Here is a 72089-nt window from a genome sequence, read left to right on the forward strand (position 1 = left end):
CATTCAGCTAGGGGAGATAGCCTTCAAAGCCTAGACCATCTTGAGGGAAACATACAAGATGATCACCTCAATGAGAGTGTGCCACCTTTAGAAGCAATTGTTCACAATGGGGATAGAGGAAGGGGATGTGATGCACGAGCATATCACCAAGGTCAAGTTGTGGACTCTCAATGTGGTGCGCCACTATTATTAGGATTAATATTCACTCTTATTTTGGTAGGTGGTTTCAAAAATGTGTTTAAAGTTAATGGTTTAGAAGAATGGCCTCAAGGTAGGCAAAGGGGGAGACTTCATTGTTGGAGGCTACAACGAGACAAGTCTCACTAAGACTAAGTTGCCTTTGGTGGCAATTGTTCAAGAGATCATTCCACGTTGCATATCTTGGAGGTTCTAGTAGTTGATAAACTAACAACTTTAAGTCACAAGCACGAGAGCCACCAAGGGGGAGTAGCTACATAAGAACTCGGATTCAGAGACAACTAGCCGCCTCTAAGTACTTGAATAGGGAGCTGGTGGAAGGGGATATATGTGGAGCAGCTGCAGGGTTTCCTCTATTCAAGGTCAATGGATGAGCATGTGTGCCTCATCAAATGCTAGTCAAGTTGAAAGCGGTCCAAAGTGCTTGGTACTAGATATTGTGGATTTCATTTTGTGAAGAGCCCAGCCTCATCCTAGCTTCTAAGTGGGGCAAATGGATGGTCATCAATCTATTCACGGGTGGCTTGGGCATAGATGGAGATCACGAGTTGGTGACTCACTTGGCGGACACAAGGACACTTGATAGACTGGGATTCCAAAAATTCAAGTACTTTCAGAAAGAGCTTCTCGATGGCCATCTAGCGGCTCTGCAAGAGACGTCACATGGTCATTGCATCTTCAACAAACTTCAGAGCGACATTATCAGCTTGTGATCCTGTCCAGCTCAAAGAAATTGTGGACATAGCGAATGAGATTCCGATGGACCTAGTGTTTCATCATTATTTCAATCACAATGTCACTTCAATCTTTTGCACTCCTCATTTGGGGGCTCGAAGGCGGGAGATTGAGCATTACTTTCCAACCCGTCCTCTCAATGTTCAACACCCACATGTCGAATGAGAAACTCCAGCTACTCCATGAGAACAGACCAGAGGCATCCTCCACAGTTGAGAGCCTGAAGCCATTGCATGGAGTCCACCGAGGAAAGGAACCAGTACATAAGCTCTGAGCTGCATCGATATTAACGTAAGCTCAAAAGGATGGGACACCGAGGTAGGAAACCCACAAATGACTACAAGCAAATCGCACAAGCTCTCATGGAAGGCGAAAAAGCGCTCAACCCAACAAGCGATGAAGGGAAATCCACGATCCAGAGAGCATGGAGTCGAGCAAAAGCATACCTGAGGCAACGGGGAAGGGAGAACTGCAAAGATGGAAGTCGCAAACAGTGCAGCTGCAACAAAGCACTGCACATTGTGCCCAATCATCCTGCTCCTCTTAGTGACAACCACTTGCCCTAATACTTTTTTCGCCTTTTTATTTTTTGTTGGCCTGCCTCCACGTAGCTCTACGTGAAGACAGAAGCTAAAAATCTCCATTTTGGATTTTCAGAAAATCATGATTTATTCTATGATCAGGCCTAGGGCACGGACCCACAGGGGTTACCATCCCCCTGGTCAGATGCAAAGTCGTTCCCAGAAGACCGAGACAGGTAGCACCCACAAATAGTCGCCAGCGCTCCATCATTGGCTAAACATCAGTACCTCCCTGACACACATATACCCTTGGGGGGCCACATTGCATAGACTAGAGCCAACCAGCCTTGATGGTGACTGACTCGAGAATGAGGATGATGATGATGCCGTTACTGAGGATATGACTATGTACTACTTGGCACTTAGCATTTAGCATGGGTGATGATGCTCATTTAGTAGCTCCACCCTTTCTACTTGCTGTATCAATTTTCATCGGTCTTCCGAAGACTTTAATACTCTCTCTCTCTCTCTCTCTCTCTCTCTCTCTCTCTCAATTCATCATCTCTCCACCCTCTTTACTGCACTACAAATCCAACTCGTCTTCTTTTTTGGTATTTTAGATTTTGGGAAGGCTTTATGAATGATTTATTCTCATTCACCTTGTTTAAAGGTGCACCTATAATCAATTCCCTATACTTTTTTTGCCTTTTTATTTTTGACCTTCCATGGAATTGTGAATTATTTGGTGTCATTCCATGGCAAATGATTTACAGCCACCACGTGCAGCGGTTCGTCATCTCAACCAACCCCACCCCTGGTTCCCCCGGGGACTACTACATGTGGCTTGTAGCTCCACTTACCCCTGTTAAATTACACAGCGCAGCGAAATAGAAACTGAACAAAGAATAGAGAGTACACAGCAAACTGAAGACAAACAAAATTTTCCTTCAATACCGATGTAGTACAGATGATGGCTCCGTCCACCCGTGTGCTCCCACAGTGGAGCTTAGATGGCGATCTAGACAGATACTAGGTGAAGAGCTACTAGCTAGAAGATCTCTGCTGGAAGATCTGATCTGATACAATGGACTGGGAAGGTCGCCTTTTTATAGCTATGAGGGCGGTAGTCGAATCAACGTAGTCGATGGAGCCGACCAGTCAACCTAGCCGATGGAACCAACTAGTCATCCATGGAATATTCAGGAAATATTCCCTATACCGTCGCCTCAGGGGCTCTCACCCCTGAACCCCCATCAGGGGGGCCGCTGGCCCCCCTAGGACCCCCAACTGGGAGCCAGCTGGCCCCCAGACCCCATCGAGTGCAAGGGGCTCCCACACAATCACCTTTCTACCATCAACGGTCTCATTGATAGACCTTATCTGACATGCAAGTCAGAATCCATCCAGTGTCCTGGGCTCACACATGGCTTCTCCTCATATGGGGGCCTTACAACTTGAGCACCTTGGACCACTGGTGGATACCAGGAGGGTGGGGCATTGAGCATATCTAACACCCCCCCCTCAACGTCCACCCGTAGGTGAACTACCTTCTCAGCCTAATGCCGAGTCTCCGAAGATGACCCTAAAGCTAATCCTTCCCAAGTGCCTTGGTGAAGATATTTGCACCATTTTGGTTTGTTGGACAGTAGACCAATTCCACTATCCCGTCCTCAATCAACTCACGCACATAGTGATACTGAATCTCTATATGTTTTGTGCGTGCATGAAACACTAGATTTTTAGCAATGGCCATGCAACTTTGATTGTCACACCTCAGCACAGTTGCCTCATCCTCTTGCACTCCCATGTGCCATAAGATCCTCCTCAGCCACACTGCTTCACATGCAGCAAAACATGCTACCTTGTACTTAGCCTCGGTAGAAGACAATGCCACTGTTGGTTGTTTCTTACAGATCCAAGAGAAGATACCTGAACCTAAAGAGAAACAATATCCAGAAACTGATTTCCTGGAATCAACATCTCCAACCCAATTTAAGTCACAATGACCAACCAAGGAAGTGCCCATACCATAGGTGATGCCATAATCAAGAGTGCCCTTCACATACCTGAGCACCCGCATCCCTGCATTCTAATGATTCTCTCGGGGCTTATTGGAGAACCTGCTCAAAACGCCAACAGCAAAATTGATGTCCGGTCTGTTGCACAGATAGATGAGACTGCCAACCAACTTCTTGTACCTCCCAATGTCTGCTGGTGGTGAGGCATCCTCCATAGACAGCCTCGCATTTACCTCCATAGGTGTAGCTATCTCCTTGCACTCGGACATACCAAATGCCTTCAAGATCTCCCTTGCATATTTCTGCTGAGAGATGAACATCTTGCCTGGCTCTTGCCAGACTTCAATCCCCAAACAGTAGTGCATCAAGCCTAAGTCTGTCATCTCAAACTCAGTGCTCAACGCCTTTCTAGTCTGCTGGATCATGTTTTCATAGTCACCTGTAATAAGGAGACCATCCACATATAGAGCAATAATAGCAGATTTTCCACCTTTCCTGTACACATACAAGTTAGCATCTGAGGCACATCTTTTGAAGTTTAATTTATGAAAGAATTGGTCTATCCGTTGATACCATGGTCTTGGGGCCTGTTTCAGCCCATATAGCGCCTTCTTTAGCTTGCATACCTTGTTCTCAGAATGGGGGGCCTCAAACCTTGGTGGCTGAGCCACCTACACCTCCTCCTTGAGGTCACCATTCAAGAATGCTGATTTAGCATCCATTTGATAAACTGGCCACTTTTTATGAGCAGCCACCTATAATACTGTGTGAATAGTGGTCATTTTGGCAGTCGGAGCGAAAGATTCCTGAAAATCAAACCCTTCAACCTGCAAAAATCCTTGTGCAACCAATCTAGCTTGTACTTTTCCAAAGTCCCATCAGCCTTGTACTTTACCTTCCAAACCCACTTGGTGCCAATAACCTTTCTGTTAGGTGGTCGATCTACCAGCTCCCAAGTTTCATTCTTCAATGATGCTATCATATTCTACTTGCATAGCTTTCCAATCTCGGGCTGCAAGTGCTTCCTCCAAACAAATAGGCTCCTTTACTTCTGCAATAATCTCAGCCATCAAGGTCATATTGACTATGTGAGCAGAAGCCCTCCTTTGCTCCTTGATTCTCTGAGACCCGCCTTGGTCCATCTGCATGATGCTCAACAGACATAGGCACCTGGTGATCATGGTTGTAGAGCTGCCTTACCCATCGCGGGGCAATGGCTTTTCCTTGGTGACTTATACCTTCATCATCTGATATTTCCTCTTCCTTTATAGCTCCTGGGACAGGTCCATAGTGAATTACCTCTTCGCTTGATGATAAAGTGGAAGAGCTCTTCTCTGCCTCCACTGCATGTGGCTGCTCTTTGAACACCACATCGCAGCTCGCTAGATCTTCTTTGCCTCTCAGTCATACAACTTATAGGCTTTCTTCTCATCACAATAGCCTAAGAAGATACATTTGGTGCTTTTTGGTTGTAGCTTGTTTCTCTCTTTGTCTGGTACATACGCATAGCATTCACACCCAAACGTTTTGAAGTGGGAGACAGATGGCTTCTTACCACTGTAAGCCTCATGTGGTGTTTTACCTTTGAGTGCCTTTGTATAGCTACGATTAAGGATGTAAACCGCAGTATTGACAGCCTCAGCCCAAAAGTGGTTTGGCAGTCGAGCACCTTTCAACATACACCTCCCCATCTCCACGGTTTCGGTGTTCTACAACCAAATTTTGCTGAGGCGTATGTGGTGTCATTGTTTGTCGCTTGATCCCTTTGCTCTTGCAAAAATCTCCAAACTCTGTAGAAACAAACTCACCACCACCATCCAATCTGATTTTCTTCACTTTTCTCCCTGTTTCATTTTCAACAAGCTGTAGCCATTCTTTCAATTTACCAAAAGCTTGAGCCTTTTCGCGAAGAAAGTACACCCACATCTTCCTATAATAGTCGTCGACAATCAATAAAAAATAGGAAGATCCCCCCAAGGCTTGTGTAGGCATCTTACCACACAAGTCAACATGCACCAACTCTAGAGGAGGGTTTTCTCTATTCTTGCTTTCTTGTGGGAATGCCTTTCTATGTTGCTTGCCCATCATGCAAGCTTCACATGGTTCTTTGATTTCTGCGACTGCAGGTAAGTGAGCAACCATACCTTGCTTCTACATCTCCTTCAGCACTGCAAATCCGATGTGGCCGAATCTTTCGTGCCAAAGTCTACTTGTGCCCACTCCAGCGGTGGATGTAAGAGCACTTAGCTCATACAGGTTGTTCCTCCTTACTCCTGTGCCAACAAGATTGCCTGCACTATCGAGAATTTTTGCTCCTGTCTTGTTGAACCTCACCTCATGGTCAAGGTCAGTTATGGAAGCAACTGATAGCAAATTTCTCTTGATTTGTGGAACATACAGCACATTAGATAGTTTCTTAACATCTCCATTTATAGAAACAAATGAAATCGTGCCTGTACCCTCAACAGGGCATTTTGCATTATTACCAACCATCACGGTGATGGGTTCCTGTAGAGGCTACATGGAACAATATAGACCCTTCTTGCAGGTCATGTGATGGGAGGCACCACTATCCAACACCCATGAATTAGTGGTTGACGCTTCTTGAACTGAGGAACACTCTTCCTCAATGGCCAGAAATAGATCCAACTCTGCTTTCACTGTGTTAGCTGTCTCTTTCCCCTTATCTATCTTCTTCAGGGTACCATTCTTTTCATCTACTTTCTTGACCCGGCAATCTGCAATCACATGGCCCTTCTTCTTGCAGTAGAAGCATTCTCCCTGAAACTTCTTCTTGCCGCCCTTCTTCTTTTTGTCACCACTAGTAGAGGACTCACCTTTGGTGGAGGAACCACCTTTGCCTTTCGCAGTGGCAGAGACCGCAGCATCCCCATTGCCGCCTCCATCTCGAGCTTTAAGCCTCAATTCCTCCTCCGTAAGTAAAGCACAGAACTCCTCAAATGACAATGGTTGGGGTCTCACCTGAGTGTTAAGCACTGTTACCAGTCCATCAAACCTTGGTGGACATATCCGGAGACACCACCAAGCTAGCTCTTCGCTATAGGGATAAACCTCATCTAACATGCAAGTCAGGATCCATCCAGTGTCCCGGGCTCACACATGGCTTCTCCTCATATGGGGGCCTTACAACTTGAGCACCTTGGACCACTGGTGGATACCAGGAGGGTGGGGCATTGAGCATATCTAACAACCCCCTAATGTGCCATGCAGTCAACACGTGGCGCGCTCCTGCATGCTTGTTCGAGTTGGCCATGTGTAGTGATGGTGCCTTCTTGCTTTCTTGCATGCCCATATGGTTTCATGGCAAACAATTTCCAGCCACGTGCAATGGTTCGTGATCTCAATCAACCTAGCCGTTGGTTCCCCAAGGAACTCAAGAATTATTCCATTAAGACAACTACAAAGAAGACATTAAAGACTACTTTCCAGTCAGCGGTGGCTGAACAAGCATATGCTGAAGGTGAATGTTCGCTTTTTTTTTTTTGTGCTAGAGGATTGGCCAGTTCGCAAAGAGATACGAAAGAAAGATTGTCTTCTGAGGATGTGATGCACGATAGAGATGGAGATTCAGCCACCAATTGTCGAGAAGGACAACGAATCAAAAATCAACAACGAGTAGTGCTATATATTTTAGACAGACCAAGCACGTTTTTTCTTTGGTAGTTGTTTTACAAACGTTAGTAGCACTTAGTTGGAATTTATTACTTTACAGGTGACAACTATTTCGGGTTGACACTGATATGCACTTTTTAAGTTTTGTTTTATGGTAGTGTCATCCATGTGATGGTGATAAACAAATTAATTACAAAAAAAATTTGTGCGCACATGATAATTTATTTGTTTTGAGAGATGGCAATGCTTTTTTTTTCATGCATGGTAATGATTGAAGTACAAGTTGCAAAGGAAATATTTCAACAATCTCTTTTTTCTCCATAAAGAAAACTATTTGATCACGGTTTTCCCTAGAGCTGGAGCAAAGATGTGAGAAAAGACAACATCTGTTAAAGAAAAATATTCCGTAAAGCAATAACCTCACGTTGAAAATAGCCAGATTTCAAGTGCTACCATACACGATAGAAAATTGTTAACAAAGGATGCAGAGGGCCTTTTTGTTTTCGCTTGTTATGAGGTTTTCAAGTTTGGCAATTACCATTGCAAGTAAGTTAGTGTCACATGAGCACATACTATGATTAACTAGAATAGGCTTTGCTTACAATATTGCTAATTTTATATTTCAGCAAGCTCAAGCTTACCGCACAGGATGGAGAAAAGAAAAGGAGTTACACATTTTGATACACCAAATGATTTGAATGATGAGTCACGTAGCATTAAAGCAATGGTCCTAGCAGAGCCAAGTTCAGCACACCCAAATAGTCTCCCAGTGTTGCCCATAAGTGCACTGTCAGAGTGCATACCTTATGGATTTTCCTTTGAAGGGAAAGAATTAGAAAAATATGACACCTTCAAAGCTAGGGATGTCTCTTACCCCATTTTCATGCGGGTTGACTTAACTGATGAGCAATGTTGCGAAACAATCACCCTCCATGTGCCGCATGCATATGTGTTGCAGTTAAGGCATGTCTTGCAAGTCGATGACTTCTTCAGGATAAAAGGACGAACATCACAAAGAGATTTGCAAGAGAGGGTACTCTTTTGTATCATTGCGAGTTGATGCGACAACAACAATAATCAAGGGCGAACCATTTGATGGTCTCATATCTTTTGTCCCTGAGAAACCAATACGTGTGTATGCGCCATGGGCAACGAATCAAGTAGAAACAACAAGAGCCTCATTTGTAGCACTTATGGATACTATTGCCTTTGTTGTTGTTAAAGTAGACCACAATGGCCCTGTGATTGACCAACTCATTGTCGCAGATGGTCCAAACCTCGAGGATTGTGCCACAGTAAGACCACAAAAAATTACATGATAAATTTATGCTTGTTTGGAAAGGAAATTTTTCTTTGCTATTTATATAGGTTTGTGAAGCAGTCAACATTTGTACTAGAGAGAAGACACACTCGCTCGACTAGTGCAAGAGTTTGTGGATGAAGGGATTGTCATGTATGTTGCCAAAAACATATCTTTTATGCGAGCCTAACATGCACTAGGAGTTTTTTATTTCACAATTCTAGCAACTGTCCTAGAGGGCAATCTTTGTACGGCACTGCATGAAAGTTTCATAAGCCAAGTGGCTTAATTAGGCTATGGGAAAAGGTACAATGGCATAGTTAAAGTTAGTTGAGGCCAAGAAGAAGTTGTGCTAATTTTTTTTTAAATGTTGAATAGGTAACTAGAGTCCTACAATTCATTGGCCTAAATAGCCCACTTGTCGAGTTTCAATGCAATGGCCATGGAGGACCTCAGGTTAGTAGAGATCCAAGCAGTCCATTTTGTTATAGTTGCGACAGCGCACAAACCATTTTGCGTGTTTCATCTTTAAAAGGTTGTGTTGTGAACCGTGACGGTCCGCAAGTCACTATACAAATTCATGGTAATCACGTGGACGAAGTGTTGAAGCTCCATTGCCCTTTTATAGAGTTCCACAGCCGTAGTGTTGTTGCCACAATAAACATGTTGTTACCATTTGGAGAGTTTACTATAAATAGTGCTGGCTTTGTTACTACCTTCGCAGCAAGTGTTTGATGCTATGCTTGCTGCTATTGTTACTATGTATATAGCTAGCCTTCTAGACTGCTATGCATAGATTTCCTTTGGAAAATGCTATTGCAAGAGTTCTTCCCTCTTTTCGCTATATATACTTCCACTATGAATAAAGCTTGTAACTTTTTGGGCTTTTGAAGCTTACATGAGTGAATAAACAAGTGCAAACACACGTGATGTGGTTCTTGATGCATGTTGGTACACAAAATAAGTATGTTATTATGAATAGGTACCACGACAAATGAAACCATTGTGTGCAACTTTTTTTGTTCATAAGAATTCATGACGCTTCAAAACAAAAAAATGAAAACCATAGATACTTAAAGAATAGGAAATCCAAAGATGGAGCCAATGCTTGACCTTAGCCCATATAATCTAAACTTGGACATTGACTTCATTAACAAGTGGCCTTGCAATACTGACATCTAGACTTGTTTGTTGGCATTCTATCCAACATATGAATACGAGGCGTTGTTGGACATGTTGCAAGAATACGTTTTGAATAGAAAAGTCGTTAGTACAACAAGTTGGAGTAACCTTAACAACTTCATCGAAGAGAAAGGAGACCTCATAAAACAAAGAGAGGCCATTGCAAAACTTGTGCAAAATTTTGCTTATTCATGCCCTATCATGTATTACTGCTAGAAAACTTCCCACGACAAGTTTGGTGATTGTTTTAGTTTGTTTATACATATTAGGAAGCAAGTTAGTCGAGGCATAAAAGTCGGGCATTAAAAAAGATGTCTATGCACTCACTCCTATTAAATGAATCAACTTTGCCAATGACAATCATTCTTCTAATCCTAAGTGAGGAAAAACGTGGTTACAAGATGTGGACACCAATTGATGAAAACTTGCTAAAGACAATTGCAATAAACGTTAACAAACTTGCGAAAGCAATGGCCTCATTTTTGAAGAGCAACAATGCGTAGGGAGATACAACACCCAAAACATTTGCAGCAAAATTTATAGGATGTGGGCAAGCAACTCTTGGCTTGGGTGACTGTTGCAAGTGCAAAGCCCTTCCATTGACCAAAGAAAAGTAGAACTACTACAGCCAAGCAAACCTATAGAAACTAACGTTTGTGGACATGGAAAAAGAAAATCTATCCAAATTGGGTACTAGCAAAGCACAAATGTCATACTAACACGCCAAGATTTTCATGCTGTTGCTGTTGTTGTCTGATGTTCAAATGAAAAATGAAGCCCACAACGATAGAGCACAAAGAATTCATGAAGGCCCAAAACTTATGGTCGGAATGCACACCATTGGAGGGGCAATACTTATGGTGGTCACTTTCTCGCAGACAGATCAACAAAATAGCAATCCCTAAATTCTCATCTCAAAATATGATCTTTCTAAATAAACAAGATACACATCCACTTTAAACAAAGTCCGGGAACACCTGGTCTCCATAAGAATAATGTTTGCTTAAATTCGGGAACTAACATACGAAGGACATCTTGGCCTTCACAGTAGCATCATCAACATCGTTGCCAACATTGACAGGGCACAAAATGTCTTTCCGCGCTTCATTGACGATTGTGCAATGGTGGCGGTTGCAATGAAGCGAAGAATGCAGTATAACTATAACTACGCCAGTGGTCTTGTACACCCAAGTATGATGATGCACACACTACATGAGTTACTAGTAGACAGTCCTTTGTATAAAGAAAACAACGTCAAGATTAACGCATTGTGGATGCAACACATTAAGAACATCCAACGCGTTGATGACAATGAGAGAAACAAAACATCACAATTAGGGAACAACAATGCTGGAGTGGAGATGAGGAGAGAGGGCACAACTAGAGAGCACACCACAAATGACTAACTATACACTAGATTTAGTTGAAAATGTAGAATATATACAAGCCCATTTAGGGTTAGGGTTAGGGCATCTAACCCTTTCCTTTATAGCACTCTATTGGGTTAGTGCTATGCACATATGATCACATTATGTTGAGCATGATCTCTCAACACCTTCCCTCAAGATCAACATCATGAAGTAGGCCTTTTTCTCAAGATGATGATTTTGGGGAATCAAAGAAGGACTAAACATTACATTCCATCACACCCCTTTAATGGGAATGTCCTTCCTCTACGTCAAACCAAGAGCTAGTCGGTGTTTCTCGAAAAGCTCTTTACCGAGTGGTTTGGTAAAGATATCTGCAACATTCTCTTTGCTATCACAATGCTACAGTGTGATGTCACTAAGTAACACTCTTTCTCTGATGAAATGCTCTTTGACATCAATGTGCTTTGTCCTGGAGTGATATACTAGATTCTTGTCCTATGCTTGAGCCGATTGGTTATCACAGTATATTGTTGTCGACTTTGACTCATCAAAGTAATCTGTTTTTGACAATAGTCTTCTGAGCCATATAGCCTCACATGCACCTGTAGTGAGTGCTCTATATTTTGCTTCAGTCGAAGATAAAGAAACAGTTGGCTATTTGTTTGACAACCATGATATAGCACCTTGACCAAGGAAAAATGCATATCCCTATGTGGATCTCTTAGTCTCATGATCTCATTTGTGGTGTGCTCTATAGCTGTGCCTTCTCTCCTCATCTCCACTCTTCTCCTCTCCCCTCTTCATATTTTGTCATGGTATCAGAGCTCCCTTGCCTTCCGCTGAGGCATTGCGATCCGAGAGTGAGATAGAGAGTGATCAAGAGATTGAGTGTTCATCTTTCATTCTGTTGATGAAAGATCTCCATTGAGTGATAGAAATTCTGTTCATGTGAGAGAATTTTCGTTTGTATATTGTGAGAGGATTCTTTTGAGAAGCTTTCGTTCGTTCCGCTTTGAGAGATTCATTGAGAAAGAGAGTCTCATTTCTTTGTTGCATGAGATTTCAATTCTGAGAGTCCATTCTATGAGAGAGAGAGAAAGATAGGGAGAGTTCTGTGATATTTCTGAGAGGAAATCTTGTCTTGAGAGATTCCTAAGAGAGAGAGCAAGCGACCTCTCCAACTACTCTAAGGCCTCGACTTCAACAACTACAAAGTGCTCAGCCTAGTTGCTTCTACAAACTATTCAACAAAGTTTCCAAGGCACCTAAACCGCGGTCACGATCCAACTGCAGCGATCAGCTCCAGCAATGCCTTCAAACCACTGCTGTAATGAAGGCTCCATCCAGCACTGACTGCCAAGCGACACGACTTCTAGCAAACTACATGGCACCTGCGTGACAGCAAGAGCTCAACAGTTCCTCCAACGCTTCAGTCACCAACGAGCAGCGACCTCCACGGCTCATAGCCTCTATGACCAGATGCCCTCTACAACGACCTTACGAGCTTCCTTCTAGACCTTACGTTGATGCCTGAGAGTGCTCTCAACGGAAGCAAGAACGGAAGAGGGAGAGAGAGAAACAGAGAGCCACACAAGTTTTGGTGGGTGCAGAACCACCCTAATCTTCTTTTTCATTCATTTATATATGTGTTTGAGTATTGTACATAACCGAGGTAAAGGCACAATGACCTTTAACCCCCACAACCCCCACTTAAAGAACAATGTGCTCTGATACCAGTTGAGAGTGCTCTCAATGGAAGCAAGAACGGAAGAGGGAGAGAGAGAAACAGAGAGCCACACAAGTTTTGGTGGGTGCAGAACCACCCTAATCTTCTTTTTCAGTCATTTATATATGTGTTTGAGTATTGTACATAACCGGGGTAAAGGCACAGTGACCTTTAACCCCCACAACCTCCCACTTAAAGGACAATGTGCCTTTAAGGGAGAACAACCAGTGAGCATACTATCCAATGCCCATCAATACATGACAATACTCAAACCGCTAACTAGGTAGACTCTTCGTCAGCATATCTGCAGGGTTATCATCTGTATGAACCTTGACAAGCTCTATGCGCTTGTCCTCAAGTACCTCCCTGATGAAATGGTACCTGACCTCAATGTGTTTGGTCTTTGCATGAAAGACCGAATTCCGTGCTAGCTGAATAGCACTCATGGAATCACTATGCAATGTCGGTACACCTGTATGAATCCCCAAATCTCCCACTAGCCAATCAAGCCATATAGCCTCCTTGCAACCCTCTGTGGCTGCAACATACTCAGCCTCTGTGGTAGACAAAGCAACGCACTTCTGTGCACGAGACATCCATGACACTACACCACCTGCAAAGGTGAACACATAACCAAAAGTGGATCTCCTACTATCCACATGCCCTGCATAGTCTGAATCTGTGTACCCAAGTACACGCATGTCTCCTTTACCAAAGCAGATGCACATCTCCTTGGTACCCTTCATGTACCTCATGATGCACTTAACTGCCTCCCAATGCCTCTTTCCTGGATTAGCCATATACTGGCTAACAACTCCCACTGCAAATGCAATGTCTGGTCTAGTAGCTATCATAGCATACATAAGACTCCCAACTGCTGATGCATAAGGAACCTTGGTCATCATGGCCCTCTCCTCATCTGATTTGGGACTATCTGTGTGACTCAGTTTCACATATGGAGGCAATGGAGTACTCACTGCCTTCCCCCCATATTGAAACGCTGCAATACTTTTGTAACATACTCTTTTTGTGAAAGCCAAAGGAGTTTCCTACTCCGATCACGCGTGATGCGCATACCAAAATATGACCTGCAAATCCCAAATCCTTCATATCAAAGGCCTCATGCAACTTGGCCTTTAATGCATCTAGCTCATAAGTATTCTTGCTAGCCAATAGCATATCATCCACATATAGTGCCAAGATTATCAGGCTATTATCCTTAGCCCTTTTAGTGTAGAGGCAGTGATCAATTTCACTCCTTCTAAAACCCTGGGACCGAAAGAAAGCATCAAACTTCTGATACCATTCTCCAGGCACTTGCTTAAGACCATAGAGACTCTTCTTTAGCTTGCAAACTAAATGCTCTTTGCCCTTTTCTTCAAAGCCTTCTGGCTAAACCATGTAAATTTCCTCATGCAAATCCCCATGCAAGAAAGTTGTCTTGACATCCATCTGCATAAGCTCCATATCCTCTACTGCCACTAGTCCAAGCATGCATCTAAGTGTGGTCATCTTCACAACCGGAGAGAATATCTCATCAAAGTCCACACCCTTCTCTTGCTTGAACCCTTTAGCGACCAAACGGGCCTTGTACCTAGGCACATCATCACTTGTGACCTGCATCTTATAGACCCATTTACATGGCAATGCTTTCTTTCCATGTGGCAAAGAAACCAAGTCCCAAGTCTTATTCTTCATAAGTGAACTCATCTCTGATTGCATAGCATACTCCCACTTGCGTTGATCCTCATGCATCATAGCCTGTCTGTAGCAAGAAGGCTCCCCGCAATCAGTAAGCATCACATAGTCTACCCCTGGAACAAACTTATCAGGTGGTCTAGACACTCTAGATGATCTTCTCAAGGGCATTTCAGCTTGCTGTCCCACCTGCATATCAGCCACATTTGGCTCATCATTTCCACCAATAGATGATCCATCATCTACCCTTGATTGTATACCTATGGGAGTACTTGGTGGTACCATTTCTTGCACATTTGGTGCATGGACAGCTTGCTGTCTATCAACATATGCAGGTGGATTCACATCCTGGAAAGTGATTCTCCTCATTTCCACATCCCTCATGGGTGCCTTATGCATCTTTTTCTCATTGAAGACTACATCATGGCTGTGTATGATCTTCTTTGCTTCTGGATCCCAGAGACGATAGCCCATCTCTCCACTTTCACCATAACCGAGAAAGATGCATTTCCTAGACTTAGGATCTAGCTTCTTTCGAAGCTCTTTTGGCACATGTGCATATGCCTCACACCCAAATATACGCAAATGAGAGTAAGAGGGCTTCTTGCCACTCCATGCCTCTTCAGGAATACCACCATCCAAACTCTTACTAGGTGATCTATTGATCACATGCACTGCAGTCTTCATTGCCTCAGCCCAAAAACCACAAGAAAGATTTGCATTGGAAAGCATGCATTGCAACCTTTCTTGAATGGTACAGTTCATCTTTTCTACAATTGGATTTTGCTCTGGAGTACGAGGGGATGTGAGCTCCCTCTTAATCCCACGTGTATCACAGAAATGCTGAAAGTCATGAGAGAGATACTCTCCACCATTGTCAGTCCGTAGGCATTTAAGCGTTCTACCTGACTGATTCTCAACCAAGGCCAGCCATTTCTGAAATACCTGGAACACATCACTCTTCCAAGCTATAGCATAAGCCCACACTTTCCTAATTGCATCATCAATGAATGTCACATAGTATTCAGCCCCGCCTAATGACCATGTAGGCATGGGACCACATATGTCTGAATGCACCAAATCAAGCATTTCAAACTCTTTCTTTCCCCTTCTTTTGTGGGCTGATTTAGTCTGCTTCCCATAGAGATAATGCTCACAAAATTCAAAATCAGAGAAACTCAAATGCGGTACATAACCCAAACGGCATAAGAGTTTCATTCCATTCTGGCTCATGTGCCCCAACCTGCAATGCCACAAAGAAGTGCTTGGTTGCTCGGTTATTGCAACAACATGATCAAATACCCCTGATACATGTAAGGGATACAAAGTCCCACACTTGGCACCCCTGGCCAAAAGCATAGAGCCCTTCTGAATTTTCCAACTCTGAAAGCCAAAAGTGGTGTGAAAACTAGCATCATCTAGCTGACCCACTAAAATAAGGCTCTTGGTCAACTTAGGCTCAACTTAGGCACATGTCTCACATGTTTCGAAATAAATGTAGACCCATTTGTAAAAGAAAACTTTATGTCACCTACTCCCACTATGTCACATGCATAGTCATTTCCAAGATGCACACAACCTGTTTTTCCACTGTCATAAGTGGAGAACCATTCCCTATGGGGAGTAACATGGAATGAAGCACCAGAATCCAAAATCCAATCCTGGGAATATGCATCATCTGAAGTGGTAAGCAACTCTGCAGATAAACTAGACATGAAGAGAACGTCATTGTCACTATCATGTGTGACTGCATTGATCTCCTCGATCTTCACTTTTCCTTTGTCCTCCCTTGGACTCTCTTCCTTTTGATTTGCACCCCAATTTGCATTCTTTTTCTTATCCTTTTGCTCTCTTTTCAGCTTGTAGCAATCCTTTTTCATATGGCCCTTCATGCCACAGTGGTAACACTCAATGTTCCATGCCTTGGATTTGCTACGAGACTTTCCTCTTTCTTGGGACTTCCCCCTGAACTGTGATCTGCCCCTTTGCACATTTAAGGCTACATCCTGCTTGTTGCCGTCCATAGACTTCCGTCTAATCTCCTTGGCCAACAAGCTACCCACAACATCATCAAATTTCAGTACTCCACCAGGTGCAGAGTTACTGACAGCTGTACGGAAGGTATCCCATGAGGATGGCAATGAACATAAGAGAAATATTGCCTGGCTCCGCATCAAAATTCATCTTCTAAGCCTGAAGCTGGCTGAAAATAATATTGAATTCATTCAAGTGAGAAGCAATGGAGACCCCTTCGTTCATTTGCAGCTCAAACAACCTCTTCATGAGGTAAACTTTATTAGAGGCAGTTTCCTTTTCATAAGTGGCACACAGTTTCTTCCACAAATCTTTCGTAGTCTGCTCATTTACTACTGTGAAATAAACTGACTCTACAAGATGAAGTCTAATAGTAGATTTTGCTAATGCATCCAACTCATTCCAATCATCCTCAGACATATTTGCAGGCTTAGCTTCAATCCTTGCCAAGGGTTTAATCTGCTTCTTTTGAATAAGCACATCCCTTATTTGTTCTTTCCACAAAGAAAAGTTTGTCCCATCAAACTTTTTAATGCTGAAAAACTCCTTTTTAGACATGGAAGAGGATGCCATGATGCAAATAAAGTAAAATCCCAAATGCTAGTGCCTATAAGAGAGAATCACACCAAATACCAGGTGCACCCAAATGTGTATGCCACAATAGAGTGAAATATCACCAAAACTCAAAGCTCAAAGCATCAAAAGATGCATCTGACTCATGTGCATATACTATGCATCCATATGAGCAAATCTTGCCCAAAAGAAAATGCCAACTGCAATGGCAATCCAAAATGCCAATAAGTGCCAAATGACTCAAGCATAAACACCGTCCACTGGCATATGCATCAATAATATCTCATCCAAGAGAGCATAGCACTATCAGTGCATCACCTGCAATGTGTCAAAGCTGTCCCTCAGCATAAAATAGCATCCATGTGCAAAGCATCCATAAAAAATAGCATCCCACAAGGCAATCTGGGCCTATCAGCGCATCCAATAAGGACCGCAATGCATCCAAATGGCCTATAAATCATCCACTGCAACCCAATGCACACCACGAATGAGCACACACTACTCAAACTATAACCAGAGTGATCTGCATAAGGTATGCTCAAGAAATCATGGTCCCACGATAATGACCACTACTGAAAATAGAATCTGAGATGCCTCAAAACATGGGCGCCATTGCATAATCGGACTCAGCAAGAAAATCTGCAAATATCTCTCTTCTGTCGGAACTCCAAAATCCCAACCGATGAGTGAGAAATGGGAGTCAACACTTATCAACTGCCATGTGGCATAAATCTAAGGTTTCAAAACCTTAGAATGAAAATTGCATAACAGAGAGACGAAATCGAATACACAGAGATGTATAACTCTGAAAATACTCCACCGAATCACGCAAGAACTGATAGGTAGGGGTTTTTGGGCATCCGGAACGCAATGGGACAGACGGTTTTGGAAACCGTGGTCTCAATCACTGGGTCCAACACACGGGCTGAAAAACGTTTTAAAAAACAGAGCTATTTGTAAACTCCACCGGAGTGCGAATGATGAGCAACATAGAAGTTTTAGGACCTCCTGAGTCCACCGGAATTGACAGATCTGCAAATGGTTGCTCCAAACTTGAGTTCCAACACCCGGGCAAAAAACGCAGAAACTGACACAGTGAGCTAAAAATCCAATGAAATGATCCCAGATTCAAGAATGAAGGTGTTTCCAAGCTCCTGTAGTGAAGTGGACACCAAAAGCAAGCAATAGTTGCCTCTACAAGTCAATACGGAGTCTCTGTCATCGAACGGAACAGGGAAAAGCTCAAAAAACGACTTTTTTTTTTTTGAAAACTCTTAACAGGCTCTCAAAACCACTTCGCAAAACCAAAGTGACTTTTCCAAAGGTTCCTCCAAGGTCTCTGCACACTCGGATGCAAGTAAAGTCACCCACAAAGCTTCCCACAAAGCTTCTCCTTCCTCCCACAGAGCTGCTGAGCTTCTAAGCATTCACGCACGCTCAGCTAGATCACCCGGGCTCTGATACCAGTTGAGAGTGCTCTCAACGGAAGCAAGAACGGAAGAGGGAGAGAGAGAAACAGAGAGCCACACAAGTTTTGGTGGGTGCAGAACCACCCTAATCTTCTTTTTCATTCATTTATATATGTGTTTGAGTATTGTACATAACCGGGGTAAAGGCACAGTGACCTTTAACCCCCACAATGCCTCCTTCAATCGTCTCCCTAGCTAGCACCTTAGCACCTTGGCGTCGCTCTGATACCATGACACAATATGACGATGGGAGAGGAGGAGTGGAGATGAGGAGAGAGGGCACAGCTAGAGAGCACACTATAAATGACTAAATGTACACTAGATTTAGTTGAAAATGTGGAATATATACAAACCCATTTAGGGTTCAAGTTAGGGCATCTAACCCTTTCCTTTATAGTACTCTATTGGGTTAGTGCTATGCACATATGATCACATGATGTTGAGCATGATCTCTCAACACTTACCAAGATATCATAAAGTGGGAACTTACATAAAGACCAGAGATTTGCATTTTGTATCAAAAATTTGTTCTTCAAGACCAAGAAAGTACTAGTCTGATGGGTCTTATCTTCAAGCTGGGTACGAATACACAAAGGACAACTATAGGGGATGACCTTGCAAGCCATAACTGCATTAGTAGACACAAATATTGAGCAATTGCTACAATCCAAAATAGGATATAGAGATTTCACATCCTTGCATACTTCTGCAGATTACAAGCAAAAACTAAAACAGAACTTGTTTGCAATGTTGAGACAGCTAGGCCCTCCTGCTTTCTTCGTGACTTTTTCGATGGCGGAGAAACGTTGGGAACTATAACTGGCTTGCCTAAAAGCACTACAGGATGAAGAAAATAACAACAATGATGAAAATAGTCATGCACATATTCAATACATTGTCAGGTCGGATCCCATCTACTATAACTCGTCACTATGTTCACAAGTTTCATGCACTAAAGACATTGCTACAATGAGATAGTGATATTCTAAGACCAGTGAACGATTTCTTTTTCATCACCCACTTCCAAAACCGAGGACGCCAATATGATCACGGCTTGCTATGGATCAACAATGCACCAAACTTTGGACAATGTGGCGATGGTGAGCTCGAGGAATACGTGGACAGGCACATTACAAAAATAGCTCAGATTTACCACCCCTACTAAAGGATATACAAACGCACAAACATAAGAATACTTGCACAAAAAAGAACCAAAAGTGTCGCTTTGGTTTTTTGCGGCCACCCATGAGGAAAACTTGTATACTCCTCCCTCTAGAAAACAATATTCACAAAACCAAACACAAAAAAGACTTCAAAACCATATTGATTATCCTATTAAAAAAATAAACTACATCGATGGGTTATGATACATTTCTTGATTAAGCAAACATGGTAGAAGAAGGAAACTTACTCTATTTACCGTTCATACAACCTAAGTACTCACTGAATGACATGTTCCAAACCTGGCATGACATGTAAAGTTGCAAATGCCGAAATGATCAACAAAAATTATCACGCCAAAAAGCATAAGTACTAAGTTCCAAATTGGAAATAGCCATCTAAATACCGCTTACAAAACACAATCCCTAGTACAACTTGCATCAACACGAACAAACATTGTTCACAAGGTCCTGACCATGGAGTCACTTGCCTTCAACCCATCAAATATAAGGATGCACGACCTTGTTTACATAGCTCTATCACGAGTACAAAACCCAGCTAATATGTATCTGCTTTGTGAAATTGAGCCACAAAACATGAAAGTTGACCTAGCAACTTTATAAGAAATAAAATTCTTACAAACAGAAGGTTCGTGGCCTTTTGAACAAACCACTCTTGCAAACACAAACAACGTTCAAAACAAAATACAAAGTTTAAACACCAGATCTTTTCATTGCCAATATCTTGCATTGTCAAACCATCATGGATGCAACAATACTATGGCTACAAGAAACCTATATTCACTCATCCAATGATACAACACTACCACGACTTAAGTATCTCACAACAACACGACCTTTAGGCCTTAGCATATACTTCAAAATCATCATCAAAATCATACATACATCAGATGTTTACATGCACGGTTGCGAATGGCTACTCAAAATACTCAAAATAAGACCCGACAAAGAAATAGCCATAATAAATGTTTACAAATCTCCAAACACAAAAACACCAACCCTCATTCAAATATTGCAAGACCTATACAACAAAATATCAACTAATATAAACACGTACACTATAGGAGACTTCAATATTAACTACCAATCTAACACCACAAATATATCAAACCTCCTACAATTCATGAAACAAAATAAAATGAAACAACTCATCACACTACCCACAACAACCCACGGTTCCACTATTGACCACATATGGACAAGGTCAACAACAACCAAGGATGCACACGAAACATATTTCGTATACTTTTAAAAAGTACAACAAATCCAATGTCGCCCAAAATTTAAAAATCAAGGCAGGCTAGTTGAACTTTGTTCACCTTTTTTTTTAAAGGTGGAGCTCAGGTGGAGCTAGAATCCATTCCCTTTTCTTGGTTCCACCATCTAAGATTGGTCATGGTTGTTGTTGACATGCCCATGGGAGCTATTTTGAATCTTGTGTACATATGCTAGCTCTCAAAACAAAACAAAAACTTGTGTGCACCTTACACATGTGCATGCACTTGGGTTTTTTCCAAGCACCACAACTCAACCCACTCACAATTGCATAACTCATTTTTGTCAGCAACCCTTCCATCTCTCACACGTCTCTAGATGATGTTGCAGAGAGAGAGAGAGAGAGAGAGAGAGAGAGAGAGATTGGGAGGCGTGGGATACTTTAACAAAAATGGATAGCACAAATACGCAAGCCAGGAAAATGCAGCTCAGGCAGGAGTTGCATAATGCGCAACGAGAAGACATGAGCACCAATGAATATCACATGAAGGTGAAGAAGATTGCAGATGCACTTGCTTCTATTGGGTCAGAAGTGGAAGATGATGATTTAGTTTCTGTGATCTTGAATGGTCTAGGGGGGGAGGAGGGAGGGGGGATTTCAAAACATTAACCTTGTTGCTATTACCCATTTTTGTTTATTAGATGAATCCCACATTGATTGACACACTTGAAAGTGTGAACATGTTCAAAAAGTTTGTTTCCTATCGTAATTAACACATTGATTATACTTTTGCACAATCCTTCATGCCACTATAGAGAGTAGCAATGAAATATCACTCATAAGGGAGGACCTAGCTGCAAGTTCTACTTTTTTTCTCCTTTGCATGTTGCTTTAGCCCTTTGGTTTCATTCTAGTGACCTCCTTTGGAACCCTGTGAAACTCTCCACTTGGGGCATCCCTTGGGTACCATGTCTCCTTCATGTCGGTTCCCTTTAAAACCTTCCTTATGGACTCTTCTATTAATGCCTAGGCTTCTGAATGGGATTCATGTTGATCCTGGGTCAACACAACTACCAACCCAAGTTCTAGGAGACACAGCACCAAGGTTCCACCTTCCAAGTACCCAAGCAGAGAACACCCAAACGACTAGGGTAGGTTGAAGGAAGCTATGCAGGCAATCCAACCCATGGCATCGATTCACACAAGATTTCAGGGCCACATCCAAAGCATTCATCGGAATGCAAGAAAATGATTTAGAGTTTTAACCAAGTGGAAAGGGAATGACCACAACCAGGGAGCCACAAGCTTGTGACAACCAAATTAAAATCCCCCTGAACTCATTAAGGTGACATTCCAAGACTTCAAGGAGAATGAAGAAGAGGATCCCTATAGCCATCTGCAGAGTTTTCGGCAAGTTTGCCATATAAACAATGCAACAACCAAGGAAGAGTACATGAACTACTTTCCATGTACCTTGGTAAAAATAGCGCAAATATGGTTCAACCAATTTCCAATTGGCGGCATTACAAAGTGGCATCATGAGTCTAAGGGATTTCTTAGATGCTTCAGAGACGAGATCAATGAGGAAGATGTTTGCATTAACTGAGTCACTTGAACTACTCATGAGGTGTAGGTTCCTAAACTCTCTTGAAGGAAGAGGTGTTTTTGGTCATTTTTTCATTTGCATGTATCAAATGCATTCTATGTCATGTTGTATGCATCCATTCTTTATAAAGTGCATTTTGTATCAAGTTGCATACATATACTCTATATAAAATGTATTTTGTATCATGTTACATGCATTCATTCTAGGGCCATATCGTCAATTGCATTTTTTTAAAGTTTAAATTTACTTTTCTAGATGTATCTTCATGCAACCACCGTGGTGGTTGTTGGAGCTATTTTGGCGCTATTTTGGTCCTAAACCAAGGAAAATGTAGGTCTACTTTATTGGTATTTTAGTCTTTCTTGCAATAAATCCCAAATGAGGGGAAAAGTATTCCAAGCCATCACAGTGACTAGAGGCCCGCTGGTGCCATCCAGATAATCAGACTAGAGGCCCAGTTGTGCCCTCCAGATAATCATAAGCCAAAATTCGAGCCACCGCGGTGACTAGAGGCTCGGTGGTGCCATCCAGATTATCGAGTAAAAAATGAGCAAAATAAATTACATCTACATCCAATAACAAGTTATATAAAAATTAACAACAATTTATACTGCGAGCCTCATGGAGCAAAAATTGAATGAAAGATCTTACATTTAGAAAAACTCAGCAATTGCTAAGAGCCTTAGAGGCCAAAAGATTACATCCAGCGAGGATAGCCACAACCATTGCTGAGTGGTTTATATAATAATTAACAACAGTTTATATTGAGAGTCTTATGGAGCAAAATTTGAACAAAAGAGATTCATTTGTAAAAAATCAACACGTTTTGAGAGCCTTAGAAGCCAAAAGATTACATCCAGTGAGCCAAAAGATCACTAAGGGCATTAAAGGCCAAAAGATTAGATCCAGCCATTGTTGAGTGGTTATGAACCTCGTTGAGCAAGACTCAGTATAGCACAATATTGAGGCCCATTAACCCATACCTAGTGTTCTCATTTGGGTGTGTCCTTGGGTTGAGGAGAAGCTCACGGAGTGTACTTTTGAAGGATTACTTGGTTACATGTATGTATAGAACAAAATTTTAATGTTTTTGAATAAATTGCTATATCCTATACTCTTTAGGATGCATGATTCACATGCAACATCACATTTGTAATGCTTTAACGACCTTGTTCCCTATTATTATTCCATATTTTTTTCTCATGTTCAAGTTTGGAATGTGTACTATAACTTGAAGACAAAGTTTGCCGAATTCTATTGAGCAATGCATAAGTTATGCCTATATTCAGGAAATTCCCTGAACCTCACAAAAAATGGCTACATCTAAGCAAACAATGACCTGTTTGGTAATGTTTGAAAGTATTCAAGAAGTTTCAGTCAATGATTATTGCATGATGATAATAATTTTCATATAATAGACTACACAAAATTAAATATGTCTCACCAAATTGAGATGAAAATTCAACAAGGTTGAAATTTTATATTTTATCTTCTAAGAAGCATTATTGATGCTGATTTGAATGCTTATTGTAATACAAAAGATTCTAGATCCGAATACTCTCTATAATTGATGGTTGCCTCATGTTCTGACTTTCACTCCCACTAGTAACTCCACTTCTATGTGGTGCAGATATGGGTTTGAGATTCTGTTAAAATGATGGGAGATGTGACATTGAAACTATTGCTCATAACTTCCCAAATTGTGATTTTTTGCTTTTTGTCATTTGCCTCTAGTATATCTTTTAATTATTGAGCTACTATACCTACCCCTAGAGAATGGCAAATGGTAATAGATTTATTTGTAGAGCTAAGTAATGAGCTTGTATGTGAGGGTATCTCCAAGTTTCTCCTCATGACAAAATTTGTATCTCCATTTAAATTAGTCATGCAAATTGATTACAAACTCCTATTCTAGGGTAACATAATGTTGTTTTTCAGCCCCACTATTTTCAGCTCTCCTTTGCACTGCACGAGAAGAAACAATGGCTCTAGCTATATGTTGACTAGAACTTTCATGAGCATTATGCAGGGAGGATATTTTATCCCCTTGTGGGTTGGAGATTCAGTTTGATTTGCATTTAGAATTAACAACTCTAGTCATTAGGCTCATCAATGACGTTGTGCATAGTATGACAAGTGAGGCCTTTATGTTTTTAGTACATTGGTAGCTTGCCTCCTACTTGCACCTCATACCATTACTTGCGTAGTACTTCTTCCAACTATCAATGGTTATCTTGTTGCACTTCTAGTACCTATGCATCTATTTTTTGTCTCCATACTATAGCTTTTTAAATAAAATGCCCAGAAGCATAGACATGTAGTGAATCCAGTCTCTCCAAATACTTCTGGCACTTTGAATGAATATAAAGTGTGGTACATACAAATTGCAAGATTTAGTTCCAATAAAAATGGCAAAAATAATAGCTTAAGAATCTCATCACCTCAGTTTCCTTTTTCCATAATCCCCATCTTATTCTTTGGGTCACAATTGTGGTAAAGCTTTACCCCAATACACTAGTTTTTGAAGTAGTTGACTACTTTTGCAACCACAATGAATGTCGTCACCCTCATCCTCATCCTCTCATGACTAAATCATGGTCCACCTTACCCCAACATGCTATGGTGTGTGTGTGTAAAAGAAAGGTTAAGGTTGTGTTTTTCATGAGACAAAAGGATATTGGCTTAACAAATATCTAAATGCAAAATGTGGAGTGAATATGTCAACGAATGGAGCTACATGCTAGGTAAAAGAATATTGTGCTCAATATATAGTTGAATGCAAAAGTGAAGTGAATCTATCAACAAATGGAGCTACAAGCTAGGTAATAAGGTGAACCTGTCAAAAATGGAGCTACAAGCTAGATACATAAAGCCTACATGCCCTCTCCCTCAATATTCTTAAAGAAACCCATAGAGTGACTTAGATGGATTATTCATGGGCAATAGTTGTGAAAGCTTAGTTGTACGTGCATATTGCCAACGATGTGTACTTCTTGAAATTAAGTAGCTCAAAGGATGGACAATGACACATAGTAGTTCCATTAGGGACATCTCTTGTACTTTGCTCAGGGGATGTAGTCACAAAGACAACCATTCTTGACTTTGATCTTCTTCTATGATGCCTTCAATACCTTAGGTAGTTAATGCTCCTTCAAAGGAATGGATTGTTGATACAATGTCTAAACCATTGCCACCTAGTTAATGTACGCCCTATGTACGCGTGCCTGTGTTCCAGAGAATAATGATGCATAATATAAGCAAACTTCTGAATAGTTGGAGTTGTAGGGCCTAGGTTGTCTTAGAGGACCTCTCCACAAGGTTGAAATTTTAGCATTGCAATGTTGAAGCTGCATGGCCGTAACACATTCCCATCAAGGCTTTCCCTCATCTCAAAGTGACATTTACGAGGCTTGATAGGGCTTTTGCAGATTGATTGATTAACAACATGGAGTGGATGTATTTGAGCTAATCCCAAAGCTTAGGTGGTGCAATGCTCTACTACTGGCAAGGCCTCAAACAAGCTTGTTGGGCTAGTGATGCAAGGTTGAGAAAAATGCCATTCGAGTATTCCAACTAGCATGGGGCCTTGATGTTTTTCTACTATAGGGGTGCTGAAATCAGTTGCATTTTGGGGTTGTCACACTCTGAAAATCATTGCTTTGCCTTTATGTGCACAAAGAGAGATTCTTGGGGTTGTCACACTCTGAAAATTATTGCTTTGCCTTTATGTGCACAAAGAGAGATTCTTGGCATTGAGATCAACCCAGGAGGTTTCATCCAATCACATCCCAAAACAATGTCCATAGGGCTCCATAGGTTTCATCAGAGAGTGGGATCCGGGCGTGGTGGCAACATAGGCTACTAAGAACGTGTTGTTTACGGATGCGGAGAAGCTCTCATAGAGGCTCAAGAGGGCTCTCTCTCTCTCTCTCTCTCTCTCTCTCTCTTGTTTTGTTTGCCATGTAGATTGTTAGATGCGAGGTAGGCAGCAAGCACCGCCCATCCATGATCCATCCCATCGTGTGAGATCCCAAAGTGTGGAGGTGGCAGGCGGGGATAGGCGATGCGGGATTCCCCGGTGAATGAATGAATGAGAGAAAATGCGAAGCATGCATGGAAAATAGTGAATGTGTTCTTAAGGTCTCCTTCAAAGGTACAAAGTGTCTTGTTTTATATACTAGTGACATTTGTGAGTGAGTGTGTGATAGAGGCTCGATGATCGTCATGCAGCTGCTGAGCCACCGCTCCTCCTCCTCCTCCTCCTCCTCCTCTCCCCTCGCCGCCGCCCCTGCTCAATGTATACAGGTTCGTTTTGTGTTTATAGAGCTCCCCTCTCTTTCCACATATCTAGTCTCTACTTCCCTTGCATTCTGTGGATTTGCTCACTTCTATTGCTGCTTCCTTTCAGCCTCCCCTCCCCTCCTTCCTTCGACCCCCTTCCTTCACATTCGACACCCTTCCGACTTTTTCCCCCACCTTCCTTCACGCTTCGACCTTCAACGTATCGTTCGTGAGAGTCCTCACCCGTAGCTCATGTCGTCGCGCCGTCGACGGAACTTACCATAGCGTTGCGGATGCAGACCTCGTGAGGTGGGTAAACAATTCCGTGCACGACCCCATCGTGGAGGTAGACCCTCTCACAATATTGCATCGATTACTAGCGCAGAAGCAGTCTGACCTGTCAAGTGCTTCTTCTCCACTAGTGGAGCAGACTGCCTCCTCGCCCCCATTAAGTCAACACAGCAGAGGTTCAAATCATATGACCATTTCTCTCGCAATAGCTGCTCTGGTTCTCACTGGAGGGGCAGCACTGGTCCAAATTTTCAGATCAAGACAGAAGGGTGAAAGACTGCAGCTAAATGACTGTCCAGGGCCACTAATTTCGGAAGGCGGGACTCTCAACGAGGCAATTCTAGCATCTCATGATGCCACCACAATACTCACGGCAAGTATGATGAAAGTTGAAGCTCCTTCGCTAGAAGGACTCATGTCTGCAAGCTCAGATCGATTTGATAAAAACCATAATAGTTTAACTATTCAGATCGATCATGAAAATGCAATCGTGAAACAAAGGCCTATCGTTGGCGGGATGGATGGTGAGTCTAAATTTCTTAGCAAAGCTGGGCAAACCCAGATACACACTCCCGCAATCCCCCGTCCTGAACAGAACGCGGGTGAGATCAAGGCGGGGTTTCCAACTCAAGCTCCCCACAAGGGCCACAATGAAGAGGTGAACGTCATAGAAGGGGCCATTGAAGCACCATGGTCTCACCAAGGATTAGTCTACAGGACTCAAACCGAATTACACTGGATGGATCATATCATCAGCAATGATCAGATTGCTCAGCCAGCGTCAGGTATTTAACTAGAGTACGTTTTAAGAATTCATTGGTTGGTGACAAGTTATCTCCAGCAGCGTAAGCGGCTATAACCTTTCTTGGTTGAATTTAAAAAGTATGAATTTTATTGTGAAACAGGTATGCTTGCTTCTGATTCTATGCAAAAGCAAGAACAGATTGTAGCAGAGAAATCATCTGTTGATGAACCAGCTCCAAAGGATTCAGCTACAGGAGCTTTGAGCACGTCTGATTCGCACAGTGCCAACAGCTTAATAGACCCTGCCTATCCTTCTAGTCCATCCGATTCGAAGAGCTCAACTCGAACTGACATTCATTCACCTAGCAAGAAAGTCGGTAACTGTCCTTCACCGAATCACTCAATCAATGAACATGGGATTATCTTGAATCTACTCTAGCGTGATGCCTCTGTTGTTTCCATCAAAGGTGATTCTTTGAAACTTTAAGTTTCGTGGCTCTTGCAGAATTCCGACCGAGACAGAAAAGGACTCAATGAAGCACTTGAAGCGGCTCTTCCAGCCGTAGCCATTGCAGCTGGTACCATGGGAACCTTCTTAGGAGGTACGTGCTCTGTATTCTGCAAGGTGAAGCATCAATTGAACTTCGACGTTGAAAATTTTGGTTGTCGTCTTCTGGGTTGAAATACAGCAACTGGAGGCCTGCCCGTAGTGAGTTTTGTAGCAGCTGCAATCTTAATTTCTCGTGAATTTCTTTGGGATCAAAGCAGGTAGGTAATTAAGCCACAGATAGTTCATACTTCCATTGATTTTACGCCAGGCTTTGTTTCAAAGTGATTGCGCTTACTTCGAAGAGTTGCCTTTCTTATCTTTTTTAAATCTCATTTGTCACAGGGAGGAATTCTGGAAAGAATTGAGTAGCATTAGGGACCGTCAAAAGCTCATAGCTTTCTTGACAAAACGGAAGATTGTGAAAGAAATTTAGTTGGATGTACATTCTACATGACGCCTTTCACATGGTGTTACAGTGGCCTTGTACATGTACCATAATCCAGGCCGTTCTTTGCTTGTAAATAGAGTTTAGCTGCCATTCTTTTCTTCCTTAGTCCAGGTAATTTTAAAAGGGATATCTTATCGATTCATTTATCTCCTTTGAAAATATTTCTTTGAGGAGAATGGAATACATCATCAGATTACGAATGTCCCTTTGTGTATATAATCATCGGTCTCTCTCCAAGGTATAGCTAGATGTATAAGTTAAATAAAACCAATTTTACAATTGGTTTCTTTACTTGGATACTTAAATCTTTATTCTATGTTTGTGCACTTGGACAATCTCTTGCACTACTTGCTTGGGTATGTAGGGAATTCAACCTCAATCCAACCTATTAATCTTGGATGTATCATATGATTTCTAGGATCTCTCACCATACACAGAAGCATGACCCCCTTGGTTTGGCCATGACATGTTGCTGACGTAGTCATAGATAAATGGAAATGTCAAATGCATCTACGTTTACCTTTTGGAGGCAGATTCAGGTACACAATAGTGGTGAATCTACATTGAGAGGTATGAATATAGTATCTCCACTACTTCCATCATACCATATGTTGCGTAGGTTTGTACGAATGTACGCATGCAGAAATGAAAAGAATGCAAAGAGAGAGCGTGCGTAAGAGAATAAGACAGAGAAGACAGATGTGTTGGAAGAAGAGAAGTCGACTTGTATTATTCAAGATTGAAGACGTTCATACAGAGGTCACAGCGCGCATATGGTTGTAACTGACCATGTCGTTACATATCCAGTGTCCCGTCTCCTTATTAGATTAAACTAAACATTAGGATTAATTAAAGCTAATCTAACTAGCTTCTAACACTCCCCCTTAACTTCTAATGTGTCGTTTGATCTTTAAGGGAGAGTAGCCAGTCATGCCAATGGAGCGGCAGCACTTCCAGTGGCTGGGAGACGGTAGCGCCTTAGTCATTATGTTTGCTATCATTTTCTGTGTGTAGACATGAGCGAGCTTGAAGGTGCCAGAATCGACATAGTGTTTCACTAAGTGAAACTTAAGATCCACATGTTTTGTGCGATCACTTTGAGCTAAGTTATGAGCGATGACGATGGAGGATTGATTGTCGCAGAGTAGAGTGAATGGTGCTTTCGATGAGAACCCAATCTCGCGAAGGATCCTGGAGATCCATAGGCCATCGGTTAGAGCAGAGGCAACGGAAATGTACTCAGCTTCGGCGGTCGAGATCGCTACTGTGGACTATTTCTTTGAGAACCATGTGATTGGGCCAGACGCGATTTGATAGACATGTCCGGATGTTGACTTGGGTGTGTCTGGATCTCCTCCCCAATCAGAATCACACCAAGCTGGGAGGTTTATTTGAACATGCGCGTTGTAGGTGATTCCGACATTCTGTGTAAATCGAAGGTATCGAAACAGCCACTTCACCGCATTCCAGTGCAATATGCCTGGGTCTTGCATGTGCTGGCTCACCTGCGATGCTGCAAAAGCTATGTCCGGTCGGGTGCGGTTGACCAGGTATCGAATGGAGCCAACAGCCTGACGGTACGGGATTGACTCCATCATTGCAGAAGTGTCGTCATCCTGTGGAGACATCCACTTAGTCAGCTTGTAATTCGTCTCCATCGGGGTCATCTGCGGCTTTACGTCCAGCACTTGAAATCTCTTTAATATGTCGTGCACATCACAAGACTACAGGAGGGTTATTGAGCCAACAGAATCATTGCGTTGAATTTGTATACCTAAAAAGTACTGTGCTCGGCCATTATCGGTCATCTCGAACTCTAGGGAGAGTTGCAGCTTGGTCTGGAGCAAAAAATCCAAGTGATTGCTTGCAAGGAGAAGGTCGTCTACGTACAACCCAATTATGTAGAACTGTTCCTGCGATCGCTTGAAGCCTTGATGTATATACTTGAATCGGACAGGGTGCGCTTGAAGCCAAGATCTAGCAGGAAAGTGTTGAGTCGATGATACCACACACGTGGTGACTGCTTGAGGCTGTAGAGACTCTTAAGGAGTAGGCAAGCTTTGTGCTCCTGGCCTGTCGTTTCATAACCTGCGGGTTGCTGCATGATGTTTGGGGAGGACACCATTCAGAAATGCCGTTTCGACATCCATTTGGTGGAGATGGAGTCCTTGTGCAGCGCAGATGGAGATGATGACTTGCAGAGACTATATTTTGACCACTGGGCATATGTGTCGATCTAGTCAAAGCCTTGACTTGAGTGAAACCTCATGCAACTAGGAGCCACTTTGCACCTATGATTTTGCGATTGAGGTGGGTCGACCAAAATCCAACCTCGGTTCTTCATTAGGGATTCGAACTCATTGTCCATCGCCGCGCGCCACCGGGGAGCTTCAGGTGAATGAAGTGCGACGGAGAGGGGGATATGGTCGTCATGTTGGATTTCAATAGGATTGTGGGTTGTCACTACTGCACCTAGGGAGTGTGCAGTGTCGCGAAATCGGGTGCTGTATTGGCCCCTTGTTGATTTGGTGGATCGCGAAGAGTCGAAGCTTCAGGAGATGGTCGATAGTTGGGTCGGGCTGCTTCGTGGGCATCTAAGTTCAACGTTGGAGAGGCATCACAAAATTCTTCATCGAGGCCTTCATGAGTGCCAATCAAGGAATGACTATATGGCGTGTGTGCGAAACCGTGGTCAGAGCCTTCGTCAGGCTTACTCCAGTTAGGTGAGGCATCACTTCTGAGGTCGAGTCATCACTTGGGTTGAGTTGGGAGGTTCGATTTGGCGACCCGAAGGTCAAGTGAACTCGACGCTTGGGCATGGCATTGGTTAATCGACCGGTTTGTTGAACTTGGAGGGGTGGGATGACAAGTGGCATTGGTGGTTGGAGGGGTGGATTTGGCAGTTGAGGTGCACATGGGGTGGGGGCTTCCACATCTTCCACGTCATCAACATGTCATGCCACGTTGTCATCCGGCTAGAGGTTCTCTACATGGTCGTCGTCTGGTTCGGCCTCCGTCTCTTCTTTGGAGCCATCTTCTTGAAAGATTACATTTTGAAGAGTAGAGCACTGTGCGGGATTTGGGATCATATAGCCTATATGCCTTGACATTTATGGATGGCTGTAGCCAATCAAAATGCATTTCTTCACTCTTGGATCAAGCTTGCACCTCTTCTTATCGTGGATGTGGGTGTATGCAATTGAGCCGAACACCCGGAGGTGGCTCGAATTCGATCGTTTTCCTGTCCAGATCTCGTGAGGCATAAAGGTTCCAAAATGACTGAAGGAGGCAATATTTTGGAGATATATTGCGGTGGCAATTGCTTCACTCCAAAATGTGTGTGCAAGGTTTGTTGTTTGTAGCAACGAGTGGGAGGACTCGCTCGTGGTGCGGATCTTTCTTTCAGCATGGCCATTTTGAGAAGGTGTGTCAGGGATTGAAATCTGATGAGTTATACCATGGATAGCACAGTATTCATTGAATTCTTGAGAGCAGAATTCACTGCCCCTGTCAGTCCAGAGGGTCTTCAATTGATGGCCTGTTTGGACCACAGCTTGTTTATGGTATTTAACAATGCGACGAAATGCTTCGCTTTTGAATTTGAGGAAATAGACTCGTGTGTACGAGCTAAAATCATCAATCAAGATGAGAAAATATGAAGCACCACCAAGTGATTTGGTCTGCATTGGTCCGCAAAGGTCACCATGCACCAGGTCCATCAATGCATCGGCATGGGTTCCATGGATGCCGGAGAAAGTAGTGAGGTGATCTTTCCCCAACACACAGGGTTCGCAAAAGGTGTCTTGCAGATGAAGCTTGGAAGGGAGCCCAAGGGCTTGCTGGGAGGTGACCAGCTTTGACAAGGTCTGAAAGTTTGGATGACCAAGACGACAATGCCAGAGGTGTGCCGAGTCTTTCGATGAACTGTCCGCGAAGTTTGCCTATGTGAATTTCTTACTACTCGTGCCAAGCTGATACAGGCCATTTTGAGAAATGAGATTGTAATTGGAAGCATCGGTCGAGTTCGTTGGGGAGATAGTGCGAAGGTTTTCTTTGAAGCCCAATGCATATCCTCGAGTAGTGAGAGATGCTACAGAGACGAGATACGAGTAGAACGTCATGAAGGATTATGATGCGGCCATCATCCAGGTGAACTCAAGTGGTTCCAGAACCAAGAGCTTGGAGGGGATGATTGTTTCCCAAGTACACATGCAAAGGGGATGCAAATTTAGTGTATGTGTGGAGCCAGTCTGGGTTGAACGTCATGTGATGAGTCGTGCTAGTATCAATGAGCCATGCCGAAGGGGATTCTTCTCGTGGAGACCTAGGGTCCATTGTTGTGCAGAACGGTCGCACTGGGGGTTCGATCGCAGCAGTGTTGGCTTAAGAGGGTGGTGTACGTGATTGCCATGTCAAGAACTGTCGATTGTTGCCTTGGTTTTGTCGAGGGCGGCTCTGTTGGGTTTGTGGACGTGATCCACTAGGTGGGGTGGGTAACAGTGGAGGAAGTTGTCCGCTACCACCACGTTGAGTGAATCGCCTAGAATTCCTTTGAAACCGATTGTTCTTTGTTTGAGAGAATAGAGCTGTCGGGTTAGAACTTTGTGAGGAGGACGGGTCCTTGTGCCTCCTCATGAGGTCCTCTTGAAGGATCTTGTTGAGTAGTGTTGGAAGATCCAGAGCAGCGGTGCCCACTTGAGTCATCACAAATGCCCTCCACAAAGAGGGGAGAGCATTGATCAGCATGGCCACTTGCTGTGAGAGAGGAATTGCATGCAGAATTACACTTAATCACGTCTCAAAGTATGGAGAATGGGATGTGAGCGTAAACATGGTAAGTGTTAAAGAGTTAAGGTTGATTGAGATACATATGGGTGTTCATGTATTTGAGTTATGATCCCATTTTAACTTGATACAGAATGTACTACCACACCCGCATATGTTGTCCTATGCTCGTCGTGAGGAGGCGAGGTGTCGACGATATGAGGTGGGATCTTCAGGAGGGACCGTTACGGATGCATGGAGTGATGGTGATAGTAGCCCTCTGCCATTACCTCATGAGGTCGTGGAGGAGGAGGTGTTTGATGATATGGTGCGGGATTGATATGTCCATCAATCCTCGGGTAGGGATGATAGCATGGAGCAGGACGATCTTTTTATTACAGCATTGACTCCATTGTTTGAGGGGTGCACATTCTCTGTTCTACGTGCCTCCCTTGAGTTACTAAACTTGCAAACCATCTATGAATGGAGCAATGCAAGTTTGAATGCATTACTTAAGTAAGCTTTAAAGTCTATTTTGCAAACATGGTGAATTATGCTAGTGGGTCAATTACTCGAATGCTTTTTCTCATTTATGGTCTTCACGTGCAGGCTATTGTGTAAAATGCTTCCAAGGGAGAAAAAATTACCGACCTCAAGAGATATGGCAAGGCAACATGTGACCTATCTTGGAGCTCTCTTGGAGGATTAGATTACAAGTGCATCCATGCATGCGTCAACGATTGCATTCTGTTTCATGGACCACATAAGGATGTAAGAGAGTGTCCTACTTGTGGAGAGGCAAGATATAGAGCAGATCTCATAACTTTGGATGTGCCTTGTAAGGTTCTACGACATTTTTCCATAATCCCTCGCATCCAACATATGTTCAAGTGCAAATCCATTGCAGAGCTCATGTCATGGCATTACTCCCATCGATCAGCCTATGGCAAGTGGAGAACTCCCGCAGACACTCTTACGTGGAAGCATATTGAAGACACATGGCCAAGCTTCAAGGAAGAACCTAGGAGCTTGAGACTTGGATTGGGTATGGACAATGTGAACCCATTTGGTCTCAAAAGCACCTCTTACAGTGTATGGCCAGTGATATTGGTGAATTATAATCTTCCACCCTCTATGGCAATTAAGAAAGGACATGTTATGTGATCCCTTCTAATTCTAGGGAAACATAAAGTCAAAAATCCTGATGTTTATTTGGAGCATTTGATTAACGAGCTAGAGATACTTTGGAGAGGTATCGAGGTACATGATGTGAGCAAGCCTCCCTCACAAGACTTCAATTGCAAAACTTCAATTGCAAAGCAGTCTTGATGTGGATGATACATGACTTCCTAGGCTATGGCGAGTGTTCAGGTAAGCATTGCACTTTTAATTATTAGTAGGCAATCGATGTGGCACCCTAAACCCACCTTGAACTCTTAATTACGTCTATTGTCCAGGTCTTACTAGATCGGGTTACCATGCATGTCCTATTTGTGGTCCTTCGCTAGTTGCCTCACGAGCAGACACATTGAATAAGGTCATCTATGAGAATCACCATCAATTTCTCCCACTTGATCATCCTAGATATGTCGCCCCTTGGAATGAAGTCCCCCCACAGTCACTCACTGCAGGAGATTGGATGAGAATTTGGGATGGATCCACGACTCCTCCACCACTTGGCATGAGCTGGTAAGGGTTTGTAACTATTATGTGCTATATTGAATGGAAATAAAGATTGCCCTCTAACCAGCTTTTGTTTAGATACTCCATCTTTTATCGTTTACCATATTGGTCCCACCTCAAGATCAATCACCTGCTTGATCCCATGCATATCTTCAAGAATGTGGCATCTACCATTTGGGAACATTTGAATGGGACATGAGATTCTGCAGGCATAAGGGAGGATCTACGCACCATAGGGAGGATGCGTGAAGCTTGGCCACAAGAGAGGCCAAATGGGCATGCCTTTTTACCTCGTGCACCGTGGAGGTTATCAAAGCTAGAGACGGTGGTGGTGAAGTGAGCTATCACCACAATTTGTACTCCCACTGGATGCATGAGGCGTTTGAAGGGGACCTTCACAAAGAGCAAGAAAAGAGGTGTAGAGCAATTATATGGCTTGAAATCTCATGATTGGCACAAGATGCTCCAAGTAAGTATTTTATGTGCATAATATCTTTTTCCTTCCAAATTTGTGAGTGAATTAGAAGCAACTAATCAACCATTCCTCGTGTATTTAGTTCATACTACCTACTAGCATTTCTCATAGTGCATCGAAAGACGTGAAGGATTTTATTTACAAGATGGGCGAGCTTGTGAGGTACTTTATAAGATACAAAATGTGAAGCATATCAATGCTCCATGCAAGGTGTTCATATTGCTAATATGACATACTTTTTCCTTTCTAGGTATGTCAGCTCAAAGGAAATAGATCCCACCACGCTTGAGAATGCTCAAGTTATGTCAATGGAGGTGGTTTGTTTAGTGGAGGAGACATTTCCACGTTCTATTCTCACAAGCCAACTACATCTCATAGTGCATTTGGTGGATGAGATTGCTATATGCGGTACTATACATGTACGATGGTTGTTCTTCCCCGAGCACTTCATGAAGACCTTGAAGGGTTTCGTGAGACAAAATGCAAGACCCGAAGGTAGCATGGCCGAGGGTTGGTTGGTACAACAGTCACTTGTATATATTTCTGAGTTTCTTGTTGATGTGGATAGCTCTCTTCCACGACTATCAAGAGATGATGAAGACCTAAGGATGACCTCTATTTTGCCTCAAGGGAAAGGACACAGCAAAGTAATAGACACGGAGTTGCTTAATAATATCAACCTCTATTGCATGCTTAATAGTGATGTGATAAAAAGATGGGTGACAAGATATGAGGATGCAAAGGCAAGAAGACAAGGAGAAAGGGCCCTCTTTTGTACACACCACGGATCTCGTGTGCTATACCCTCAGCATCTAAGAGCACTTCCAAAGGATATTCATGTGGATTGGCTACTTGACGAAACGGAGAGAGCAGAGAGAGACGAGGGGATGCATATCATAATGGAAGAATGGGAGTATGCTAGGGGATGCATGAGCAAGGTCGGTATATAGAATGTTATGCATAAGTTAGGAGCTTTCAACAATTTAGATTGCTTATTCAATTAATTTTGTCTTGGTGTAGTGTACTATGTTCAATGCTATATGGTGTGAGGGCAAGCATTTTCGAACACAATGGATTGATGATAAGAGAAACACACAAGATTGCGACGTCATTGCTAGCTTTAAGGGAGCCAATGGAGCCATGGATGATTATTGTAGCATAATCCAAGATATTATTGAGCTTCTTCTTTGTGTATGTTTTGGATGTAAAGTGGTTTAAGGACGTGGTGGAAAGAGGCCCTAATGCAACAATCACATGCCATGCAAGTGGCTTTGTAACTATTGACTCCACAAAGTTTTGGCAAAGTAAGGACACACTAGTACTACCGCAACAATGTGAACAGGTATTGTACACACATATAAAAATACTCACTTTTAAATATTTGATACCTTCGATGCAAGGAAAATAACACGATTGTATTTATGTTTAAATTAGGTTGTCTATCAACCAATGGTGGATAATAATAGGTGGTGGCATGTCATACCTATTACGCCACGTTCCAAAGTGATGTATAGTACATTTACTAATATGGAGTGTATGGAGGATGACCATGGCCATGGAGGTGATGATGACCGTGATACGAGAGAGGAGGATGATCATGAGATAGGAGATACAGATATTGAGGCCATTACCGTGAGGATGAGCCTACCGTTGGTGATGCTGATTTCCATGAGCACATGAGTAGCACAAGTAGTAGTGGGTTGAATGTATTTGTAGATCTCAACACTGGTTTGGATTTTTAAGTAGATAGTTTGGCAAGGGTTGATCTCATTGAGGATGAGATTGAATTGTAGCCCATCATTGATATTGGCAAAACTATTTTACATATTGTCTCATTCTCCTCACCTCACTTTATTTTTGTATATGTGAGTTTGCCAAAAAGCATTGATATTTTTATTAAAATTGCGTGCTTTGGTAATCATGGGCAATGTTAGGAAAGCAGTGATGTACATTTATTAGCCTGCACCAAAATTTCACTTGCTGTATCCTTTGTTTTGCGTCTAAATTTGCATCTAAGTCACCTTTGGGACGTCATGGACGGTACCTTAGTCAACCCAGGCGTCACCCTCCCTAACATGCACAAAGCATGGAAACATCAAAACACCAAGGCCTACTTTGACATCATCTTGCACAGTGAAGATTCTCAGGTAGAACTGGTTCATACAATAAAATCCGCCAAAGCTGTCTTGGAAAAGTTAAGGCCACATATGATCAGGTAGACATAGCCTCTCAAGTTCATGCTCACAGGAACCTGATGAATTTCGAGCTTGGAGAAGCAGACAATGTTCCTGATTTCCTTGACCAATAGCAAGGCTACCTTGACGAAACAGCTAATGCTTGTTGAAGATGAAGACATCCTACATGTGGAAAATTTTGTTCTTGGATGAGTTGTAAATGTCAAAACTCTGTGGAGCATCTAAAAGTGCATCTAACAGTGCGTTTGTACTGTGGAGCGCGTCTATAAGCACATTTAAAATGTACTTTAGACGTGTTGATAGACATGCAGTTAGATGCACTTTTAGACGCACAAATAGATGTGCAGATGAATGCACTTTTAGATGCACAGACTGTGAGCTGATTTTTTAAACTACTTTTAGCATGCTTACTTTTCTTCACATACTTTTAACATCGCGCGGCTTGCTTTCCTATTAACAGACATAGCTCCGAGCATCCACACTTATCTCCAAGCACCCACACTCATCTCCAGGCTTACATAATCATCCCCAAGCACACAAGAGAAGAGGGTGAACAAGGAGAAGCAGAGGGTGAACAAGGAAGAAAAGAAAGAGAAGCAACTTTGAAGAAGGACAAGAAGCTTCCATACCTCTATCCAAGGTAAGTCTCTTGACGGTTGATCTTCTTTGGAAGTTGCTCTCTTTACATTCGTCCTTTGTCGTATACAAGTCGAATAGACGTTTTTTATACTAGTGTGGTCAGGTGCATGTCCTTTTCAAGTTCTTAGAAAAAGGTATTTGTCAGAGCACATCTATAGACATGTCTAACAGCGCGTCTGTTTGGGAAAATAGACAGCCGTGCCTATAGACATGCCTATAAATGCACTCCGACAGTCTTTGTTGTGTTTTCCTTCTCTTTCCCCTTTCTTTTCCTTCTCTTTTCCTTCCCCTTCCCCTTCCCCTTCCCCTTCCACTTCCACTTCCACTTCCAAGAAAAGGATTGCATATTGAATGATGGAAATAAGTGATTGCATGAATGAAGAAAGGGATTGCATGAATAATGGAAAGGGATTGCATGATTGAAGAAAGGGATTACATGAATGATGGAAAGGGAAAGCATGATTGAAGAAAGGGATTGCATTCATGAGAAAATAAGGGATTGCATCTCTTTTTCCTTCTCTCTTTTATCCTTTCTTTCCTTCTCTTTTCGTGGTAATTTTCCTCTCTTATCTCCTCTCTTTTGCTCTCTTTTTTTCTCCTCTCTTTTCCTCTATTTTCCTCTCTTTTCTCCTCTCTTTCCTTCTCTCTATTTTCCTCTCTTTTATCCCCTCTTTCCTTCACCTTGTCTCTCTTTTTCCTTCTTTCTTTTATCCTCTCTTTCCTTCTCTTTTCATGGTAATTTTCCTCTCTTATCTCCTCTCTTTCTTTCTCTTTTCGTCTCTTTTCTCATCTCTTTCCTTCTCTCTTTTTCTCTCTGTCCCTCCTCTCTTTTCTCTCTTATCTCCTTTCTTTTTTCTCCTCTCTTTTCCTCTTTCCTTCCTCTCTTTTCCCATGTGAAGCTTCAATAGCCTGACATTGAGCAAGCAGATACAGACTTCTGACACTCTAATTCAAAGAATGCAGGAGTCTATAAATGCTTGCTCAATGTCAAGCTATCACTCTATTTTTTCTTTTGCATCTCGTGACAAGGGCATGCCTGATGGTAATCTTCTTCTTTTCTTTTCTCCAGTTCATCATGTGGCCAGCATCTTCAGCCTCACCTCATCTTCGGGATGCCATCTTTCAGGAGTTATATAACATTTTGGGACACCCTCCCACTCCTACGGAGTTATACACATACATGGCGGGTACTACAAACACCCCCCAGGAGTCGGTAGTACAGACTCCAAACCACCCCAATCCCACACCAACTGACATTACCCCAGCAGAGTCGAGATAGCCCAGTCGGCTACAGAGCCGAGCCCTTTCTCCCCCCTACGGTCAGGAGGTCCATTTGCCTCGTAGAGCTGTCGACATACTCTCGTGCCATCAAGAGTCACTTCTCTAACTATGAGTGGCCAGGGTACTCCCGTGCAGTCGAGAGTCGCTTCTCCAGCTACGAGCAGCCAGCGTACTAGCTCGACATAACAATGCAGTAGGCATAGTAGTAGGGAGAGTGGTGGGGGATGCATGATGGCAGCCTACTTTGGGGGGGTAGTGGTGTAGGGATGGGGATGATTCAGATGATGCAGACATGCCAGAGGGTGATGGTACGATTTACTATGACATCACTCAGACAGGAGGCATCTTGATGGATGCATGGGGGAAGGACATCATGGCCTTCATGCACTCTGTAATTGCTAACAACTACAGAGATTGCTTTATTCACTACAAAGACCATCCAAAAAAGTTGGCTGATGAGAACCTCGCTGTTGTTCGCTCTAGGTATCCCAATCCCCCCAATGTTCAATTCACAGATAAATGGGCCAAGTCAAAGATTATTATGATACTTAGCAATAAAAGATCTTTGCTTAAGAGGCAGGCACTAGCCGAGATTGCCAGGATCGAGGGAGGTCAACCACCAAGGGGCCAACCCCACACCGCTCACAAGCGTGAGTGGAAGAAAGTAATGAAGGCAGCAAAGGTGGACCCCAGTCTGCAGCACGTGGATGCACGAAGGATCCAAATGGAGCAATATGGAAGCATGCATTTTGGAGCAGGGGGTGTTGAATCATGGGAGGCTGAATTTGTAAGTATCGATCTCAAATTATATTGTTTATGTAGTTTATTAGGAGGTTGTTTCTTTGTACTAACCCCTTCGCAAATTGTGTTGTCTTGTAGCTTGATATTGTGGGCAGGTACCCTACTCCTGTTGAGACAGCCTACCACCGCCACCATCGCAGAGGAGATACATGGAGGCACTTCTATGATGATGGGTTGATTACTGAGGAGCAGTATATCTGGGCTACTAGAGCGCCCCCCAGATATTTGAAAGTAATTAAATAATGTCAATATTGTAAGTAAAGATTTGATTTTTCATACATTGATACATGTTGTTCCTCGTATATAGGACCTTGTGGCTGATCATCAAGAGGGAGAAGATGAGGAAGAAGGGGGTGAAGAAGGGAGCGAGGATGCAGAGAACTTAGATTAGTCGTAGAAGTAGTGCTAGCTACTCTTTTTTGTACTTGAAGCCACTGGCTTGGCTTCGTGCCTCTCTTGTATATACACTCCTCTTATTTTTTGTACTTGAAGTCACAGGATGTGGCTTGGGTTCATACTATATGTACATACAAGCACTTTTTGGGCTATGAATTAATATATACTCCTTTTATTTTTTTGGCTTTCAATTTCCTTGTGCAACATTCTATCAATGAATGCCTTGTGAACTAAACATTTTGGAGTTGTAATGTTTTATTCGAAATTGTAATCATCGGCTATAGACGTGCTTGCAATTGTGCTAATTAAAATGTGGTTAGTTGTAAGAATTGAATTGCACAATGTGGAAATGGGATTCTTGTAACTACATAGCATACACAACATACACAACATTTTGTTCAACCTCACAAAATTTTGCTTTTATTTAAAAAAAAGATTATGTAGAGCGTCTATAAGTGCGTCTATAGACATATTTATATATGCGTCTTTGAAATTTCTAGCAGAGCATCTATTTGCACGTCTATAGACGCGTCTATATATGCATATGTCTGTTTTTTTTAAATTTCTAGCAGGGCATCTATTTGCACCTCTATAGGCACGTCTGTCTGTTATATAGACACGGATCTGTAGACACACCAATAGACATGCAAATAGACACGCCCGTAAGTTTTTTTTAAAATTAAGGAAGCGCATCTGTAGGTGCTTTGTCTTGTTGTGAATGAAAAGAATGCAAAGAGAGAGCGCGCATAAGAGAATAAGACAGAGAAGACAGATCTATTGGAAGAAGAGAAGTCGACTTGTATTATTCAAGATTGAAGACGTTGACATAGAGGTCATAGAGTGCATATGGTTGTAACTGACCATGTCGTTACATATCCAATGTCCCGTCTCCTTATTAGATTAAACTAAACATTAGGACTAGTTAAAGCTAATCTAACTAGCTTCTAACAAGGTTCCCCCAATTGAAAATAACTTTAAAATGTATTGATTAGTGCTCCTTTGCAGGGTTCACAATGGATGTCACGTCATATCATGTGAGTGATAGGAAGGGAGGATTTTGGATGGAGGCACTCAAGAGTATACATAAGGGATAACCCCTTATTAATTTCCTCTACAAAACTTAAGAGTAGGGGTAGGGGCATGGCACCGAGGATTCGCTTGACCACCTTGAGACCTCCTTATGGTACTGCATGAGTGTATATGAGGGGGGGAGAGAGGGTAGGGTTTGAGAGGGTAAGTGGTTCTCGAGGGGGGGAAGGGTTGGGTATCCTCATGGGATGGCAAGGGGGTGGGATTATATATGTGTAACCTCTAGGGATTCGCAAGGGGTAACTTATGATATCACATGAGTGAACTTTTATTTATTATTTTTTTTGGGATGTGAGACAAAGATTATACAGTAAGGAAAGGGTAACTTATGATATCACATGAGTGTACAAAGGGTTTTTTTTTTTTTTTTTGGAGATGAGACATAAAGATTATACATTAAGGATGGGGGCCCTTTTTATTTTTTCCCAATCTTTAATTTAAGTTAGGGGGGCAATGCAAGGGGGTTCATAGTGGATGTTCTCGGGTGTCACATGACTATAAGGGAGGGGGGTTTGGGAAGGAGGAACTTAAGCATATACATTAGGGGTAGCCCACTATTAATATCCTCTACCAAACTTAAATTTGAGAGGGGGGAACCTCTCGGGTACCTAAGGTATGGTGCGGCCTCTATGGGAGGCCTCTATGGGACAATCATATATGTCAACCAAGGTTTTGTACTTAAAAATTCTATAGAGTTGCCTTGATAACCTAATGTGAGTCATCACATATATTTTCATTTGGAGGGGATTTGCTTGAACAATTCACTACAATTTATGTCCATAGAGTTGAAGGGTAAATTGGAAGTGCCTAGATCTAAAATACTCTTTGAGGGTAGATGCATGCTACAGTATACATACTATTGGCAAAAATATAGTACCAAGAGTTTAGTACATTGTTGAAAAGAGTTTATCTTGATTAGTGGAGGGCACAGATTCTCACTAATCAAGTGTGTCCAAATTATCATGCAGTCCACATTCTCATGTAGCATGCCACTCACTGTCGATTGACATTTCGCTCATGCTATGATCAAGCTTTCTGTTTTCTAGTTCAAGCTATTACAGGAGGCTGCTTATTGTTCTACAGTTAAAGCTATAGCATGCACGTTGACAAGAGGTGACTTGTTCTCTCTCTCTCTCTCTCTCTCTCTCTCTCTCTCTCTCTCTCTCTCTCTCTCTTTGCATTGTTTTTTTTTAACTTTTCCCCATTCCCTCTAATTGCATACAATCTTTCTTGTCTCATATTCATGTACCTTTGTTTGTGGACAGTTGAGCAAGCATGTCTCTGAAGAAAAGCTTAAGATCACCAAGAAAAAAGTCCTCGAAGAAGAATTTTAGATCAGCACAAAGACTAGAGAAGAAGAAGATTTAGTTGCAATCTCCAACAAAACAATTTGTCGTGAAGGAAAAGGGGAAGTCAAAGGCCATTCGCATTTCAGCTGGGGTGAAGGCTTCAAAATTTTCCTTAAAGCAAAGCCAAAAGTGTTCGAAGCCATGGAGCTATGGATGCAAGACACATGGGGTACCCAAGACAAAGCCAGCCATCATGGATACCACATTGGAAGCTTGAAAAAGTATTTATATGATGACTTTATTTCTATTTACACAAGGATATACTAGAGAAAAATTGTGGATACCACATTGGAAGCTTGAAAAAGGATTTATATGATGACTTTATTTCTGTCTGCACAAGGATATACCAGACAAAATCAGTGTTGAACAACGAGGTTGGCACATTCCTATCCCGTGCATATGCTATGGCCCAACATGGCATTGAGGTGGATTGGGACAACTTTGCTCACCACTGTGAAAGTAATCTGAGGAGTGGCAACCAAGATAGACTTGCATGAAGCAGGAACATGCAATGCTAGCAATGCCATTGGAAAATCTGAAAAAGGAACCTCATGTCAAAGTAGAGTTGGGTGGTTCGTTCTACAAAACATTAAGTTTGGAGGGAAAAAATGTACTTTCTATTTGGAACACAAAGGTGCTTGAACGAGAAATGTCTTACTTTTAGGATTATAGGAGGCTACTACGGCTGAAAATAAAGCCTCAAAACATTGTGACTCCATTAAACATACCATCTCTTGGGTTTGTGGGAAATTAGACAATGCCACTACTATGATATAAGAAGAGTTGACAATAGACTTGGAAAAGTTGGACGTGGAACTCCAATTTGCCATGAAAGAGATGGAGAATGCAAGTACACATTGTACCTTGTGGCTGAACTATTGGATGCAGAAAGTGGGTTTGTATACCATACACAACATATGGTAGGGAGGCTTACAAATCATGGATTGCACAATCTGATCCCTGCACCTGATCCCTGCACCAGTAGAGCATCCAACATGCTATGAAGCGATTCTAGTGTGTATTAGATAGTAAGATTCCATTAGCATACTCTAGAAATGTTTTTATCTCAATTTTAGATATGGCCCTTTCAAGTATGTACATGGGTGTTTCAACACATCTGCAAGTGTGTTTTGTGTGTCCTCATATTTACATTCGACTCCTTGGCTGTTATCTTCGCTCCCTACTTGCACACATATCATATGTTGTGTGCAACAATACACTTTTTTTAGCATAAGGAGTGTGTGTTGTCTTCTTGCAAGAAGTTTGTTTCAGAAGACTGGGTTATAGCAATAGGATTCAAAAAACCAAGTAAGTTCATTTGGAGTTTCAGTTATTCACTTTTGTACTTATAACAGTTTTCTAGTATAGTGCTTATATAGTACTATATGGTTTCAATACCAAGATAGTACTATATAACAGTACTACAAACCTACTACTATTATCAGTACTAAAATAGCACGATAGTAGTACATACAGAGTACTATTACAATATTAAAAAGTACTATTATAATGTAAATAGAGTACTCTGTTACAGAACTACAAACATAGTACTATTATAGTACTAAGTAGTACTACTATTACTACTAATGTAGTACTTTATTATAGAACTACCAACATAGTACAATACTATGTACTAAGATAGTACTCCTTTACAGTACTAATATAGAGCACTCTAACTTAGTACTATCATACAGTACTAAGACAGAGTACTCTCTTACAAAGTTACTATCTTACAATACTAAGACAGTACTATCTAAGATTCGTATCTTATAGAGTTACAAGACTAAGATAGAGAACTCAGCTACAGAGTACTATCTTATAGTACTAATATAGCACAATAGTACTAAGTTATAGTAATAAGATAGAGTACTCTCTTAAAGTACTAATATAGCAAAGTAGCACTAGTTTACAATACTAAGCTAGACTACTCTATTATAGTAAGTAGTACTACTATTACTACTAATATAGTACTTTGTTATAGGATTGCTAGGTACTACTATAGTACTCTCTTAGAGCACTAATATTTCAAGAAATTACTAAGATAGTACTCTCTTACAGTACTAAAGTCTAAGATATATGTCTCTCTTACAGTACTAATATATTAGTACTCTAAGATAGAATTCTCTTACAATACTGATATATGGCTTTTATTACAATACAAAGATAGTACTATATTACAGTACTACAAACTATTAACACAGTACTAAGATAACACATAGTACTCTATTCATAACTAGAAACATAGTACTGTTACACTACTAAGTAGTACCACTATTAGTACTAAGAAAGTACTCTTTTACACTACTACAGACATAGCCCTTGCAGAGCTAGTACCATGGGAACCCTCTTAGAAGCTTCGTGCTCTGTATTCTACAAGGTGAAGGATTTATTGAACTTCGAAGTTGAAAATAATGGTTGTCATCTTCTGGGTTGAAATATAGCAACTGGAGGCCTGCCCATAGTGAGTTTTGTAGCAGTTGCTGTAGGCTTAACTTCTCGTGAATTTCTTTGGGACCAAAGCAAGTAGGTAATCAAGGCACATATAGTCCATACTTCTATTGATTTTACACCAGGCTTTGTTTTAAAGTGATTACGCTTACTTTGAAGAGTTGGCTTTCTTATCTTTTTTAGATCTCATTTGTCACAGGGAAGAATTCTGGCAAGAATTGAGTAGCATGAGGGACCATCAAAAGCTCATAGCTTTCTTGAAAAAATGGAAGATTGTGAAAGATATTTAGTTGGATGTACATTCTCCATGACACCTTTCACATGGTGTTACAGTGGCCGTGTTTACATGCACCATAATCTAGGCCATTTTTTGCCTCTAAATAGAGTTTAGCTCCCATTATTTTCTTCCTTAGTCCATGTAATTTTAAAAGGAATATTATATTGATTCATTTATCTCCTTTGAAAATATTAGGCTTTGAGAAGGAGAATGGAATGCATCATCAGATTACAAATGTCTCTTTGTGTATATAATCATCGGTCTCTCTCCAGTTAGCTAGCTGTATAAGTTAAAGAAAACCAATTTTAGAATTGGTTTCTTTACTTGGATACTTAAATCTTTATTCCATGTTTGTGCACTTGGACAATCTCTTGCACTACTTGCTTGGGTATGCAGGGAATTCAACCTCAATCCAATCTATTAATCTTGGATGTATCATGTGATTTCTTGCACTACTTGCTTGGGTATGTAGGGAATTCAGCCTCACTCCAACCTATTAATCTTGGATGTATAATGTGAGTTTTAAGCTCTCTCACCATACACAGAAGCATGACCCCCTTGGTTTGGCCATGACATGTTGTTGACATAGTTGTAGCTAAATGGAAGTGTCAAATGCATCTACGCTTACTTTTTGGATGCATATTCAGTTGCACAATAGTAGTGAATCTATATTGAGAGGTATGAATATAGTATCTCCACTACTTCCATCATGCCATATGTTGCATGGGCACCTTAGATTCCCCCAATTGAAAATAACTTTAAAATGTATAAATTAGTGGAGAAGGGAAGGAGTGGATGGATAAAGGCAAGGGGAAGTAAAGAGGAGAGGGATCCTCCTCTCTTATTTGTGATCGTAAGCATTCGAACCGGGATTACTCTACTTCTTTTAGAACGTCTTCATGTAGCCTAGTGGTAAGAACACATGAGTGAGTAAGAGTTCAAGCTCGGCATGTTCACCCTAGGAAATGTAAGTATTCCATGAGAGTTCAAAATGAGGGGTATTTTATTCTTCAAGCTTACGTAAATATATTTACAATAGTAGTAATTTTATGCACTGTTTAAAAATTAGTAGGTGGGGTGCGTTTATTCCCAAAATCCTAGAAGTTCTTTTCTAAATAGTATCTCAAGTAGGATGAGGTATAAGAGCACTCCCAATTTGCTCATAGGTAGCTCCTTGCAAGGTTCACAATGGATGTCACATCATATCATGTGAGTGAAAGGGAGGAGGAATTTGGATGGAGGCACTCAAGATTATACATAAGGGATAGCCCCTTATTAATTTCCTCTACAAAACTTAAGGGTAGGGGTAGGGGCATGGCACCAAGGATTTGCTAGGACCTCCTTGAGACCTCCTTATGGTACTAGATGAGTGTACATGAGGGGGGGAGGGAGGGCAGGGTTTGAGAGGGTAAGTGCTTTTTGGGGGGGGAAGGGTTGGGTATCCTCATGGCAGTGGTAGCAAGGGGGTGGGATTATATATGTGTAACCTCCAGGGATTTGCAAGTGGTAACTTATGATATCACATGAGTGTACACTTTTATTTTTACTTTTTTTTGAGACGATACATAGAGATTATGCATTAAGGAAGGGGTAACTTACTATATCACATGAGTGTACAAAGGTTTTTTTTTTCTTGAGATGAGACATAAAGATTATACATTAAGGTGGAGGCCGTTATTTTTTCCCAATCTTTAATTTAAGTTAAGGGGAGAATGCAAGGGGGTTCATAGTAGATGTTGTAGGGTATCAAATGACTGTAAGGGAGGGGGGGTTTAGGAAGGAGGAACTTAAGCATATACATTAGGGGTACCCACTATTAATATCCTCTACCAAACTTATTTGAGAGGGGGGAACCTCTCGGGTACCTAAGGTATGGCGCAGCCTCGATGGGACAATCATGTATGCCTACCAAGGTTTTGCACTTAAAATTTCTATAGAGTTGCCTTGACAACCTAATGTGAGTCATCACATATATTTTCATTTGGAGGGGATTTGCTTGAACAATCTACTACAAATTATGTCCATAAGAGTTGAAGGGTGGATTGGAATTGCCTATATCCAAAATACTCCTTGATTCCTTGCACACCTAAAGCATAATTTTAAAGTTACACGTGTTTTTTTTTTAAACTTTAAAGTTCTTAGACTCCTCTTTGCTCACATATGTCTTATTAGAGTCATTGCTAGCATATTGACACCACTGGAAAGGATGGACTCCTGCACAAGGAAGATGGGAGTGGAGCTACTGAAGAGGAAGGACTTCCACTCGGGGAAGATGGTCGTGGAGAGGGAATTCTACTTAGGGAAGATAGAGCTGCTAAAGATGATGGACTCTGAGTAGATGGAGTTGTGGGGGATTTCACATTCAATGATGATTTGGGCACTGCCCAAACTTTCATACGAAAGAATGGTCGAGGATGTGGTCTAAGGCCATGACATTCTCTCCTGCTTACTCTCCCAATAGCCTGAATTTATCGACTTGCTATGGTACAGGTGTCCAGTTTTTACAGTAGCATAGCAATGCACACAAGTCCAATCAGTGTTCTTCATTTTCATTCTTCTTAAATATTTGTAATTCTCCTCCTTATCCTCCTCCGGCTTCATGTAGATCCCACCATCCAAAGTTGTGTCCTTCATCGTCCTTGGTGCATCAATAGCTAGCATTTGTGCTTATATAGTGTTTATGTCAGTTGTCCATTTTCATTAGGAAAAAAGGGAGCTCATTTTGGGGCCCTGTAAGAAATTCACTATTTTCTCTTTTCTCTCTCTACAAAAGCAAGAAAATATGGATACTTGTGTGAGAAATGTCAGTGTGAAAAGGAATAAATATATTCTTTCACATGCTTTACATTCAATGTTCATATAAGAGCAACACTTTTCTGTGTAGAATTTGGTGATTCTGACACCGCAGACCCGTTTGAAACGGCCCAACACCCCAAAAACGGCACTGGAAACGCTGGAATCGGACATCCGGAGGCCCGAAAACGGCCAAAAAAGGCCGAAAAGTGAGATTTGCAGCAAAACGCGATTTGGCACCTTTTGAATCCGATTCCAGCGTTTCCAGTGCCGTTTTTGGGGTTTTGGGCCGTTCCGGACGCGTCTGCGATGTCAGAATCACCAAATTCTGCATAGAAAATAAATTTTTAAAAGATTCAAATTAGATCACCTCATTAATGTGACATGCTTCTACGAACATATAGTACTATTTCTTTTTCTTATTTTCATCTTCTTTTGTTGAATTTTCAACGTTACGTTAGCCCACTCCTGATTGGTTGAGAGCCTATTTTCTCTCTCTTCTAAAAGGCCCCAAAATGAGCTCCCTTTTTTTCTAATGTGTGAAAAGTTGGCACTTCCCAAAGTGTGTCTAACATCTTGAGCAATTGCATTCTAGTGGGTCCTAATTGTTATCATGCTAGACCACTTTGTTACCTCATGGCAAGCAGGCTTATTCTCGACTAGTCATTTCTATGCTGGCCCTCAATTGTTTCTTCTTAAAATTATGTTTTGTGTGTTGTCTCTACTCCTGTGCCTACATAAGAAAAACCATGTTATGGTAAACATAAAAAGTACATTTTCACACCACGTGCACATCTAGCAAGTCTTGAAGCAACCAAAGCCACAATACCTTGGTTTTTTGTACATAGAGCTTTGATAGTATTTACTGGGTTAACACAATGTAAATATGCTCTTCATAATATGTTAGAGTCTTTTTGTAAGTCAAAAGAAAATCGTCTAAGTAGACTCTCACAAACTTTCCCAAAAATGGATGGAGCAAATTTTTTATTGTTGTGAAATAATTGCTAGTGCATTAATCAATTTAAACCATAAAACTGGCAAAAGTTCTTAGTGCCCACATTGAGTCTTGAATGTTTTTTCACAAAATTGTTGATGTATCCTTTTTAATTGAGTCATATTTCCTATCATGTGTTCATGGATCCCCTTATAATCCATGTATGATTCACTTGTTATTTTTCTCTACTTGACCTTCTTTGAGAAGATTTGCTAGTTATAATATGTGCAAATGACATTGTTCCTCATTCCATTCCACAAACATAAGTGGTGCTTGCTAAGCAGATTCAAATATGTCCCATCTGCATAGTCTAGGAAAAGTGGTACAAATTAAGGAGATTTGCCGATGGAATTTGGCCCATCCATAGATACCCATTGAGGAGATTTACTAGATATGAAAGCTGCCATGTCACTTTCATCTTATTTTGGGTAGTTGAATCTATATGGTTTTACTTTGTGTATTGCATGATATCTAAGTTCTCAGACCAAAACATAACACTATCTATAAGCAGAGGGATGGTGTGCTTTTCTGATTAGCCACCTCTAATGTTGTCAAAAGCAAAAAGGCCTTGGAATGCCCTTCCTACCTTATTCTGTAAAACTGCAAGCTGGTTTATAGCTCCTTCATATCTTTACAACTCTAGAATACTAAATAGAATTCTTAACAAATTGGCAGTAACATGTTCAATTGTCACATGCACCCTTGTGACAACTTCATGGTGACACATTAGCTGGCTCAGTTCAGCCTTCCCCATCAAATATGGCCTTTAGAGCAAGGTCAAAACATGCAAAAATAATCCAGTAAAAAGCATACCAAAAAGGGGAAACGGGACAACCAAACTGTAGGGCAAGAAGGGCATTAAAAGGGGGCCAATGGCCTGATGTAATTGGCTTACCAACCAACCAAACTAGCCAATCAACTGTCACAAATGGGCCAACCAGCTGCTACAAGGCCGATCAGCTATAGGGTTGACCACTTGCCGCCTCTCCTATATATACAACTCCCCCTTCCTTGGATAGCTTCCTCTAGTGCAACAATTCACCTAACTTCCTACCATGGGTACACAGTAGTAGCAACAGATGCGGATTAACTGCCATTAGTTGTGACTCACAACATATAGTTTTACATCAAATCTATCCCAATTATGCTCAGCTTCCACATCAAATCAAGGAGATCTCAGTTGGTTATTCAACAATATACTAATAGCATGATACATGACCCCTACCTAAGGTTCAAACCTTTGAGTTTTGGATTACAAGTCAATTGCAAGGGTTGACTCCCCATTTTCCATTCATCGGTTGGGATTTTGGAGTTTCAGCAGAAGAGAGATATTTGCAAATTTTATTGTTGACTTTAATTATGCAGTGATGCCCATGTTTTGAGGCATCTCAAGTTCTATTTTCACTAGCAGTCATTGTCGTAGGGCCGTTATTTCTTGGATATACCTTATGCAGATCACTCTGGTTGCAGTCGAAGCCGTGTGCACTCATTTGTGGTTTGCATTGGGATGCAGTGGATGCTTTATAGGCCATTTGGATGCATTGAGATCCTTGTTGGATACACTGATAGGCCTAGATTGCCTTGTGGGATGCTTTATTGATGGACGTTTATTACACATATGCTATTTTATGCTAAGGGAAAGCTTCGACACATTGTAGTTGATGCACTCATAGTGCTATGCTCTCTTGGATGAGACATTATTGATGCTTATGCCCATGGAAGGTGTTTATGCTTGAGGAATTTTTCTCTTATTAGCATTGGGTTTGCCATTGTTTTCTCATTGCAGGTTGACATTTTCTTTTGGGCCAGATTATTCAAAAGAAGCAATTTTAACCCTTGGCAGGGATTGGAGCCAAGCCTACAGATATGTCTGAGGATAATTGGAATGAGTTGGATGCATTATCAAAGTCTATTGTTAGCCTTCATCTTGCAAAGTCAGTCTATTTCATAGTATTAAATGAGCAGACTACGGAAGATTTGTGGAGGAAATTATGTGCCACTTATGAGAAGGAACCTGCCTCTAATAAACTTTACCTAATGAAGAGGTTGTTTGAGCTATAGATGAAGGAAGGGGTCTCCATTGCTTCACACTTGAATGAATTTAATATTATTTTCAGCTAGCTTCAGGCTCAAAAGATGAATTTTGATGCAGAGACTAAGGTAATATTCCTCTTCTGTTCATTGCCATCCTCATGGGATACCTTCCATACAGCTTTCAATAACTTTACACCTGGTGGAGTACTAAAGTTTGATGATGTTGTGGGTAGCTTGTTGGCCAAGGAGATTAGACGGAAGTCTATGGATGGAAACAAGTACGATGCAGCCTTAAATATGCAAAGGGGCAGATCACAGTTCAAGGGAAAGTCCCAAGAAAGAGGGAAGTCTCGTAGCAAATCCAAGGCATGGAACATTGAGTGTAAACATTGTGGCAAGGAGGGACACATGAAAAAGGATTGGTACAAGCTGAAAAGAGAGAAAAAGGATAAGAAAAAGAATGCAAATTGGGTTCAAATAAGAAGGAATAGAGTCCAAGGGAGGACAAAGAAAAAGTGAAGATCAAGGAGATTAATGCAGTTACACTAATAATAGTGACAATGACATTCTCTTCATGACTAGTCTACCTACTGCCTGACAAAACATGTGTGCCTCAGGATCTATGGAGCGCTCTAAGGTGGATGGAACCTATGTGGAAACATGATGAAGAGAGTGCTCATGACATGTATCTCAAGTCAATTAAGTTCCAAGATAGATTAGCTTGGACTCATAAAGAGAATCTTGAGATAGTGCAAAGTGCTTGATTGATATTCCTTCAAATGAACCTCCCTTTTATAGGTGAGGGTACTTACATCCATTTTGCTTGCTCACATGTGGGATATCTCCTCCATGCCATGTGGCAGCTTACCCTTTGCTCATACCTTTGCTCTACAAATGCTCATGGCACCACAACTCTCAACACCTCCCCTTGGTGCCATAATCCTTTGGCTACTGCAAGGTGGTCAGATGTGAGTTACAAATCCATCACCTCCCCTTAGTGCATGCATGCTACTTAAGGTGGTCAAGTGTGGCTTTTAATGTCAATACCTCCCCTGGGTGCTTTCATAGCTACTCTCAGGTGGTCAGGTTTGATTACAAAACATAGGCAAGGTTGGCAAGGTTTTTGCTTTTCAATACATTCCATTGATGTCACCTTTTGGCTCATGGCTTGATGATGACTCGTTTGCTTCTTGTTTGGTGTAGCTACCTGCATGCTGCTTTGTTCTCCCATGTGCCTTGATGCTTTGTGTGGATGCCATGCTTCGTGCTATGGTCATCTCATGCACTTGTGCTTTTGGCTTGCTTTTTACATCGATGTTTGCATTCATGCTTTGCTTTTCCAATGGTTGCAAAGGTCTTACCAATTGAATTCTTTCAATATTGGCAGTGTCTAATTGCATACAATGATTCTGATCTGACAGGCGCGTAGAGCTCGAAAAGACAATCACTTTTCCCTTTTGGAGCGTGTCCAAATTCTTCCTGGATTGCAAGTTATGGCTTGTTGAAGCTTTTGTGAAGAAGAGGGCCTTTGATGATGTGGCATAGGGATTCACATGCTAAATTCCATACTGTGCTTACAAAGGGACTGTGCTTGGGTGGCACTACTGACTGTGCATGCTTAGGTGGCATTTAGCTAACCTTAACCCTGCCTTGGTGGGTGACCTTAACCTTACCACAGTCAGGTCTTATCTGCCATGTGTCAAACTTTTAACCAAATGAGTTAACCCAAAGTTTAAACAAACCTAACCATTGTCACATCCAATCTTGACATGTGTCAATCAATGGTGAACCTTAGACTTTGAAGAAAACACTCCGTGATGGCGTTGAAGCAACGACGATGATAGTGGCGATGCAGTATGGCATCACGGGAGGTCAATTTTGGAGCGTGCATAGAGATGGTGTCGCGGGCTGGTCTGCTAGTCCCGGGAGGCCGCTAAGGATGTCTGAGTCATGGTAGACAAGTTGAGTCATTCACTGTTTGCTTCGATCGCTGGAGTCGCCACATTTGGAGACGGAGGAGACGACTATGGAGGAGTCCTGGAGGTCGCTGCTGTTGTCGATGGAGAGCCGCTTATTGCAAGGCGCTGGCATTTCGTGGAGCGACTTGGTTGTTGGACGTGTTTCAGCACTGGGAGTTGTTTCCTTGGAATCTCGAGAGCGTGGAGGCGGCTGTTTTGCAGCAGACTCATTAATAGAGCAAGTAGACTGGTCGTTGAAGCTGGTCGAAGAAGACGCTGTTGCTCAATGGAAGGCTGCCCGTGAGTTGGGAGGACTTTGCAAAAGTAGGTTGTTCAGACTTGTAGCAGGAGGTCGTTGCGGCTCAGAGTTGCATGAGCTAGTGGCCAGAGCTCAAAGTGGGTGGCCGCCACTGCATAGGAGTCAAGGCTGAAGCTCATGAGACTTTGCTTAGAGGAGGCATGGCTTGGCTGCATGCTTGCTGTGGCTCTATGTTGTCTTTGCTGCAGTAGGCTGCCTTAGATTCGAGGTACAAGAAGCATTGCCTCGGCTGGCTATAGATAGAGTTGTAGAAACTCTTTCTCTCTCACACACAAGAAGACTCGTAGGGATTCTTTGTGAATCAAACTCTCACCAAATCTCTGAGGCATGAACAGAAATCTCTTCATCCTCTTAGTAGAAAATATCTCAAAGAATGCTCTCAAATTTGAATGAACACTCAAGTCACAATGGATCTCTCATGAAATGGATGGACGGAAAATTTCTCTCTCAAGGGACGGAAATTTGTTTTCAATCTAAAACTAAAACTAAACTAGGAGAAAAACATGAGCTCCTAACACATGCCTAAACTAATCTAGGAATGGAAGCAATCCTAGTGAACTACTAATGAGCTAAACTAGGAGAGCTAAACCTACGCTCTGATACCATGACAAAACATGTGTGCCTCAGGATCTATGGAGCGCTCTAAGGTGGATGGAACCTATGTGGAAACATGATGAAGAGAGTGCTCATGACATGTATCTCAAGTCAATTAGGTTCCAAGATAGATTAGCTTGGACTCATAAAGAGAATCTTGAGATAGTGCAAAGTGCTTGATTGATATTCCTTCAAATGAACCTCCCTTTTATAGGTGAGGGTACTTACATCCATTTTGCTTGCTCACATGTGGGATATCTCCTCCATGCCATGTGGCAGCTTACCCTTTGCTCATACCTTTGCTCTACAAGTGCTCATGGCACCACAACTCTCAACACTGCCTGCAGACGTGCTTACCACTTCAAGTGATGCATATTCCAAAGATTGGATTTTGATTCTGGTGCTTCATTCCATGTTACTCCCCATAGGGGATGGTTGTCCACTTATGACAGTGGAAAGACAAGTTGTGTGCATCTTGGAAATAACTATGCATGTGACATTCTCTCTCTGCATGTAGAACTTGCATATAGAAGTTGCATGTAAAAGTTGCAAGTTGCATGTAGGAATCATATGTAGAAGAGTTGCATGTAGAACTCGCATGTAGAACTTGCATGTAGGAGTTGCATGTAGGAATCGTATGTAGAACTTGCATGTAGAACATGCAAGTTGGATTTCTAAGAGGGATTATTTATAGCCTTATGCAAGTACAAGCGGAGCTTTGTCGCTACTCTACACACACAATCTGTACTACCTAAGTCCATGTTGGCACAGAGACAACATACTCCCCGATCCATTTGATTACCTGTCCTCGGGTTATGGCTTATTTTGATTTAGGAGTTGGGATGCCATGTGCATAACCCAGTGGCTGTTGAGCTTGTGGCATGTGAGTTGTTCCTGCTGTAATGCTTTTGCACCATACAATTTGTGGTCTGCAGTCAGGAAGCTTATCTCCTCTTAAGGAGGGGTAGAAGGCTGTGAATTTTAGAGGGGATCTCATTGTTAAGGTTGTGGACTCTGCCATCGAATCTTCTTGGGAAGAGATTTGGCGGGGGTCTCATTGTTGAGGCTGGCATTTCTTGCTATCTTGCATACATGTTGGATGTGATTGCACCCGTATCATTGAGCTTGTAGATAAGTTTGTATGCAAGTCTAATATTTTTGCATATAGGAGACGGTTGTGATGTTTGGTGGTAGTCTCGTTGTTGAGGCTGCAGACTCTTCTGCCAATTCATCTTGAGTTTTGGCATAGCTTCTTGTTCTGCTTGTGAATTCATTGCATGCTTTGAGAGTATGGAATGAAAGTGTGTGATACTATTATTGATGCAATCTATTATGTGCCTATGCAAAATGGTGTGAATGCATGTGATGTGTTGATTAGGTAGGGACTAACTATATGCTTATTTGTGGGATTTAATAAAGAAACCAAGACTTAATCATCCCTAATACAAAATTGATTAGGTCTTCCTAAATGTGCAAAAACGTGCATATGCTAGTGAGTGTGCATGTAACAATCTAGTGCAAACTATATGTGCAAAAAAAACATGCATATGCTAGTGAGTGCATGTGTAACAATCTAATCCTAACCAAGGAAGACTTGGGTTTCCCCGATCTTCGTTTTTATCGAGGATGGCTTGTGTGTTGAAGTAGTAGCGCTCCCAGTCGGCTCCCATTTATTGTTGTGTTGAATTGGACTCCATCCAATGTTTCTAATAGCACAGCTCCGATGGGATTCATCTTTCTTACTCGGTAGGGTCCTTGACCTAGATACTTTAGTTTCCTCTTGTGTACTTTGGCATTGTATAATAGGACCAAGTCACCTTCCTTGATGTCTTTAGCTTTAATATTTCTATCAAACCATGCCTTTCTTCTACGGTTTTCTGTTGTCGCACATGTCAAGCTAGTTCAACACCATCGGAGGCCGATCTTCGAGAAGTACCGGAGTACTTCAAGAATTACACAAGTGGCAGTGCACCAATAGCAATGCCAAGACCACTAAGAGAATCTGAAGTTCAAGAAACTAATAGCATTGGAGAAACTCCAATCTATGAGGGACTGGCAAAAACACCCACAATAAAGCTTGCCCTTGAAGGGGAGGAAGAAAAACGAAACTAATAGCATTGGAGAAACTCCAATCTATGAGGGACTGGCAAAAACACCCACAATAAAGCTTGCCCTTGAAGGGGAGGAAGAAAAACTGGTTTTCATTGGGAAACAGCTTCGACAGGAAGATGAAACCAAACAACTCAAAGCACTCCTAATGGAATACCGTGACTGCCTAGCATGGTCATACAAAGAAATGAAAGGAATTTCACCAGACATGGCAGTACACACGATACTTATAAGGGAAGGTGCTCACCCTAAGGTATGTGGACCTTATTACACAAATCCTAAGTATGGCACCATGGTTTATGTGACAAGCTAGAAAAACTCCTCGATGCCCGATTCATCTACGAGATAGAGCACACTGATTGGGTTTCACCCATCGTCATTGTGCCTAAATGCAACAAGAAGCTCAGAATATGTGTAAACTTAAAGAATGTGAATGCCACCACAATTAGGGATCACTATCCCCTACCCTTAACAAAAACAGTGATGGAAAATGTGGCAGGCTCCGAAATATATAGCTTCTTGGATGGCTCCAAGTGCAAATTGCTCCTAAAGACTCATCAAAAATAGCATTTGCTATAGAATGGGGTATTTTTGCATATAGAGTCATGCCATTTGGCCTTTTAATGCCCCAGCCACATTCCAGCGAGTCATGATCCACTATGGCTTGGACTTCATTATATGCCTTGTGGATCAAAGGCACAGTAATGTTGCGTATGTCATCTCTCTCACCCATCCGCATAGGGATATCTTCGATGTTGTTCATAAGTAGAGAGGGATTTGCGAGTTCAATCCATCCTTTGAAACTCTCCCAAAGATTGGGACAATTCTGTAGTAGGATTCTGATGGGAATTGACACAGGGCAACTCAGGATGCTAAAGAGTGCGGCTCCTTCAAGTTGATGTGGTGGTACATTATGTTGTGGAGTCTGTTGTTGGAACAGAGGCTCGAGTACAGTATCAATACTTTGTGGGGCCAAGTCATGGATTGGGTCTTGAGCTTGTTTCTCAGCCTCAAATTGAGCTTATTTCTCATCCTCAAATTGAGCTTGTTCCTTTTGTACCCATTGTTGAAGTGCCTGAAAACGAGCCTTCTCCACCTTTGCTTTTGGGTATGGAGCTTCTTTTATTTGAGGCTCGGGAGCTGATGTGGATGAGCTTGGCTGCTCATTACTTGGCAGAGCTGGAGGCATTGGTGCTTTCTTTTTAAGAAGTCGTTTTGGTTAGATTGGAATGTTAGGATCCTTGGTGGCTATTGGCACAGAGACAATCGCATGTAGGACTTGCATATAGAACTTGGATGTAGAACTTGCATGTAGAACATGCAAGTCGGATTTATAAGAGGGATTATTTCTAGCCTTATGCAAGTACAAGCGGAGCTTTGCCGCTACTCTACACACACATTCTGTACTACCTAAGTCCATGTTGGCACAGAGACAACAATGGCCTCTTTCTGCTGGCGTGTAATTACATTCACAGGTTGTGATATTATGCTTGCCGGCCCCAGGCTTTGATGGTCCACCCCAATGATGTTGATTGGGATGTCAGGCTTAACGTCTATTTGTTGTGGGACCTTATTTTTCATGGGACATTCCATACAGGCATGTCCTATGCCACAATCTCTGCATAGTAGTTGGAAAGTAGCGGGGCTACCACGATGAGGGCACTCTGCAATCCGGTGATTTTCTCCATATCCGTAGCACTTGATTGGTGCTCAATATGTGTTGGGACATACTTGATTTGCATAAACTGGTACTAGACCCTCTACACCTTCTACATAGTACACTGGGTACTCTACTAATGGCAAGTCTACTTGATGTATTGAAACTGCTTGAGGAACTGGATTTGGTGCTCTTGGATATGGTCGTGGATTTGGATTCCTGAGTAGTTGTGGGACTTGTGTCCGAACGAGAACAAGATTTAGTCTTGGAGCTGGGGGCACTTGTGCAAGTGCCGGTTTCTTGTACACTGGCATGGGTGCCACTTGGTATTGTTGAGGTCAAGGCGGGTTGTTGCGCATGTTGAAGATGCAACTGTTTTCATCATGGCCGTCGACGATGCAGATATGGCACCACAACCTTGGCAGTGGATTTGCTTCTGCAGTGATCCTGGCTCTTAGGATCGGGCACTCATTTGCTGTATGATTGGCCATGCAGTGTGGACACTAGGCATTTTCTCGCCGTGGATATGTCTGAGTTGGCGGCTTAGACAAGTGAAGTTTTTGTTCCATGGCCTGCATCATGTCTTCTTTCAGCTTCATGGTCATTGATCTTCATTTGATGTTTCAGCAGTGGACTTGGATTTATCCTTTTTAGAATGCTTATCTCGTGCACTAGATCTTCCATCGTCACTGCTAGTGTCAGAGTCGGTCATGCCATTTTTCGGATTTTCTTCCTTAGTCCCGCAATGAACCAGGCCGTGAGATACTTTGCATCGGTGCGTGGGTCACATTTGGTGATTAATATTTTCATCTTGCCTAGGTACGTGCGTACATCTTCTCGATGGCCTTGTTCGATCTTGCTTAGTTGGAGAGTGGGATCATCTTGTAGCCTCTCCGTCTGAAAGTGTCTTTTAAATTTTGTTTGAAGTAGGTACCATGTGGCTCGCTCTTCCACTAGAAGGTCTAGGTACCATTCAGACGCTTCGTCAGTTAAGGCCATGGGAAACCAAGCCACCTTGGTTTCATGGGATTGATCTCCACCTACTCAGCATGTGGCATCAAAATGCTGGAGAAATTAGGCTGGATCTCCCCTACCATTATATTTGAGAAGTTCCAGTTTTCCCAAGGGGCTCCTGCCTTGATTGTTATTATTTCTTTGATTAAAGAAACTGTCAGCCTCTACATCGAGGTCGATATCCCCATCATTGTCACGACGGCATCTAGCCATGTTGTGGCGTGGAGGAGTTATAGGGATTTCTTGATTTTCAAGGAGGGATTCAGGGTAAAGGATTGTCAGAGGCGGTGGTTACAGTGGAGTTGTGTGCGAATTTGGTAAGCGTTGGAGTCAGAGGCATTGGCCAGAGCATAGCTACATGCAGATTGGACGAGAGTTGCAAAGGGTGTCTCTACTACTACAAGTGCGGGTGTTGATGTAGTTCTAGTTGGAGGGTTAGAATGGTGTTAGTGTTTTGAGGACCGTCATGTTAATAATATGCCTAAGATTGTCCCACAGGTGTAGGAAATTTGCCAGTGCAAACGGGTCGTCAATCGGAGGTCACGGCATAAAGATACGAGCGAATTAGTGCAAAACGAGGCGCACACAGGAGCGCAAATGAGCAAGTGCTAGGGATGCTAAAATGGTGTGCAATGGGCTGGAAAAATGCCCTGTAGCATGGTGTTTCTGTGTGTGAAATTTTGGTTCAAACGGGGTCCAGTTTGGGTTCCAAACGGGTGCGATACGAAGTGTTGAAGTAGGGGTAAAATTGGCCTTTTGAGGGGGGGGAGCTTGGTCTTAAGGTTGGTGTGAATGGACTTTAAGTCCAACTAAGGGGTTTGAACCAAGTTAATTCCAATAAGTCTAACTAGCCTATAACCCTAACTGTTCAGTTACTATAATTGGGTAGTTAGTTTAACTAACCTAACTACTTTCACTAACTAGAGTTAGTCTACTAACTGAAGGTTAGTTAAGCTAACCTAGCTGTTAGTAACTAACCTAGAGTTAACCTAACTAACCTAGATAAAATCTAATCTAACCTAAATTTTAATAAATAAATAAATAATTTCTTTTTTTTTTAAAATTCTCGGGGGGGGTTTCTCGCGCGGCGACGGGAGGTGTCTGAGAGGGGGGGGGTCGAACAGAGGAGGGGAGGGTGGAGTGGAGGGGAAGGAGGAGGTGCTGTCGAGGAGGAGGGTGGAGGGGGACAGCGATGCTGGTAGGTGGAGGGTGGAGGAGGAGAGCGCTGCTGGCGGGTGGAGGGTGGAGGAGGCCGCCGCAGGTGGAGGGTAGAGGCGGGGGTTGTTGTCGCTGGAGGAGGGAGGGGCCGATGGCCCTAGCGGGGCGGGCGTCACCGCTGGCGATTGGTTGCATCGCCCTTGGCGGGCACTGTGCGCCGGCGCCGCCACGAGGGCGAGCGCTGCAGCTTTGGGATAAAGGAATGGAAATAATGCATACTCAAGTGTTAACTCATCACATTGTGACAAACCTACCATAGATGTTACGAGCTTACACTCGAATATTCTTGTTGAATCACAAAGTACAATTGTGCCGACTTCATGCGATGTATTTTTTTTTAACTGATGAGTTGTAGGTAGCATGTTGATTTGTTTCAGTAATGACAAGTAGTTGTCCTCATGTGCAATTTTCATAAGATCGAATGGGGAATCAGCAGAGTGCCTTTCAAGAATATCAGAAATAACTTCTGAAGAAAGATCACTTACTCCTAGTTTTGGATGTGGTCGTTCATACATTGTCAAGTATTTTTTAAACAGTGAGGTTCATTCTAGAGTTAAATGCTAGAACATGTTTCGTTATTGATAGTAGGTTTGTTGAGTTACTACAAAATCTTTGTTGGTAATTCCAACATATTAATGGATTATCCAACATCGATCTGCTTTGTAGTATACCTGTTGCTAAAGATGTAATACCTTTAGAAACGTTTAGGGATATATCAAATATAATGTTTCATTTAACATAAAATTATATGTTTGTGTGGGAGGAAGTAGGACACTTCCTGTTAAATTATAAGACATTAGGGTGCTAAGTAGCTTTCCAAATCAGACTCATCTTTGAAGTACACAAACTCTCCATCCTCTTTCATCAACTTCATGCACCAGAAAATATCGCATACTCAAAAAGGTTAGTGTGACATGTCAATAAAGTACACTGGATTTTCTTCCACATCCTCACTTTAATATTAAGAGAAACATAAGCATTATCATTAAAATTATGCCATTTGTTTTTGCTATAAAAGTAAAAACACTCACTAGAAAAAGAAGTTCCATTCCCCCCCCCCCTTCTCTCTCTCTCTCTCTCTCTCTCTCTCTCTCTTTCAACTTGTTTGCTCTCGTCACCTCCCATTAGCCTCGTTCCTCCCTCTCCATCCCGTTTTGGGAACAACCTCTGACACAGTGAATCAAGCTCTTTGAGTGCAAAGCATGGTAAATCTCATGAATGATTGGTGAAGTGCAGCTATTTTCACTCCAGTCAATCTCCATGCTTGGTGAAGATTGGATATGAAGAGAGAGACACCTCTCTTCTTCCCTATCGAGTCACTTTCCAAAGCTATGCAGAGGAAGAAGAAGGATCTCTCTCTCTCTCTCTCTCTCTCTCTCTCTCTCTCTCTCTCTCTCTCTCTCTCTCACACACACACACACAACGAGCTCTATCAATTCAACTATAATGAGATAGAGAAGTGGGGAGAGCAAGGGCTATTACAAGGAGAGGGGTATCAATGTTGGTAGAAGCCCATTGGCCTAATTCCATATAGTTTTTCTTTTATTAACGATTACATCCATGCAAGGGATAGTAAATTGCAATCAAAGCTAGCCGAATAATTGGATGATCAGAATTTTGGTGCTCAAAATTGTTCTCTTCTAATATCGAGTAGAAACATAGTTGGATGCAATAGTCTTACAAGGTAATGCAAACTTCTACAAATTGCGATCGAAGAGAGCTATGCTTCAGTTGATACTTTCCCTCTGTCTTGAAATCTATGTTGCTACATTTATTTGCATAGTGTGATCTACTTTGCATCTACAAACCAATAAAAAAGGAACCTTTGCATTCCCCCTCAGTAAATGCATTGGTTCTTGACATCTTATGCTAAGACTTTGGGTTTTCACTCTCACTATGGGAGCCGTTAGTTTTGAATAGATTTTTGGTTGGTGTGGCTTGAATTCTAGATGGAAGTATCATTTCTTCTCAATAACTAGTCCACTCTATTCAAATAGATTTTTGGTTGGTGTGGCTTGAATTCTAGATAGAAGTATCATCTCTTCTTAATAATTAGTCTTCTCTATTCACAAAGATGTCTTTTTTCTCTCTAAGATAGTCTCCCATTCTCTATTGCTCTTCCACAATAGAAAGGCTAGTATAATGAGTGCAATGGGAGCATGAACCACTCAAAGTATTGCTCTCTATAGCTTCAAATCAAGAAGTTCTTGAGCCAAAATGTGCATGTCAACTCCCTATACAACTTGGGAGAGAAATATAAGCATAGATCTTTGCATGCTTATAAAACATGAAGGATGGCGAGTGAAGGAACATCTGAACATAGGTCATCTAAACACCGGTCATCTGCGTTCAACTCAAAAGAATGACGGTCTAAGAGGCATAATTTTATTAGAGTAATTTATACAAGGATGGAAATGGAGTGAATAAACAAATTGAACACCTTCCACAATCAACTCCTATCAATTTAAAAAAGTATAAAACCAATTGAAAGGATTTAATACCATGTGAACGTGGAGAGGGAAAAGAGAGAGTGAGTACACCATAGACACCTAAAATGTAAAAAATGAAGACAAATGGTGTCATCTATAACTTTACCCATTGGGGTTACGATTTTCCCATGTCTCCTTTTAGGGCTTTCTCTAAACCTTAGTCTATGGTGTGATGTATACCATTCTTAACAAATGCAAATTACAGATGCCAAGCTCAAAAGAGGGAAATGGTCAAAAGTAGATCCAACATCCCATAAAACCTATTAGAATTCAGATTGTTCAAGAGGTTTCAAATTATTTTCACACTAAGGAAACTATTTCAAATTTCTCCTTAAGGCATAAGTTCATCATTGTTGTAATAGTTTGCACACCTATATAATGCATGATGTAGTATTGGTTATTATCACCCTTGCAATTTATGTGAACATTATTAGAGTTATAGTAACTAATGGTGGATCATGAGTGAGAATCCTTTATAAGGATCTTATGAGGATGCTATAGCCTAAAAACCTCAGGAGGTTCACCTCATAAAATTTTGGTGTACCACGTGCATTCAAAAGGAGGGGTATTTTAATTTAACTTTTTGGAAAATTTTAACAGGTTTACAATAACAAGAGGGGGTTTTTAATTCAACTTTAGGAAAAAATCACTTAGTTCATAAGTAAAGAGGGGTGGAGGAAGTGTATTTGGGGAGCCTAAGATTGTAAAAATTGCTTGTTGAGTATAAAAATCCATTAAACTATTTTTCTAATCTACCAACTGTTATTGCATGGAATCAAACCAAGCTATGAGGATTCCAAGTTAAGATACATGAACAGTTGGTTTGCAATGCCAAGATCATAGGACACACAGGTATTGAATACCCAAATTAAATCAGATAGAATGAGGCCAAATTAACTCAGCTTTAATCAAGAGCAAACATGTTTTTTATTTTTTGTTTCCTATCCAATTGGTGCTATTTTGATGAATGGATTAAGAAGAATCCTATCGGCTCAAGTAGGCTATATATCAATAGTGGCTCCATCTAAGTGCCTATTAATGTGCTCAAACAGTGGTAGATGCAGTGCAACATGTAACAGTAGAGTGATAGTGGCTCACATAAGCTTGGGGTCACATAGAGGTTAGCTGAAGCGAAGGGTCAAGAAAAATATCAAAATAAGAGCTTAACTATCAATTGAGATGATGAGAGCCTCTTGAGGTGCTCTAAGAAAGCCAACAATGGTGGGTAGTAGTTGGGTGGAATTGGTTAAGGAGAGCTAGTATAGGTGGAGGCGACTTGTAAGAGAGCTAGTAGAGGAAGGAGATCTAGTGGATTTGGAGGTGACTTGTAGGAAATCCTTGAGAAGGTGGGTAATGTAGAGGCATCTCAAAGTCACTTGTGAAGAAATATCCAAGGCAACTTTGAGAGCATCACAAAGCTTTTATGCTTTAGACAAAGTTGCCAATGTGATGACAAACAGTCATAGAACCAATGGTGGTAGTTGGTAAAAGGACTTTGTGGAATTGAGACATAGCTCACAGCTTGAAAGGAGGATAGGAGAAGAAGAAAGAAGATCAAAGAAGACAGGTGGCAATGTGGCATGAATCATGGAATTGAACATTAAAAGGAGAACCATACTAAGTAAGGATGTTTTTATCGAAGCTACGCCTATATTTTAATATAAAATCTTGGCAAAAGTTTTCAAGCTCATTTTTTTAGTTTCACAATATTGGTAGAATGGAGTACTTTTATATTTTTTCTTTTGAATCTTGAAGGAAAAATGTAAATCATGGCGAATCTTTATATCTTTTTGCATAAAAGTTTCAAATCCTGGCGAATGTTTCAAACATTTATTTTTATTAGGGCACACGAACTTTCAATGCCAATATAAAATTTTAGCTTCTTAACGAAACTAAGTTGAAAAAATCATCCATGATATTACTAAGTTAGGGATTCACAAAAGAAACTCCCCCTCTGACTAAGTGTGACTCTCTCATCCAAAGGCTTTTACTTAGCCTTGAAAGGAATCTTCATCCCTTAATAGCATCTGAGATCAACATAGCCTAGTGGAAAAGCTTTGGTTTTATGGAGTAAGAGGTCTTTAGTTCAAATCTTGCTAGTGCAAAGCATGTCAAATATCATTTTGGATGAAACCTCTCTCTTTCAAAAGAAGAATTTTTGTGAATGACATTCCAAACGATGGTCCTTTGCCATGGAAAAGGAACCTATGTAGCCCCAAGGAAAGGAGACTTTAAAGACCTATCCTAACATACAACCTCTAGTTATTTAATGGAGGATTTTCTCAACAAATTTTCTTTTGTAATCATTTTTTGTTTAAAGGGGGGGGGCTTTTAAGGCCATTTGGTTTTTTATTTTTTGCATTTATTATCATCAAGTTTTTAAAGCTGTAACTTTTTGCCTCAAGCTGTAAATTCAATCTATATCAATTTGAATTGATCATCTCTCCATCTATATTATACGTCAGTCATTAGCAATTTGATGCAACTCGGCGGATAGTGACATTAGTAGAATGACTACCATGAGATGTATATTTGCAATCAAGTGTTTGACTCATCACTAGGATAATATTAGAGGTGGTGTGCTAGACATATTTTTGCAATCCAAATGTTTGACTCACTACTAAGATAATATTAGAGGGCAAAGATTTATTTTTCACTTGTACAAGATAAAATATTAGAGGACATATATGTTTTCAGATATAGTACAAGAAGAGTTTTAGTGATTTGTAACTCCTAAAGGAATTGACCTAACACTTTAGTGGGGAAGAAAGCAAGAGTTGATCAGTATAGCCCATGCAGAAGTGCCAAGAGAAAAACACCCGATGCCCTCAAACAGTTATTCCTAGTTGTGTCTGTTCATCAAAGGACCCTTGAACTAAAAAGTTTCATTGAATTCCATGCCTTTTTATTTTCTAAGCGAACAAACATCATACATAATAAGCTCACATCGCAGCATCCTCAACACCCATGACCATCCCAATAAACAACAGATTGAGCATGCAAAACTAGTGGTTCACCATTGCCCAGTGAATACAATAACATCCTTCTCCTAATTAGCGCACACTTCAAAGTCTAACAAGATAGATGGAAGGTAAAAGTTGAAATATGTATTTGCTAAGTAGAACAAAGCATATGAATTCTAAGAAGAGGCACTAAACAAAACAAAGTTCCCGAGGAGCGACAAAGTTGAAATGGCAAAGTAGGCCACAAGGTATGGCTAAATGTACATGAAATGCAGCAAATATCACATCTTGCAAGAAATGACAAAATGAAGGGACAAAAAAACTCAAGCCACATCTAAGGTTAGACAACAAAGAGATCATGGGTGAGATGGACACGAAGGGACCAAAATACTCAAGGCACATCGAAGGTGAGACAACAAAGAGATCATGGGGTGAGATTAAACAAAGTGTATAATGCAAGATGGAGATGATACAAGGAAGAGAAACATGAAGCGCATCAGAACGACATGGAAAATGCACACTGAGGGTTGGGCAAAGATGATGTGAGGCTATGGACATAGTCGAATATAAAACTTTATCAAAGCGAGATGTGAGGTATGGATGTAGTTGAATACAAAACCTTTACAACATAGGTTAGCAAGAAATAACACACTCTACCCAACTAAGTTCAATAGAGATGACGTGATAAATTATAAAATTTTGTGAAATATCACTCGAATGAAATTACAATGTAAAAAAAGAGACAACAATGAAATTACATGAAACTTTGATGCAAAGAAAGACTAGATAGATATACGTACATATGTACATATAACACACATACGTACATACATCTATGTGTGCATGCATGTGTGTGTGTGTGTGTGTGGACACATACACACACACACACACACACACACATCCCATTCAAGGAACTTTGAAATTGTGCCTACAGCTTGGGGCACACTACTCATCTAGCAAATGCTCTGGTTTCTTTCCATATTTGCAAGTAGGGCTCGTTCTTGGGCTGATTTGGACTGGGATGCCCATTTAATTTGGGGGGGAAGGAGATCAAGAATTGTTGATATTGAGATGCTCTTGATCCTCCTTGAGCATGGTGTTCTAAATCATAAGATAGAGTACATCTTTTGACCACTCCTTGTTGCTTCCTTCTTGGGAGTGGAACTGTAGGAGGTCCCTTGGCATGGATTAGGCTTGCGACTATGGGTTTGGATGCGGTTTGAGTTATTGTTGCATGAATTTTGAAGCTTGGATGATAAGGGGCTTGAGGCACTGATTATATGTTCATGGTTTGATTTCAAAAGTGAGGCAAGGTGATGTGATGGGTTGTCTGGGTCATTGGCTATGTACTAAAATTGCAAGGTCGGTGGTGGCTCTAATCTTCTACTCTTGACATTATTTCTTAAAGCAAGTGATGAGCTAGCAAGATCAATCCATACGGCTCAAGGAGTATGTAAGAATGTGAGCCATGATGTAAACATAAGGAAATGGGATCTTTGCAAAGGTGACGCATTAACGGGGGTCCCTCATGGAGGATGTTAATCATGGGGCTCCTTGAGTCTTCTGACAAACAACAATCGATGGTGAGTGAGACCCAATAGAGAATACAAATGAAGAGTTCTAATTTGGTATATTTTTCCTTGTACTCCTATGACCAAGGCTTATCATGATGTTTAAGTAGTGGCTTTAGAGTGATGAGATTCTTTGGAAGGTTGGTCCTAGGTTTGAATATAAAACCATTAATGATGAGCTCTTTGTAAATCATATTGTGGTTTAATTAGTGCCATGGGGGAGGGAAATATTGGCCTATCAGGGGATATAAACAAACTGGCTCGACGGGGTCGAAAGTGTTGATAAAGATGTGGCTCCCTAAGCCATCTAGGACTAGGATTGCACGTGCAAAGTAGTGATGAAGGTAGGCTCTATGAGCTAGCTGAAACCTAGACAATGAAAGTGCTCCATAGGCATGCTTGAGTCGATGAACTCTTACCACTAACATGTCCTATGGGCATGCAAACATTTGATGAACATCGATGGGGATTAAGTTAATTGAGGATCTCATTGAATGTCGGTCTCTCTGTAGATGGTAGGCAAATATTAGCTACAGGAGATTAGCCTACATGTGGTCATGATGAACCACTTGAACCTCTAAATCCAATTGAGGTTTAACTTTTTCATCATGACTACATGTGGTTGTAATGAAGCCCACATACTTCCTTGCAATAGAGCTTTACCGATAAACCATGTGGTCATAATGAGCCTTGCAACCAAGTGCATACTCTCTCTCTCACTCACAAACGAACACTCAATCTCACAAAGAACTCTTTCTCACAAGGAGCTTCAAAACTCATAAGTCAAGCTCTCATCGTCCAAGTAGGAGCTTTCTGAAGCAAAAGAAAGATGGAAGATCTATACTTTCCACAAAAGCAATCCCCCAAGAGAAGGCAGAAACATGCGACAATACCATGACAAATATGAAGAGGGAGAGGAGAAGAGTGGAGATGAGGAGAGATGGCATAGCTAGAGAGCACACCACAAATAACTAACGTTACACTAGATTAATTGTACAGAATCAATCTATACAAACCTTTTATGGCTAGAGTTATGGTTTTCAACCCTTTCACCTTTATAGCATGGTTACCTATTAGTGCTTATCCACAATATAAAACATGATGTTGAGTTGAATCCTAAATAGCTCAATGAGTACGATTCGTAGGTAGCCTATCATCTAGGTTGAAACTTCAAGGTTCTCTCTCTCTCTCTCTCACACACACAAACGCACACACACACACACTTTTTTTTTTTGGTAAAACCACAGCTTAAATTATCAAAGACTATGTAATACAGAAGGTAAACTCCGTGATGGAGTCAACCTTTGAAAGTCAAAAGCAGTGGAAAAAAACATCCAAGACCAAAGTATCCAGATCTCCCTGTTGAATACAATCATAGAGTGACTGACGAAGGGATCCTCGAAAGAAATAAAATGGATCAAAGGAACCAGAGCCAAATGATAGATGAGTCCTCTGCAACCAAATGCTCCATAATGACCAGAAACGGACCCAGGCGAGGAACAAGGCAAAGGAGTGAAGTCGGGGAGGGGTGCAACCAAAGATCCAATAGAAGCGGCCAAAAACCACCGAAGGAAATCGGAGCCGAAGACAGTGCGAAATCCGATGAATAAGATCCTTGGGGGTGGAGCACGACCATAATAAATGTGGGATGGTCTCCAATGAAGAAGCACAGCGCTGACATCGAGAAGAAGCAATGCCGCAATGAGCCAAAGTAGTGCCCACCGGTAGAGCTCCAACCAAACAACGCCAAAGGAAAAGGCGTTGTTTGAGCGGCAAAGAACTTTTCCAAAGAGATTCAAGAGTTCGTTGCCACCAAATCAAAGGCTTTGAAAGATGCCAGAGTCGATTACCATGATCATGAATCCATGGCACCGAACAGAGCCCATGATAGACCCTGTGAGAAGTAAGGTCCTGTAGAGAGATAGGAGGTCCAGAAGGGGAGCGCGTAAGGAGACACCAATCCTGTAGCCAATGAAGAGGCTGCAAAGGAGGGGCCGGCAAAAAAGGGGCAAGCATGAGACCAATAGCATGCCAGAGAGCGCGATGATGTAAACGGAGAGCATAAGTTTGGCAAGCGACAGGAAAGGAAAGGAAATAACCCTGCTGGTCGACCACATCTCCCACAAAACGAATACCTGTCTTCATTAGATTATAAGCCTTGATGGGATACCGCAAGGCTAAGGGAGGAGAAAAAACTGCACTCCAATGTAGACTTTCAAGGCGAAAGGAATTCCCCTGTGGAGAAGGCTGACCTGTCCAAGAAGCAGTGGAAAGTACAGTTTTCCAATTGCGAATGAGCGCCGTAGCACATGGAGCACCTGGAATGCTACCAGAGAAGTGGCCTAAAACTGCTTCCCAATGATCTGTAATCCAATGTCCGTAAACATGCAATCGCATAGTAGTACACATGGTAGCGAGCATAATAGTCCAAGGCTGATCCTGCATAAAGAAAGTGGAGAGGAGGGTAGCCTTTCGCGCTAAGAGATGCAGATGAATATTCAAAATGTTAAGCCCCCCATGCGACTTGGGCGAACAAACCAAGTGCATTTTGAGTAAGCGCAGGGCTTTACACACACACACACACATCTGCCATCCGTTCCCTTCTGCTCACATCTCCTTTGCTGCCTCCCTTTTGCTCACACTGCCTCATTCTCCTGGCTGATCTGAGCTCCACTGCTCAGCCATTGGGGTCAGCCTACGGCTTGGAGCAGCCCGAGCTGCCGCCACAGCTCGAACAGCGCCGCCATTGCTTGAACAGCCCTAGCCGTCGCCATGTTGCAGCACCCATCATGGCAGCCCTTCTAGGTCTCTCAGCAAGACCCATCTACATAGAAACTCGTCTCTCTCAACTCGCCTCACTCAGCAGAACCCGCCCAGCTTGATCCATTGCTCAGCTCCACATGGGCTTTTGCTTCTACAAAGTAGTAGCTAGTTTTGGACAGTTCCATCAGCTCAGCTCGACCCTCTACTCAGCTCACATCAGCTCAGAGGGGTGATATCCAGCTCAACCCACAATTCGAATATCCAGCTCTACTGCTCAGCTTAGATATTTTTGACCTGGGCACTATGAGTGGCGAGAAGGTGAAGTCATTTGCTAATCTGGGACACACCCTTCTTAACTCATTTGAGAGAGAGATCTGGTATCGCATATTATATTTGCTCTATGAATGTCTTTGCATCCCCAACCAAAAATGAATGCACAATCCCCATATTGTCAGTCCAACTATGTCCTGGCTTCTTCCATGCTTGCCTTTGCACTCTCATTGCCTCTTCTCTTCCTCATGCATGTGAGCATCTGCATAGATGTTAGACATCAAGACATAAGATACAGCATCCTTTTCATCCAATTGCATTGCATGTTCAAAAGCCACTCTTCCTAGCTCCACATTACCCCATTTACGACAAGCACCCAATATTGTATGATATGCCACAAGATCAGGATGGAAAGGCATCTTCGTCACAATCCCTACTGCTTCATCTAATTGGCCTGCACGGCCAAGGAGATCAACAACGGCAATGTGGTGCTCAATAGTAGGAGTGATGCCATAATCTCTGTTCATAATCTCGAAGTAATTGTGACCCTTCTCCACTAGACCGGTGTGACTGCATAGAGTAAGAACGATAGAGAATGTGACCCTGTTTGGCTTTATCCCTTCTCTCATTCCCTCGAGCATATGGAAAACAATTTCAAATTCTCCTTGCTGGGCATATCCTGTGATCAGTGCATTCCACGAGACTATGTCCTGAGCTGGAAGCTTGTCAAACGCTTCCCGTGCTTCTGCAAGCGAGCCACATTTGGCATACATATCCACCAAGGTGCTGCCAACAGCAAGATCTCTTTCCAGCCCATTTCTGGATATCTTGGCATGTATTTTTCGGCCCTTGTCTATGGCTCCTATGCTGCCACACGCTTTCAAGATGCAAACAAACGTGACAGCATCGGGAGAGAGACCCTGCAGTTGCATCTGTTCAAGACAGTTAAGAGCTTGCTCACCACAACCATGCTTGGCATAGCCTGCAATCAGGACATTCCATGAGACCTCATTTCGTATTGGCAGTTTGTCAAATGCTTCCCATGCTTCCATAAGGGAGCCAAATTTGGCATACATATCCACCAGCGTGTTACCCACAGCAAGATCAATTTCCAGCTCCTTTCTGGCTATTTCGCTATGTATTTCTCGCCCCTTGTTCAGGGCTCCTATACT

The 72089-nt window shown here is 41.9% G+C and overlaps 3 protein-coding genes and 1 pseudogene across 6 annotated transcripts in view; 1 reads left to right on the forward strand and 3 right to left on the reverse strand.

Annotated features, from left to right (window-relative positions):
- LOC147899227 (6-phosphogluconate dehydrogenase family protein) overlaps window positions 1–1535 on the reverse strand; it is a 14334-nt gene extending 12799 nt beyond the window's left edge. The window contains exon 1 of one of the 2 annotated variants that reach the window (XM_087378647.1): window positions 1380–1535. In XM_087378647.1, the coding sequence (XP_087234773.1) occupies window positions 1380–1453 (74 nt within the window). In that variant the 5' untranslated portion in view covers window positions 1454–1535. The remainder of the gene's footprint in view (window positions 1–1379) is intronic. The other variant, XM_087378648.1, reaches the window with a different exon arrangement.
- Window positions 1536–26624: 25089 nt separating this feature from the next.
- LOC147899228 (uncharacterized) lies at window positions 26625–28995 on the forward strand. Of its 3 annotated transcripts, XM_087378350.1 has the most exons (6): window positions 26625–26765; window positions 26869–27817; window positions 27938–28149; window positions 28282–28378; window positions 28466–28544; window positions 28669–28995. In XM_087378350.1, exons 1-6 carry the CDS (start codon window positions 26676–26678, stop codon window positions 28757–28759), a joined length of 1518 nt encoding a protein of 505 aa, XP_087234476.1. In that variant the 5' UTR covers window positions 26625–26675; the 3' UTR covers window positions 28760–28995. The 3 variants fall into 3 exon arrangements, 2 of the variants coding, with proteins under 2 accessions (XP_087234476.1, XP_087234477.1); XR_015541432.1 differs by lacking the exon at window positions 28669–28995 and having other exon boundaries at window positions 27938–28153; window positions 28466–28541; XM_087378351.1 differs by lacking the exons at window positions 28466–28544; window positions 28669–28995 and having other exon boundaries at window positions 27938–28153; window positions 28282–28451.
- A 1050-nt stretch (window positions 28996–30045) lies between these two features.
- Window positions 30046–30432, reverse strand: LOC147899229 (secreted RxLR effector protein 161 pseudogene; annotated as a pseudogene).
- Window positions 30433–70363: 39931 nt separating this feature from the next.
- LOC147899230 (pentatricopeptide repeat-containing protein At3g16610-like) overlaps window positions 70364–72089 on the reverse strand; it is a 3823-nt gene continuing 2097 nt past the window's right edge. Inside the window, exon 3 of the mRNA XM_087378409.1 lies at window positions 70364–72089. This exon is cut by the window's right edge and continues 1521 nt beyond it. Within this exon, the coding sequence (XP_087234535.1) occupies window positions 71145–72089 (945 nt within the window). The 3' untranslated portion in view covers window positions 70364–71144.

The sequence above is a fragment of the Dipteris shenzhenensis genome, chromosome 8, assembly GCF_047967505.1.
Source record: "Dipteris shenzhenensis isolate YYH24624 ecotype China chromosome 8, Dip_SZ_1.0, whole genome shotgun sequence".
Classification (NCBI taxonomy): Eukaryota; Viridiplantae; Streptophyta; class Polypodiopsida; order Gleicheniales; family Dipteridaceae; genus Dipteris; species Dipteris shenzhenensis.

Excerpts from the sequence above, each read along its gene's own strand:
- LOC147899228 (XM_087378350.1), top strand. The coding sequence starts at position 26,676 with ATGATCGTCATGCAGCTGCTGAGCCACCGCTCCTCCTCCTCCTCCTCC. Across the intron at positions 28,379-28,465 it reads CATGGGAACCTTCTTAGGAG|CAACTGGAGGCCTGCCCGTA; the intron begins GTACGTGCTCTG and ends GTTGAAATACAG. Across the intron at positions 28,545-28,668 it reads TTTCTTTGGGATCAAAGCAG|GGAGGAATTCTGGAAAGAAT; the intron begins GTAGGTAATTAA and ends CATTTGTCACAG.